This window comes from Callithrix jacchus, chromosome 16, assembly GCF_049354715.1.
Source record: "Callithrix jacchus isolate 240 chromosome 16, calJac240_pri, whole genome shotgun sequence".
Lineage (NCBI taxonomy): Eukaryota > Metazoa > Chordata > Mammalia > Primates > Cebidae > Callithrix > Callithrix jacchus.
In genome coordinates, this window is record NC_133517.1 from 40,899,354 (window position 1) to 40,971,442 (window position 72,089).

Here is a 72,089-nt window from a genome sequence, read left to right on the forward strand (position 1 = left end):
GAGTAGGGCTGTGATGACTTGGATTTAAATTACTGATCAGAAGTTCAGTAAGTTGTGGAAGTTGAAAACTGCAATACAGGAGACAGAGGAGAAAGGGGGAGTCAGTGGAAAAGCCACTGATGGAAGGCCAGATGGAATAATGAAGATGCCGGAGAGAGGGATTACTTAGGGAAAGCAGTTTGGGCATTATTATAGCTTCCACGTCCGATGTTTGTGTATATAAAAACTTAGACATCTTATTACCATGCAGTCATCCAAGATGACATCAAAACTCCTGGGTTCAGCTATTGTGAGACATAGGGATGAAATCTCTGAGAATGATGCCCTCAGATAATGCCACATATATTCCCCAGCAATTCTTATTCAGTGTATATAAGTACTAGTGCTTCCATTTGCTGAAGTGAAAAGAAATTGACTCCAAACTCCTGACCTCAGGTCCCAAACTCCTGATCTCAAGTGATTCACCTGCCTTGGCTTCCCAAAATGCTGGGATTACAGGTGTGAGCCACTGCACCCTGCCCAAGAAATTAGTTTTTGCCTCACTGTTTGCCATGCTCCATATACAGTCCCTGAACTTTTGGGCCTCATTTTGTATGTTTTTCTTTTTCTTTTTGAAATGGAGTTTTGCTCTTGTGTCCTAGGCTAGAGGGCAATGGGGCGATCTTTCTGCAAACTGCGACTCCCAGGTTCAAGCAATTCTGCCTCAGCCTCCCAATAAAATGAATCATACAACAGTGAGAATTTTGTCTGCTCCTGAGAGTACTAAGACAGAACAGAGTGAAATTGTGAATGCATCTTTCCTGTGTCTTGTCTGTGCGATCTAAGATATTATTAACAGTATTTTTAAGTGATAGACTTAAAAGTTGTCACCAAGACTTCCTCATTCTACAATTTTTTTTTTTTTGAGCCTTGCTCTGTCGCCCAGGCTGGAGTGCAGTGCCATGATCTTAGTTTACTGCAACCTTCACCTCCAGAGTAGCTGGGATTACAGGTGTGCACCACCATGCCTGGCTAATTTTTGTATTTTAAGTAGAAATGGGGTTTTACAATGTTGGCCAGGCTCATCTCAAACTCCTGACCTCAAGTGATCTGCCCGCCTCGGCCTCCCAAAGTGCTGGAAGTATAGGTGTAAGCCAGGCCTATGACTATTTCTTTTAGCCTCCCAATGCCCTATTACTCTGTTGCCATGCTGTGGAGGGGGTGGGGGCCCTCCAGGTTGCTTAACAGAATTCTGTCATTTCCCAATAATACTTTGCTTTGGGCGAAACTCAAATTCAGTATCTCCACCAGCCCTCAGTCAGTGCTCCTCTTTCCTAAAGCTCTGAACAACCAAAATGACTACATTTCTTCAGAAATGTTCTCCAAATGTCCTGAGAATTGCAACTGCTACATTTGTCTCATCCCATAGAACAACACAATTCTGCAACTGCAAACTGTCATTAGAGAACTAAGAAATTCTGCTCACAGATAGGCTGATAGAAGACTTGTGAACCCTTGACAGCAATGGTTGGAAGCAGAAGGCTGGAGACCCTCAGACTACAGGCAGGACTGGCTGCAGACCACCAAGAATTCTGAGTCTAGAGTTTAATTGAAATATAACGTTCTGACAGCAACTGCAGCACATAGAGGAGGGAATTTGAGGGACTGATGAAATGTTCAGGAGGAGGGTGGAGAAGGGATGGTGAGGAGCCTCAGCTTCAGTTACTTAGATCAAGAAATTAGGCCGGGTGCAGTGGCTCACACCTGTAATCCCAGCACTTTGGGAGGCTGAGGTGGGTGAATCACGAGGTCAGAAGTTTGAGACCAGCCTGGCCAATATAGTGAAACCCCGTCTCTACTAAAAATACAAAAATTAGCTAGATGTGGTGACAGGCGCCTGTAATCCCAGCTACTCGGGAGGCTGAGGCAGAAGAATCACTTGAACCTGGAAGGCAGAGTTTGCAGTGAGCCGAGATTATGCCACTGCACTCCAGCCTGGGTGACAGAACAAGATTCCATCTCAAAGAAAAAAAAATTAATGTTCTTGACTCTCTGCAACCTCTGCCTCCCAGGCTCAAGCAATCCTCCCATCTCAGCCACCCAAGTAGCTGGGACTACAGGTGTGCTAATTACCACACCTGGCTAATTTTTGTGCTTTTAGTGGAGATGGGGTTTTACCATGTTGGCTAGGCTGGACTCAAACTCCTGACCTCAAGTGATTCACCTGCCTTGGCTTCCCAAAATGCTGGGATTACAGGTGTGAGCCACTGTTCCCTGTCCAAGAAATTAGGTTTTCTCTCACTGTTTTCCAAGTTCCATTTACAGTTATTTGAACTTTTGGGCCTTATTTTGTAAGGAGTTTTTCAAAGGTCCGTGTTTTCCATTTTAACCCAGTTCCCTGAGGCACGACAGAGCAGTCAGATCCTTGCTCCACCCCTAAAGGCTAAGAAACTTCAAGGCAAGTTTTAAAAATTGCAACGTTTATATCCTTATCCGTGCTAGGGGCACTTTCTACTTGCTTCAAGGGATTAGGGAAGTTCCTCTCTTCAATACTCACATAATGGTTGGATTTTTGGGTGGCTGAGGATGGAGTTAGAATCTTCTGTTTATATCCAGGGAAATGGAATTTAACTTCAGCCTGCAGCCTTGTGGTACATAAAGGTCGCTACCCATATCATGTAGAGGTGGGTGGGAAGGGGATAGTCTGAGAATCAACTTGTGCCTTTCTTTAAGCCACCCCTTTCCCATTAGTGTCTTTTCTCCCAATCTTTAAGGGAGCCCTACGCCTTAAACCCATCACCGGAGACCACAGGTTAAAATGTACAATAGAGGTGTTTCTGGGTCCAAGCCCTCCCATGAAGGACAGCATCCTGAGCAAGGAGGGGAAGATGCTTTCCAGACCAGGGGCCACACTTGTTCAGTGGGTGCTTTGGTTCCAGCTGATGGGTCTGCACTGGAGCTGTCCAGGGGGTGCCTCAGATACCTTCAGGATACTGATGTGGGCTGGGCCTCCTGCGTAGATGTGAAGCTCGGCACTTGGCTCTCCTCCTGGTTCTGTAAGCCACTATTTTACCATATGCCTAAAAGTTCCTATCAGCCTGGCATAGTGGCTGTAATCCTAGCACTTTGGGAAGTCGAGGTGGGAGGACTGCCTGAGCCCAGGAGTTCAAGATCAGCCTGGGCAAGACACTGTCTCTACATTAAAAAAGAAAAAAAAAATTAGCCAGTTATGGTGGCATATACCTGTATTTCCAGCTATTTGGGAGACTGAGAGGTGGGAAGATCTCTTGAGCCCGAGAGGTTGAGGCTCCAGTGAGCTGTGATCCCACCACTGCATTCCAGCCTGGGTGATGGAGCAAGACCCTGTTTCAATGACAACAAAAAAGTTTCTATCACTGAAATTACTAAAATATTTAAGCAAAAAAGTTGGAATTTTGCAGAAAATTTTATTTGTTTCTTGGTCTATACATCTAATTCTAGATACCAATATTTGTATACTCTATAAATATTCTGATTTTTTTTAAGAATTTTCAAATACATACAAGTTTAATTTTTAAAACATAGCAAATGTAGATTTTACATTTAGGAATATATTTTATATTTAAAGGAAGGTCTTGAGTAGGTAGCTCTATGCACCAGTTCTACTGAGATTTTAATAGAGAATTCATACTCTGCAAACCGAACCTGCGATTTTTGAATGAGTGAACTACAATTAAGGAGCTTATTTTCATCACATGTAAAGAAGGAAGAAACCATAAGAAAGAAATATACCTTTTATTTAAAGAAATTTAAAAAAAACAAATTTATTAACAAATTGAACACTGCTTGCATCTAGAGGATAGAATTTGGAATTGTGTTGCTTTCTTAAACTGATTGAATCAAAGTACATTAGAAAAACAAAACAAAACACAAGTTTTCCATTAAATGTGATCCATATTGGCTACATACAGCTTTGGATTTTTGTGGATCTAGGCAAGGAACAGAAAGTTAAAATGTAAATGAAGCCAGGCACAGTGGCTCACATATCAAATCGCAACACTTTGAGAGACTAAGGCGGGTGGATCCCTTGAGCCCAGGAATTCAGCACCAGCCTGGGTAAGATGATGAAACCTTGTCTCTACAAAAAATACAAAACTTAGCCTTGTGTGGTGGTGTGCCCTTGTAGTTCCAGCTACCTAGGAGGCTGAGAGGTGGGAGGATCACTTGAGCCTGGGAGGTCAAGGCTGCAGTGAGCTGTGATCATACCACTACACTGTAGCCTAGGTCACAGAGTGACTCTCTAGAAAAAAATTTTAAAAAAGAGACATTCAGTATTTGGGCCTGTAGAGAAGCATGGAAAAGCAAGAATAAAATACTTTTATTACGTCTAATTTTTAACATGATTAAACAAGAATAAGAAAATGCCATAGGGGTAATTAAAATTAACTCGTAAGGCCCAGTGAAGAATGAGACAGACATGTGGAAACAAGATCGAATGCCACTGAAAACAAGGAAATGCTTTCTTTCAGCGCTGGTTTACTGTATTTCTATGGATTTGCAACTCATGAAGATGCAGGGTGCCTTGCTTTTGTGTAGCCTATAGGTATACAAAATAGATAATAAAATTTATTTTCTTTTCTTCAGTAACTTCCTTTTAACATATATAATTTTCTGCATTTGAGAACTTCACTTGGGTTATAAAATTGGAATGTAACTGTTGATTTTCGTTCGATGCCTCTGTGAAATACATTCTGCTATCCACACAATATTTCTCATTTCCTGTTCCTTCAGCTTTACATATGCGTAAAACACACCGTAGTGGAACTGTCTGTTGAATGCCAGCACATTCATTTGTACCTGAGGAAAGAAAACAAGTAATACAGACTATCAGCTTATTTGGAACATACTATGTTTATGAAATAATATCAAGCTACAGACTGGCTTGTACTTGTGCAGTGCTTATTTGTGTTTAAATGGGCAATGTCCAAATTGGGCCAGATAGAGGAGTATGGTGACAACTCAGAAAGCTCTAACGGGAGAGTGTCACTCTGCAGATAAATATAGACAACAAGGGTTATAAAAGTAAGTTTGTAGAATCACAAGAAAAGCTCCAAATTTTAGCAGCACTGCTAGCTCAAAGATTCCTAGGTGTGTGTGTAACTTTGTACTAATACTTACCTGGCTTCTAGCTAGTAGACATATCTCATTCAGATAAAGTATTTCTTTTTGGCCACAACTTTTAAAAGTTTAAATAGGTCTTTAGGCTTAGTCTAACTCCCTTCCAAGGCAATGTCACAGGTCCCTGGAATTTAGACTAAGCGATATTCTGAGCTTTCTTGGAATGCTCTGTAGCAACTTTACTTATAGTTTAATTGTATTTTTTTTCTATATAAGTTAGGTGAGACCAAGAAAATTAAAAAAAAAAAAAACTTAAAAAAACTGGAGTAAAGTCTAGAATATAACAATTCCTTTATTCTTTTCTATTTTGATATTTAGAATGGAAAGGAGAAGAGGAGGTATTGAGTCCCTCATGTACCTCCAAAAATCTTGAGCAAAGTAGGCAGGGAATGGAAGCTGTATCTGCTGTCAGGAATAGACACTCATTTTTCCCACCAAAGGCTGCATTCTTAATAGCCTCTTTTTCAGCAGTTGTGTGATAGTTGGAATTTTAAAGCAACCCTACTATATCAATTAATTTGCATTTGTTTTTACTTCTTTCTTTGAAAGACACTAGAGAGCTGTTGGAAAATGTCTAAAACTTAGGTCTTTAGGAAGGTTCCCTAACCACTCTGAAACCAGTCTAACCCTAAAGTTTGGGTAATCTTCAGGGTTCTATGTTAGTTTCAATCAGATTGAGATGGAAGGGCCAATTGTTTCAGATAAATAAATGGAACATACTAGAAAATCTGTGGACTTGGGGGATCTTTTCTGTACCAAAAAAAAAAAAAAAAGCCATTATTGTTGAACAGTAGAGTCTCCCAGGAATTGTCAAAATGGATCAAGTACTTTTGCTTCTTTGTGGGGGTGGGGTGTGCAGATAGAATAATCTAGACTCTCTGAATGAATTTCCATATGATCAATTCCTAAGCATTATAATTGTGTCCATGAGTTATAACCATAGATAAACTTTTTTTTTTTTTTTTTTAAGATGGAGTCTCGTTCTGTCACCCAGGCTGGAGTGCAGGGGTGTGATCTCAGCTCACTGCAACCTCCACCTCCCAGGTTCAAGCAATTCTCCTGCCTCAGCTTCCTGAGTAGCTAGGATTACAAGCAGGTGCTATCATGACTGGCTAATTTTTGTATTTTTAGTAGAGACAGGGTTTCGACATGTTGGCCAGGCTGGTCCTGAATTCCTGACCTCAAGTGATCTGCCTGCCTTGGCCTCCCAAAGTGCTGGAACTGTAGGCATGAGCCACCGCGCCCCACCGGATAAACTCTTCTCGAGGAAGAGATGGATTAGAGTGAATTGTACCAGAATGAAGACAGTTGATATTTGATCATGAGGATGCTCTAGCTTTGCTTCTCTAGTTCACTAATTTTGGAACAGCTGCACTTCTTCCAGAGCTTCACTGTGTGCACCTCTGTTTGGACAGAACATTTCCATGTAAAACCATCATATGTGAGTCAGAAGGTCCTGTCTCTTCAAGGTAGAGTTTATAATACACCACTGACTATCAAGCTATGAATGTGCCTAACCAATTGGCATGATCAGCTGTAAAAAGAAAACCCAAAGTAAGGAAATACATAAAATACACAGTAAGAGAAAAACAAGCTAATAGCATCGCTGCTTATATCATACCTCACGCTCATAAAACACGTCCTCCAGTGTCTTTCCCCCATTGCCACCTACGGCTTCAAATAAAGGCTTGTATACCTTAAATAAAAGACACTAATTTTAAAAACATTTTCATTTCTTATAAATGTATATACATATATTTTTCCTAGCATTATATATGCACATAATATTTTTAAAAAAACTATGCCAGAAAAACTGAATGTTTTTTACAGGATTTTGGCTTCCCAAAGAAACAAAAAAAAAATCCAAGTAATAAAAGTGTGGATGAAATTCTAGCCTATCGACTTGTTCAGGGCTACAAGACAATTCAACTCTCAATATACAATGTCTGAGCTTATTTTCTCACCGAGGGTCTTAGGGCTAGCTAGGTACATAAGAGAAGCTCAATGAATGTTCATAATTTGATCAGTGTGGGTACATCAGTATGGGTAAATAGGTTCTTTGTGATTAAAATTGATAAAATTCACATGCAATTTCCAGTGTGGAATTTGGAATAAGCTCAAATTTTAATATTATACTAAAGAGTCTCATGCAATTAGATATGAGATGTCACAAAGGTTTATGCATTTGCTGACTTCCATCTTTCCTAGAGTGCTTCAGAAATCCACAGGAAAAGATGAGTGTCATTCTAGACCTGGAAAAGATGAGTGTCATTCTAGACCTGGAAAAGTTACCTGGGGGTTATGTACCTGCGTGCGAGTCAGAGGGAATGGAAGCTGTGCCGAGGTGCACAACCCTGAGTGGAGGAGCTTCAGGCATCCCAAGAGCAACTGGATGCTGGAGTGGGGGAAGGACCCAAGCAGCTATCATTCCTCTCCTGATTTCTGGCCACTCAGCAAAGTGAGTGGAAAAACTAATACATCCTTATTCTTCCTTGCAGTCCACCTAGAAGTTCTGTGCCTAACCTTGTTTCCCCAGACAGTACCTGAAAGGGCTGCTGGGTCAGACTCTATTACATAATAACTGATTTGAGCTCACATTTCCAGAACACTGCATCAGTCTCCTGGGGGAACTTGCTTTAGCAAACACTTCAAAAGGAGTGCTCAGATGACCATTCCTTGGAGATTTAAACAAGTACTTGCTTGGCAGGAACCTTAAAAATTAGTAGCTTGGGCTAGAAACTTAAAGTATTTCTTTGGGAGAGATCATTTCAGCAAAAGACACTGCTTGCTACCTTACAGATATTATTACTTCTTTTGAGTATAAGTGGAAATTTGATGTGTGAACTTCTAAAGCACATGGAAATGAACTAACACAAGGGACTTAGGGAAGCCAGTGTCATCACATACTTCGTAATGATCCGCTATGGTCTTCATCTGGTCAAAGTCTTCTGCTTGAGCCAACAGCCGCAACCCCTCAGGATAGAGCTTGCCAAAGGCTGGATAGAGGGTCTCCCGGTCTTCTTTGCTCAATTCAGTGCCAAAGGAGTTAAGAGTGATGATAAAAGCACGTCTGTCGGCCTCAAACTGAATTTGCAAGACAAAATCAATAAAATCTAATAAACTACTAAATGCTATTGACAGACTCTTAAATAAACAAATTCATTTCTGAAATGATTTGCTTTCCTTTCTGGATCTATGTCTAATTATACTCCAGACATGTGTTATTAGCGTTCCCTTAGTCTTTTCTTGTAAAAGTGACTCTGCTGGTCAGAGAAGGATCACCCAGTAGCAGTGATGGCCTATGACTCCTGAAATCCACTAAGCTTCATTTCCTGGGCACCTTGCAATGAATTCCTCATGCGTCTCTATCACATAGGCCACTAGCGTCACAAGTGTCTCTTCTATAAAAACGAGACTAGGCCGGGCACGGTGGCTCATGCCTGTAATCCCAGCACTTTGGGAGGCCGAGGCGGGTGGATCACGAGGTCAAGAGATCGAGACCATCCTGGTCAACATGGTGAAACCCCATCTCTACTAAAAATACAAAAAATTAGCTGGGCATGGTGGTGCGTGCCTGTAATCCCAGCTACTCAGGAGGCTGAGGCAGAAGAACTGCCTGAACCCAGGAGGTGGAGGTTGCGGTGAGCCAAGATTGCGCCATTGCACTCCAGCCTGGGTAACAAGAGCGAGACTCCGTCTCAAAAAAAAAAAAGGAGAATAATACCTATTTCTTAGGGTTCATTCAGGGACGGAACCAGGTAAATATAAGTGGGAGGGCCTAGAACGATGTTTGAAACAAAAAGTAATGCCATACATGGTCATATCCCTTCCTAGTTGTCAATGTCACCATCACTTTTTACATAATGAAATTGTGTGCTACCTACCATTTGTTTATGCTTTCATGGTTTTGGTTTTCTTTTTTGCTGTCCCAGGTGAGGTATCAATAAATCTAAGACTGTAGCTAAGGACTATGTGGATTGGGGCAAGTTATCTTTCTGTCAAGAAGTTTTCTTGTTTGTAAGATGCTGGAGTGTGGCTGCATGATCTTCAAGGCAGGTCAACCAACACATACTCACGGCCTGTCTTCTCCATGCTGAACACCACTAGGCACCTGGGCTCCCATTCCCTCATCATTCCTATTTCATCTGACCACTCAAGTCTTTTTTGAAATTTTGTTTCTATTCCTTCGAGCTCTGTGTTTCTACTGTCTCTTGGTTCTCCTACTTTCAACGCTGGCCATTCCATCTCATTCTCTCCTTCAGGGGCTCCTCCTCTGCCTACTGTGGGTGCTTGCTATGGTTTCACTGGGCTAAGCCACTCTTTTCTAGGTACCTCAAATGCTCAGTACTTAGCACTTCATTTTGAAATCTGTGCCTCTATTTCTCCCCACTACACTCTAAAATCTTTGAAGAACCATGTCTCACTTGTTAATTGTTCTTTTTATTATTATTGTTTTTATTTTAAGATTGAACCTCACTCTGTCATCCAGGCTGGAGTGCAGTGGTGGGGTCAGGACTGACTGCAGCCTCACCTCCCAGGGCTCAGTTGATCCTCCCACCTCAGCCTCCTAAGTAGCAGGGACTACAGGCACATGCCATCATGCCCTGCTAATTCTTTTTGTAGAGATGGGATTTCGCCATATTGCTCAGGCTGGTCTTGAACTCCTAAGCTCAAGAAATCTTCCCTCCTGGGCCTTCTAAAGTATTAGGATTATAGGCATGAGCCACCATGCCTGGCCTTTTGTTCATTTTTGAAAAGCCAGTGCCTGACACATAAGGAAGTCTTAACTACTTACTGAATCCAACAGAATGATGTGTGATCCTACTACTTTTGAAATTCTCTAACATTCTCCATGATGTTGAATAGCATTCAAAGCAACGTTTTGTGGATCAGTAGCTTTAACATCACCTGGAAGCACGTTAGAAGTGCAGAGTCTCAGGTTACAGTTCAGCCCTACTGAACCAGAATCTGCATTTCCACTGGATTCCTAGGCTATTTGTATGCATGTGAAAGCTGAAAAGAATTGCTGTATGCTATCCTCTAATCAGCTTTTGACTGGTTAACAGATGACAAAACCCAACTTGCAACAGATCTCACTGGAACTCTTATGTGAGAACAGGTGTTTTCTATCAGAAGAGTGAGAGTTACCTCCATCTGATCCTTTTGATTGCTTTTATGGAGATTATGGGTGAACTGAAAAGTAGGGAGTGGCTTATTTGGAAGCAAAGGCAACTGCCTCTGGCTACTGAATATAACCAGTCCTGTCAGTCATTTTAGACCTTCTAGAGATAAGAGAAGAAATGCAAGGAGAAGATTTCATGGCAGTAAAAAACCTTAAAACAAAAATTAGGGCAGGAAGAGGAGCAGTAAAAGTAATTGTCCCAGATGTTCCTTAATTCGCTCTCTGGTTCTAAAATATTATGATCTTATGAAGAGAATTAGGGCAAGGTAGGCAGCACTGCAGATGTGCAAACAGCAGAGGCCAGGCCAGAGGAAGGAGCGGCGGGAGATAAAGCAGGATGTTTTGGAGGAATTGTCATGGCTCAATCACTGGGAAAACAATTGAAGAAGTGGGAAGGACAGATAGCTGAGGAGAGAAGATGAATATAAGAAAGGACTTTGGCTGATACAGTAGGTTATCTGAGCCCTCCATCCTCTTTCTAGCTCCTTGTCCTTGTTACCACTTCTTCCCTCAGCCTACCATGCATGTGCTCTGTTCCATAACTCTGCATGCTGAAATCCTCCCTGCCTTCATGTCCCATCAAATGCCATCTTTTTCATAACAAGCCCTTCTATTTCTTCTCTAATTGGATATGATTCTCTTTGAACCCTGATTATATTTCATTTTTCTTTTATCATAACTGACTATATATCTACCTATTCTTCTAGTCTGGAGGCTCTTTTGTGTAAGCCTGTGTATTACCTTCTTAGTGAAAAAACCCATAATTTTAGAATCGGAAAAGGACTGTTCTTTGACCATCCCTAAGCAGAGTTTGACATGCCTTTGATTAGAGGAGACTAAATGGGCTGGTGGTAGTGTGACATAGCTCCTGTTTCTTGCAGAGAGTTGGCAGGCTGCGTGGTATGGTATATGTTGGCAGTCCCATGCCTTTCCTTTTACTGTTCCCTACAAAAACGTACTCATGTTAAAACTAGAGCTTATTTTTTATTGTTGTAAGAGACAGCAATGTACTATTGGCTTGCTCAAAATTACTATCAGTTGCACATCATAAACTCCTACAGATTAACTGATCGGGTCACACATTCTCTCCAGTTCCTTATGGGAAGAAGTCACACCTGGCAGGAGGCAGTGGGTGGAGGTGTCAATGGCTATGGAAAAGAGTGAAGTGAACTAGAATGGAGCCTAGCCTTATCACCACATGCACTGACCAGTAGAAATCAAACAAACATAATTTATGGTTGTTTTTCACTGTCCTGTTAACCATATAGATTGAAGAGTAGGAGTAAAAGGCAAATATTATACTACAGTGCATTTGCCTTGAACCTAAGTCAATTTCTTTTTTTTTAAATATGAAGTTACAATTTGTAATTAGTTTCAATTTTCACATGTAAACTGAGGTTAATGGTCTCTTCTACCATATTAAGTCTCTTGAAGTCTCCGGGCAAATGAGACTAAATGGGAATACACATGGAACTTATAAACTGTAAGTGCTCTATAGTTACACAAATAAAAGGGAGGTAATTACATGATCAAAGTATTTATGTAAAGCTGACGGACACCCTTTGATCGTATCATTATAACTGTTACAACTTCATGTCCTGTGGAGCTGATATTGCTATATAAATAAAAATAGCTCAGTGTATTTTTATTTTTATTTTTTAGAGACAGGGTCTCACTCTGTCACCCAGCCTGGAGGGAGGTCGTTTATGGCTCACTGTAACCTGGAATTTCTGGGCTGAGGCGATCTTCCCACCTCAGCCTCCTGAGTAGCAAGGACTGCAGGTGTGTTCTACCATGCCTGCTTAATTTCTGTATTTTTTGTAGAGGTGGGGTCTTGCTATGTTACCCAGGCTGGTCTCAAACTCCTGTCTTCAAGCGATTCTTCTGCATAGGTCTCCCAAAGTGCTGGGATTACAGGCATAAACTATTGTGACCAGCTGGGGTTTTTTTCTTTTTTAATGCTATTTGGAAAAAGAAAAAACTAATCTAATCTGATACCATGAAGATTGGAAAGGTACAATGAGAACACTGGGCATACGGTCGTTTGATCAAATCATCCCAGTGACAAGCATTTTTCTGATATTATCTTTTTTTTACATTACCAAGGATCACAAAGACATCATTCTTACCTATTTCTTACCTTTTATAAAGACATAATTCTTACCTTACCTATTTACCAATTTTTAGAGTACACACAGTATGATCTTGCTTATGAATTAGCACTTACTTTCATATAAAAGAATTCTGAATGGTGAATTTAATGCAGAGATACTATGGCAGAGTGGATAAGCACATAGGTACCAGAGTCAACTGTCTGCATTCAAATCCTGTGAGACATCAGGTTAAGTTACTAGCTTTCTCTGAGTGTCATTGCTCCTTCTGAAAAATAGATACTAGACTACCTATTCTGTGTGGTTTTGAAGTCTAAGTGAGTTCATGTATATAAAGCACTCAGGATAGCATCTAGCACGTACTAAGTGTTAGCTATTAATAGTGCTATTGTATACCTTTGACAAGGTTATCAGTCTTGATACGACTTTTATTTCACATATTTCTCGGGTATAAAGTATACAAACCATTTCTAAACCACAAGAATTATGCTGAGTATAAATTCTACTTTTGATCCATAGACAATATGGCTTCTTATAGTGTGGCTAATAGTTGAATTTATGAAAAGAAAGGGAAGGGCCTCGTAGGGTCGCTAGTTACTCATGTTACATGATTAGCATGACTGAGAGAGACTATTTTTCATTCTGTCATTTACTGTGCCATAAAAAGTGTTATTTATTCAATATCCACTTTCTGTGTAATATAGATAAGGACAAAAATATTTCTTGGAGATCTTTAGTGATAAGATTTTCAGTTGACAAGTGTTTTGGCTGTATGTTAAGAATTTCTGGCTGGGACAACATACAGAAACCTTTTCTTTGTTTTTTCTTTTTTTGAGATGGAGTCTCACTCTGTCACCCAGGCTAGAGTACAGCGGCATAATCTCAGCTCACTGCAACCTCCACCTCCCAGGTTCAACCTTCATGCTTTCTGTGCCTCACCTTGCAAGTAGCTGGGATTACAGATGTGCACCACCACATCCAGCTGATTTTTTTTTTTGTATCGTTAGTAGAGACAGGTTTCACCATGTTGACCAGGCTGGTCTCTAACTCTCGACCTCAGGTGCTCTACCCACCTCAGCCTACCAGAGTGCTTGGATTATAGGCATGAGCCACTGTGCCTGGCCAAGACCTGATCTTTTCCAAAAAATAAAAAAAACTTAGCTGGGCATGGTGGCATGTGCATGTGGTCCCAGCTACTCAAGAGGCTGAGGTAGGAGGATCATTTGAGCCCAAGAGGTTGAGGCTACATTGAGCCATGATCACACCACCGCACTGCAGCCTGGGCAACAGATTGAGACCCTGTCTCAAAAATCAAAACAAACAAACAAACAAAAATCTCAACAAGGAATAGCAAAGTATCTTCAACTATAAAACTTTTTTGTTTCTTTTTTCTTTATCACAAGTCATATCAAGCAAGTAAAATTTTAATGATTAGATGTTGAGGGGAGCTAGTTTTATCATATTCAGTTTCAGAACATTAGGTTGAAATATTTGCAGATAGTTAATTTTTTTTCTTTTTACCTAAAGGGTAATGCTTATTAGACTTTTCTTGAAATCAGAATTCCACCCACCAGTGAAGTCACTGTACCAGATAATGTAATGATTAAAAATATTCTTTAGATAAAATTTAATTTCACAGGGCAAAGTAAGGCTTAGAACAGGACAAAGTGCTATTATTTTCTTTTTAAGTGAATTAGGAAATTATTTACTAACAAGAGGGATGGATGTAAAATACTTAGTACAAACTATGCACAGGATGCCCCACAGATCCTTCTGAACTCCACCCTGAATCTCCCATGCATCTGCAGATCAACATTCTTATGCAAGAGGACTCCTAAGCATAGATGAAATCTGTGGTGATTAAGAGGAATTAACAAGAGTATACTTCCTGGTCAACATGGTGAAACCCCGTCTCTACTAAAAATACAAAAAATTAGCTGGGCATGGTGGTGTGTGCCTGTAATCCCAGCTACTCCAGAGGCTGTGGCAGGAGAATTGCCTGAACCCAGGAGGCGGAGATTGCGGTGAGCCGAGATCGCGCCATCGCACTCCAGCCTGGGTAAAAAGAGCGAAACTAAGTCTAAAAAACAAAACAAAACAAAACAAGAGTATACCATCAACTAGAGAGGTAGACACCAATGGTGGCATTTGACACATAATTAAATGAGCTTACCAACTGCGATTCACATAACTAAGAAGTCTTTCTGCTGAGAGCTGGAACTCTCATGGGTTGCTTGGGGCAGCCTTTATTTTAGGATTTATAATGTACAATATCCCTGTGGTTGAAGCCATAGTGGACTTTTGGTGCCAAGTTGTGGGGATTCCTAGCTGCCCAATGTTCCCTCAACGGAAGGAATTTGGGCGATTATTGAGTGTCTACAGTCCATCCATTGCTCATAGTGTCAGAAGCATTTGAACCAGAGCAACTTCATCTTGAATAGGGGCTGGTAAGATAAGGCTGAGATCTACTGGGCTGCATTCCTAGATGGTTAGACATTCTAAGTCACAGGATGAAATAGGAGATTGGCACAAGATACAGGTCATAAACACTCTGCTGATAAAACAGGTTACAGTAAAGAAGCCAGCTAAAACCCACCAAAACCGAGATGGTGATGAGTGACCTTGGTCCTCCTCACTGCTACACTCCCACCAACACCACGAGAGTTTACAAATGCCATGGCAATGTCAGGAAGTTACCCTATGTGATCTAAAAAGGGGAGACATGAATAATCCATCCCTTGTTCAGCATATAATCAAGAAATAATCATAAAAATGGGTAACCAGCAGCCATTGGGTCTGCTCTACCTATGAAGTAGCCATGCTTTTACTCCGTTACTTTCTTAATAAACTTGCTTTCACTTTACTCTATGGACCCAAATTCTTTCTTGCATGAGATACAAGAATCCTCTCCTGGGGTCTGGATTGGGACCCTTTTCTGGTAACAACCGTATACTAAATTTTTATTGTCTACAATCTATTCTTTACATACTACATGAAAATGAATCATAACGAAATCTGTGTACATATTATTTTCTAATTCCAAAATAACTCTTCCATGTAGAAAACTTGGAAAATACAACTCTTAACCAAATACATCAAATATTATATATAGTAAAATATACTGCTTGTTTTATTTTTAGATTAAAAAAACTTCAAAGATAAGGGAACACAAGTAAGGTTAAAACAATGAAAAATATGTAAGTGCCTTATTTAGCATGAAAAAATTCAAGGACTTTTTCTTACCTCAAGAATGGGACACATAACTTCTGCTGTGACATCACCATGATTCTTACAGAATTTATAGAATGTCTCAAGGTAAGACTTAAAAAGAAAAAAGACCATAAAGTGAAATAATGAATATACATTCCTTTTGAAAATGTTGAGATCAGCTTTTCATGGTTTATTAAATGCTTTAATGGAAGTTGAATTACTTCTCCAATAGGGAGATATTTTATAATAAATTTGGTAGAAGCTTTCACATTGCAGCATGTTGCACAGACTAAAAAAGAACTCTAGAAAAGGACAAAACTGCATTTATCATAACTTATAATTACTTAACAAGCACTTTTTTTTGCATGGTTTTGGATTATTTCATATGGTTAATTCTTGCTATTTTAACAAGAGTGCCAAGTTCTTTTCTGAGATCAGTAAATAATTTTAGATTCAGTCCTATGCTGACTTAATCTCTTGTAGAGGCACATTTGAGTTGGCGTGGAGCATGGAGCTGTAAGGGAAAGGATGTGGGGTCAGACCGCCTGAGTTTGGATCACAGCTCATACTTTTTAGCTAACTGGCTTCTTCCAAGAAAACTTTGCCTCTCCATGCCTCAGTTTTCTCCCGGGAGGAATGCAGATAGCATAAACATCATATTTTTGCCAGGTGGATTAAGTGAGTTAAGGCCTATAAATTACTTAGAACAGTGCCTTCTGTTAGTTATATCTCAAAGATACCTCCTGTAAGCCCATAAGGCACTTTACCAAAAAAATAACACTGCCTGCAATACAATGCTTCTGAAAGGACCACATGTTTGAACACAGCATGCTATATATATGGCATGGCAGTATATATTCAATTACTCTGTGTGAGTGTCCAAAGAGCCTATGGTTGTTTGAGTAAAAATGGACAGATTTTACTCAGCCTATAGTCTATTACAGCTACTCAAATGGTGGCAGCACAGTCCACACAGACAGTCAGATCATGCAAAGTGGTACCTACGAAGCAGCATACATGAATGGTTCATTCTGGTATGCTGCACACTGTAGATTAAAATTGTGTGGGCAAATTAGCTGTGAGATTCAGGGATACTAACAAGATTGAGGAGAGAGATGAACACTGCGTAACAGAAGGTTTACTATGTATGCTGGTTGCTTTAAATGGATTGATATTGTTCACTCCACTGATTCACCTACCACCATCTAAATACCTTTTATGTTCCACATACCATGCAAGGAGCTAGGAATATGGATGATAGGGCATGTTATTCCTTGCAAATATCTTGCTGGCTAGGGGAAGCTGACATGCATGTATTTAACTAGAGGACAGGCTAGAGCTAAAAGCTATATTCCAAATATGCACAGTTTCATAATTGCAGAAATTGTTTAATGAGCAAAGTAGGTTTTAATAGAGAACTCTAGTCACAATATATTATGTCATCAAGAAAAACACAGTATTTGGGAAAACCATTACCTTGTATAGTTTATTGCGCAGCAATTCAATATTCAGTTCATCTAGAGCATTTTCAGACATGCAGTCTTGAAAGAATGGAGCTGGAAGCAGAAATTCCCATACCACAAAATGAATCTTAAGCAAGATGATAAACTGTAGAAAATGTATCCTGAACACACCACCTTCTGTTCACTCCTGACAAGAAAACTGCAGAGTTGCAATCCATACACTCAACTAAATAAGGCTAATAGTAATAAGGATGAAAGCAGCTATTACTTTTTAAGCATTTATCATATGTAAGCCCTAAACCAGGGGTCCCCAGATAAACACCAGTTCATGGCCTGTTAGGACCTGAGCCACACAGCAGAGGTGAACAGCGGGCCAGAGAGTGGTTTCAATTATATTTACAACCACTTCCCATCACTTGCATTACCGCCTGAGCTCCGCCTCCTGTCAGATCAGTGGCGGCAATAGATTCTCATAGCAGCACAAACCCTATCGCGAACTGTGCATGTGAGGGATCTAGGCTGTGTGCTTCTTATGAGAGTCTAATGCCTGATGATCTGTTACTGTCTCCCATCACTTGAAGATGGCACTGTCTAGTTGCAGGAAAACAAGCTCAGGGATCCCACTGATTTTACATTATGGTGAGTTGTATAATTACTTCATTATATATTACAATGTAATAATAATAGAAATAAAGTGCCCAATAAATGTAATGTGTTTGAATCATCCCGAAACCATCCCCTCTCTCCCTTTATGGAAAAGTTGTCTTCCATGAAATCGGTCCCTGGGGTCAAAAAGGTTGGGGACTGATGCCCTAACCCTCACTCACTACACTAAACACTGAATATATTTTAACTCAACCTTCACAATACCTTGGAGCTATTCACTTAAGGCTTACTTTCCTGGAAGTCCCCCTTCCTCCATTACCTAATAATAACATTTATCATTTGCAACTTTAGTATGTGCCAGGCATTGAGTTGTACTTAAAAGTGTGTTTTGTTTTTAAAACTCTATTATGAAAAGGTACATTATTTCCAAAATGAGGAAACTGGGGTGAACTGAATTGTTCCTGGTCACCTTGTTCGGACCGGGCAGAGCCTGGCATCATGCCCATGGCTGTCTGATTGCAGTCTCAACCTCTCTCAACCAGCCTATGCTACTTCAGCATCGGGTGTTTAATGACAACACAAATATATATTTTCTTCCTTTTTAAAATGTCTATTTTAAAGAGCACCTATTTTGACAAATGATCAATAGTGAATTGCTTCTATCTAGATTTCCTGACAATATTAGATAATGATGCTTATACAACTATATCTTTAGAATTTTGAATATTACAACTCTTGTTACTACCAAGTTATAATGAAATAACATTAACAATCATTTCATCATTGCTTCTGATGATTTGACAGATACCCATGAGCATCTCGGAAAAATGACATTTTTAAACTTCCTAAAACAAAATGCTTCGTATATGTAACCTTATCTAGACAGAAGCTTAAATGAAAGGACAAGAAACTAATCCTATAAAACGCAACTAGAAAATTAATTATTTTGGAGAATGACAAGTTCCATTATTTATTTGCTATGACCTGGTATAAAGTGAGGGTTTGAAGGTTGAGAGATGAGCCCCAATTCCTTCTCTGCTACAGATGCTTCACATGTGATCTGAGCAGGTTGCCTCACTTGTCTTGATCTGAAAAATGAGGGAACTGAACTAGATGATTCCTTAATGTCTCTGCCACTTCCAGGAATCTGCGTGGTATGCTACTGTATTCACGGAAAAAATAATTGTGAATTCAAAGTACATTTTCTTTTGAAACACAGGGAAGAAAAAATAGTACATTTTCTAATGACTGTGATAACATATACAAGCAGCTACAAAATTACTTGAGTGTTCCTACCTAATGGTGTTTCTACCAGAATGGCATTAAAGAGATCTGAAGGTGTCTCTGCAATGTTGACAGCTTCCATTTCTGTGAAACGGCCCAAGGGGTGGCACTTCACCAGAATTTCTTTCACAGATTTTTTCTGCAATGCACCATTCATCAGCAGAATCACATTGTCTATCATGTAACTGCACCTGGTGTAGAAGACAACTCAGTCATGAAGAGACAACTCCAAAAGGACAAGAAGCATCCTACAAGTAAAGATGCACACTGTTTAGGTACACACTGTTTCATTCAGAAAATACATGAGTCTCTTTTTATTTTAAACACTGGGCTTTAGGAGATGTGGAGAAAAATACATGACCTCTGAGAATGTCATAGATTGAAAAAGCATATTCAATACCCTTTTTTGAGACGAAGTCTGTCTCTGTCACCCTGACTGGAGTCCAGTGGCCCAGTCTTGGCTCACTACAAGCTCTGCCTCCTGGGTTCAAATGATTTTCCTGCCTCAGCTTCCCAAGTAGCTGGGATTACAAGCTCTTGCCACCATGCCCAACTAATTGTATTTTTAGCAGATACAAGGTTTCACCATGTTGGCCAGGCTGGTCTGGAACTCCTGACATCAAGGATCTGCCCACCTTGGCCTCCCAAACTGTTGGGAGCCACTGCCCCTGGCCATGAAAAAGCACATTTCATATTCTGACAACTAACTAAATAAAACTTTGACTGGTAAAAATATGCAGAGGAAGCTCTTCCACAGTCATTGTCAAATGCGATGGGGTAGGGGTGAGGGTGTAATTTGTTTGGTTTATCAGAATGGACAAAGGGCTCGAAAAGTTGAAAAACACAGACCTGGAGTATCTTACTCTACTCTAAAAACTGACTAATATATTTGTTTTTATTTTATTTTATTTTTTGAGACAGAGTTTCACTCTTGTTGCCCAGGCTGGAGTGTAGTGGTGTGATCTTGACTCACTGCAACCTCCACCTTCCGGGTACAAGCAATTCTCCTGCCTCAGCCTCCTGAGTAACTGGGACTACAGGCGTGTGCCACCACGCCTGGCTAATTTTGTATTTTTAGTAGAGACAGGATTTCTCCTTGTTGGTCAAGCTGGTCTCGAACTCCTGACCTCAGGTGATCCCCCTGCCTCAGCCTCCAAAAGTGCAGGGATTACAGGCTTGAGCCATCACTCCTGGCCGGACTACTATATTTGAATCTGCAATGAAGCCTATCACTGAGGATTCGAAATTTAATGCTAAAAAATATCATGCAATTCTGTCCTCACAAGATCACATTGTGAATTTTCTAGGCCACCTTCCCCGCATTCCCAAGAGTTTACTAATCCATATTTTATATGATTTCTTTATTTGATATAAGCTCTGCTCGGGATATCCTGGGTGTATGCACTGGTTCATTCATGTGCTCAGCACCCAGGATATTCCAAGCAATGAAGTTGAGAAGTAAATGAGACCTAGGGCCTTCCTTTACAGAGAATACAGCTTAAGCAAGGAAATGGACAAAGAATCATTCCCAATAAATCACAATACAGCATACATGCTATGCAAAATAAATTATAGGGTGGTGTGGAGAGTCATAGCTGGACACTAAATCAGTCCTGGAAGAAGACTTGCTAGAGCAATGACAGTCAACTAGAAACTTCAAGAGTTAGTAGGAGCTGGCCAGCCAAAAGGGGCTGGGAACTGGGGGAAAGCATGTTTCAAGGCAGAAGGAAGAACATTTGAAGAGTCCCAGTGATGAGAGCACAAGGATACTCAGGGTGTTTCCTTTACCTAGGCTGAGGACTGGAGCTGGGGCTGGGGTGAGGAATGCAAAAATGAGGAATTTGGATGTTAAGGGCAATGGAAAATACTCACTGCTGTTACACTGAAAGGAATATTATGGCTTATGAAAATATGAAAACAGCAGAAGAGGTAAACAAACACCTATACGGCGAGGTGCTTTACAAAAACTTAGCTTTTCTTTTTTTTTGAGAGAAGGAAAGAAAAAAAAGGAGTGAAGGAGAGGAAGAAAGAGGAAGAAAAAGAGGGAGAGAGAACGGAAATGTTGCTTTATTCTAAAAAAAAAAAAAACGGGTATTGTAATGGCCAATCAATATTTCATTTAAACCTATGAGTAGGTGTGATGTGGTATTGACAAGAATGTATATTTTGTGTATTTAAAGTGGAGAGCTCTACAAATATTTATTAAGTTTACTTGTTCCGGATCTGAGTTCAAGTCCTTGATATCCTTATTAATTTTCTGTCTCATTGAGTCTAAGTCTCTGTGTATCTGGGTGTTAGGATCATTAGCTCTTGTTGTTGCATTGATCCTTTTACCACTATATCTTTACTGCTTTAAAATCTATTTTATCAGATGTGAGAATTGCATCTCCTGCTTTTTATTTATTTATTTATTTTTGCTCTCCATTTGGTTGGCAAATCTTTCTCCATCCCTTTGTTTTGAGTCTTTGTGTATCCTTGCATGTGAAATGGGTCTGGATGTAGCATACCATTGGGTTTTGGTTGTATCTTTTGATAGGGGATTTAGTCAATTTAAATTTAGGATTACTGCCATTTGATGGTAACTGGCTGTTTTATCCATTCGTTGATGTAAATTCTTCTTTATGTTGTTGCTCTTTACTTTTTGGTATATTTTTAGAAAGGCTAATACTGGTTGTTCCTTTCTATGTGTAATGCTTCTTTCAGAAGCTCTTGTAAAGCAGGCCTGGTGGTAATAAAATCTCTGAGTACTTGCTTGTTCATAAAAAATTTTATTTTTCCTCCAGTTGTGAAGCTTAGTTTGGCAGGATATGAAATTCTGGGCTGAAAGTTCTTTTCTTTAAGGATGTTGAATACTGGCCCCCACTCTCTTCGGGCTTGTAGAGTTTCTGCTGAGCGATCTGCTGTAAGTCTGATAGGCTTCCCTTTGTGGGTAACCTGACCTTTCTCTCTGGCTGCCCTTAGTATTTTCTCCTTTGTTTCAACCCTGGTGAATCTAACGATTATGTGCCTTGGGGTTGCTCTTCTTAAGGAATATCTTTGTGGTGTTCTCTGTATTGCCTGGGGTTGAATATTGTCCTGCTTTGCTAGTTTAGGAAAATTTTCCTGAATAATATCCTGAAGAATATTTTCCAGCTTGGATTCATTCTCTCCGTCACATTCAGGTACACCTATCAAACGTAAATTAGGTCTTTTCACATAGTCCCACATTTCTTAGAGACTTTGCTCATTCATTTTTATCCTTTTTTCTCTAATCTTGTCTTCTCGTTTTATTTCATTAAGTTGGACTTCGACCCCTGATATCCTTTCTTCTGCTTGAACAATTCGAGTATTTAAACCTGTGCATACTTCTCGGAGTTCCCATATTGTATTCTTCAGTTCCATTAATTCACTTATATTTCTTTTTAAGTTGTCTATTCTCATTAGGATTTCGTCAAACCTTTTTTCAAAGTTCTTAGTTTCTTTACATTGGGCTACAACACGTTCTTTCAACTCACAGAAGTTTCTTATTATCCACCTTCTGAAGCCTGATTCTGTTCATGGAATGCATTCATTCTCCATCAAGCCTTGTTCGCTTGTTGATGAGGAACTGTGATCCTCTTTAGAGGGAGAGGCATTCTGATTTTGAGTATTCTCAGCCTTTTTATGCTGGTTTCTTCCCATCCTTGTACATTTATCCACCTGTTGTCTTTGTAATTACCAACTTTCAAATTAGGTCTCTGAGTGGACGTCCAAGTTGTTAATTCCCAGGGCTGAAATATGAGCAACCCACTGCACCGGCCAAAACAGCCACATTAAGACTGATGGTGCTTTTCTGCCTGGGAATCTCCAGTCTGGCTTCCTTCTTGAGTCCGTAATAGGAGACTCTGTCTTCCTGGAGCTCCAAACCTCGGTCAGAAGGGGAACCAGTCCCGTTTACTCTGTACCAAGAGCTGCTGCCCCGAGGTGCTGGCAAAACCGCTGCGCCAGCCACAAGAGTCGCACTGGCGACCCGTGCGGCTCCTCCACTGGGAATCTTCTGCTCTGTGAGCGACCAAAATTTGTCTGAAAGTGTGGTGTCCTCTCTTTCTCTGCGCTTTCACTGGGAGCTGCCATCCCGTGATGTTAACGATCAGCCATCTTGGATCGTCTCTAAACTTAGCTTTTCAAACCATGATTGCAACACTGGGAGGCAGGTCCTATGGTTATCTCCATTTTACAGATGAGAAACCAGAGGCCCAGAGAGGTGAAAATTTAACCCGTGATGACACACAAAGCTGACACGTGGGAGAGTTGAGACTCAGACTGAGTCAGTCTGCTTCTGAAATCTTCCTCTGAACCCTCACATTATGTACTTTCAGTTGTTGGGGTGATGTGTAGATTTCTGGGCTTGACAGTAAGGTTATGGAGCCATTTATTGAGATAAGAGCATTAGGGAAGAGGAGGTGGTGGTGGGTGCAGATGTTTTCGATGGAATGAGTTTAAGGTGCCCAGGAGGTAACCAAGAGGAGATGCCAAGTAGGTCTAAAAAGTGAGTGTCCTCAGGGAGAGGAATATCACACTTCAGGTCTTGTCAGGCGGTGGGGGGCTAGAGAAGGTATAGCAGGGAGTGGGGGGATAGGGGAGGGATAGCATTGGGAGAAATACCTAATGTAGATAATAGGGTGATGGATGCAGCAAACCACCATGGCATGTGAATACCTATGTAACAAGCCTGCAGGTTCTGCACATGTACCCCAGAACTTTAAAAAAGTGTGTGTCCTGAAGACAGCTGCCAATTTGAGACATTTGGATGAGTGGGTCAGGAGGGGATAGTTTAAACCTGAAAGCTGATGTCTTGGGAGTAAGTAGGACCACATCCTAGAGTGCATGTAGAGAGTTCTTTCCAGAGAACTCTGGGGAACTCCACCTTTTAAGGACTTTGAAGGAAACTCAGAGGGATGATGAGATGGGTGAAGGAGAACCAGGGGAGAGAATTTTAGGAAGTTCTAGGCAGTTCTAGGAAGTGATCGGAGTGTCAAAGGCCACACGTTAAGTTGGACCTTGAAGTAGGCATCTGTAGGGTAAAGCAACTAAGCAGTCATCAGAGAATGCAATGGAAACGCTTTCAGTGGAGAGTGTCTGTGCAGGGGGAGGGGACAAGAGGATGGCAGAAGACTGGCTATTGTGTTTCTAAAATGAATGGGACGTGGAGGCTTAAAGAATGGAGTTCATGCTGCAAGCTGACCTTGAAGGAAGAGAAAACCAGCTATATGGAGAGCCAGGGACCAAGGAAGCTTTCAATTTTTAGTTTTAATATGCGTCTTTTCAAGGTGGGAAGAAGAGAAGTAAAGATATTTAAGTGCTGATGGGGACAAGGCAGTTGACAAGGTGAGGTCGCAGATCAGAAGGAGGAAGGAACAATGCCAACCAGTCGTGAAGGTTTCACAGTGACAGGAAGCTTAGCCACTGCTGTGAGATACACTTCAAAAATTATACCTTTTTACAGGATGAAAATTTACCTGGCACTTAGAAACATTGTCACTGGAGTCTGACTGCATGGGGGACAGAATTCCTGTGCAAGGAATTCATTTGTGGCTGGAAAACGGGGTCTCCTACATTGTGGAGCTTCTACAGTTTAGCCCCAAGAATTCTAACTAAAGAAGTTTTTGAAGCACGCAATTATCCCTTTATAAAAAGCACATGACTGTAAAGTTTCTTCACCTTCTGAACAGCAGTACCAAATTTAGACATTATGGAATTTTAGAATCCTTTTTATCTCTTCAAAATGACATTAAAATGGAAGTGCTTATTAAACTGTCCCTTTATGGCTCAAAAGCAATTACCTGAGGGCAATTGCTAGCACTTAATAATCCTTAGCAGACTCCAGACACTTAATTGTTCCCCACAGCGGCCCCCCCCCGAAATTTAAAAGCATCTGAGCTGCAAACATTCCAATTAGCAGAGGAATATTAGACCAATGATGACAGGTGACCAACCACGATGTGAGTAGGATATGGCCTGCATGTAACGCCCACACCTGCCTCCACAGTGTGTGCATGTGTGTGTATTGAGTATTTTTACTTTTTTAATAATAGACAGGCTAAGCCCTATTTGCAGCGATCAAGGGCTTTATAGATTGGGTTCAATTTTACTTCAACTCTTACTGAGTGGCCTTGTTTCTAAAATGGAACAATAGCACCAGTTCTCATAGTGTTGTTCAGAAAATAACATGAGAACCCAGGGCTTGGCCTACTCTCATGGGGGACAGGGGTGTCTCTTTCCTGTCCCCTCTTTCATTTCTATCACACACAGGTACCAGGTATATAATTACCATTGGCTGCTGGAGTGACAGGAATACGATGTAGCCAGAAGACTGTTTACTTGGGAAGCAAATAATTGCTGATGTTACCTGAATAATTTTTGAATTAAAAGACACCAGAGTATTTACCTAGTTCAAACCCCTGTTTTAGATAATTATCCTCATAAGTAGTGACAGAACCACCCATTCAGTTGGGGTAATTTCTTTCCTACTCATGGTCTAGGCAAATGTCCTATGGCACCTGTGAAAATCATAAAGTCACCTAAAACTATGATACAGCAAATTACTCCATTTCAAAAATTTTAGGATATTGAATTTTTTTTAATGCTTACTCTTTTTGAGGTTTTTACTATGTGGCAGTAATTATCTGCACACTCTCACTCAAGCTTCACAACAATTCAGTACTGTAAGAACCATTATTAAGGAAAACTGAGGCTTAGCAGTACTAAATACCTCGCCAAAGATCACAGTGCTGGCAAGCAGCAGAGTTGAGTCCCCAAAATCAAAGTGCTGACTCACTAGTAGGTTCAGATAAAAGAGCTCAAGCCAGATGATATTTTAACATTTCCTTGTGAGCTTAGAGCTGTTCTTTCTCCTCCTGCTCCCTAGCTTCTTTAAGGATCTTAAAGATAACTATAATATATTTTCTGTATGATAACTACCAAATTCTGCTGCTATAACAATTGCTAAAAGGTCAAATAATATAGAGCCATAATTTGGTGAGTTAAATAAAGAAATTGCTCTTCTCTGAATAAAAATTTGAGTACTTCAGTGTCATTAGCAACAGCTGAGAAATGACTGTCATTCACTAAGCACTTCGGCATGAGATAGAAAAAGAGAAACGCCTCCTAAGAAAAACACAGTTCAGTGAAGAAGCTCTCCAGGGTATTACCTCTTCATTGTCACACCCACCCTTTCCCACCCACCACCCCCAATGCTTAGAAAATTTGAATCATTTCTCCCACTCTATAATTTTGCCATTTTCTGAATAATATATAACTGGCAGCATACAATATGTGACATTTTGAGATTGGCTATTTTAACTCTGCTCAATGATCTTGAGCTACATGTAATATATTCAAGCTGTTGCATCTAAACAGTTTGTTCCTTTTTATTGGTGAGTAGTATTCCATGGTATTGATATACCACAGTGTATTTAACCATTCACCTATTGATGGACATTTGTGTTTTTTTCTAGTTTTTGGCTATTACAAATAAAAACTGCTAAGAACATCTGTTTGCTGGTTTTTATGTTAAAATAAGTTCTGATTATTCTTGAATAAATGCCCTGAAGTGCAGTTGTTAAGTGGCATAGTAATCGTATGTTTAGTTTAAGAAAGCACAAGACTATTTTTCAGAGTAGCTATCCCAGTTTTAGTGCAGTGTTAAAAACTTTACTTCTTTTAATGTGTGTTTTCCTTCCCTGTTTATAATTGTTTTAAATATTTCCTCTATATACATCAAGAAGCACATCAGTGTAATGATTTTTTGCTTCAACTGTCAAATACAATTTGGAAAACTCAAGAGGAGAAAGAGTATATTGTATTTACCCTTTCTGTTTTTCTCCTTTCTGTTCTTTCTTTTTTCCTGTTGTTTCAAGATTACTCCTTTATCATTTCCTTTCTGTTTAAAGAGCTTTGTTTAGCCATTCTCTTATAGTAGGTCTGCTGCTGACAAAATCTCTTAGTTTTCCTTTGTCTTAGAATGTCTTCATTTCCCCTTCATTCCTGAAGAATATTTTCACAGAATACAAAATGCTATTTTTTTTCTTGTCTTTAGTGCTTGAAAAACATTGCACCACTTGCTTCTGGCTCCATGGTGCCTAATGAGAAGTCTGCTGTGGTTTGAATTGCTTCCCTCTTATTGGTTAGGTGTCATTTCCCATAGCTTTCAAGATATTTTTGTCTTTTTTTCTTTCAGAAGTTTGATTATGACATGTCTTGGCCTGGATTTCATTGGAGTTTTCCTGTTTGGGGCTTCACTTAGTTTCTTGAATCTTCACTTAGTAGGTGTGTGTTTTCTGCCAAATTTGAGGAATTTTCAGCCATTATTTCTTTGAATACTTTTTCAACATTTCTTTTTTTCTCCTATCCTTCTGGAATTTATTCCTACTCTGCATGTGACCTCTACTGACACCAAGGCAAAAAAGAGGGCTCATTACTGCTGGGAGGTGGTCAAAGGCCAGCTTCCCACTCAGCCTTTTTGACCCCACTTACAGTCAGCTAAGGGTAGACATCTGGGCCCCCACTGAGCCTTTGCTGGCAGGGGTGGGGTTGCAGTTTTTCCCATGGCATTTGTTTAGAATAGAGCCGTTACTATCTAAAGATTTTCTGCTTTGTCGTCAGGCATGGTGGCTCATGCCTGTAATCCCAGCACTTTGGTACGCTGAGGCGGGCAGATCACAAGGTCAGGAGTTCAAGACCAGCCTGGCCAATGTGGTGAAACCCTGTGTCTACTAAAAATACAAAAAGTATCCAGACATGGTGGCAGGTGCCTGTAATCCCAACCGCAGGCTGAGAATTGCTTGAACCTGGGAGGTGGAGGTTGCAGTGAGTTGAGATAGTGCCACTGTATTCCAGCTTGGTAACAGAGTGAGACTCTGTCTCAAAAAAAAAAAAAAAAAAAAAAAAAAAGAGAGAGAAAAAGAAAATTTCTGCTTCTGAGGCTGCCCCTTATTTGGTCCTTTGGCTAGAGTTAACAGGCTTTTCTTGGGGCATTTTTGTCTGTGCCCATTGGCTTTCTGGGCTGTAAGATTGTCTAGCATCCAGTTGGGAATGTATGAGGCAAAAGAAAAACCCAAGAAACTCAAGACCAGGTCATTTCCTGGGTCTCAAGTTTCTTAGCCAATTGGTCTTCTCTCTACCTTTTAGTCATTAGTGTCCTCCAAGACACCAATATTTCAGCCACAATAAGATAGCATCTTACCCCATTTAGAATGGGCAGTATTAAAAAGGCAAACAATAGAATATGGTGGAGATAGGATGTAGAGAAAAGGGGATTCTTATACACCATTGGTAGAAATTTCAATTAGTATAACTACTGTGGAAAACAGTATGAAAGCATCTCAACAAAACTAAAAATGGAAACACTATACAATCCAGCAATCCTACTACTGGGTATCTATATTAAGGAACATAAATCAGTATGTCGAAGGGATACCAGCACTCACATTTTTATTACAGCATTATTCACGACAGCAAAGATATGAAATTAACCTAAGCAACCATCAACAGTTAAATGGGTAAAGAAAGTATGGTATAGATACACAGTAAAATACTATTCTGCCATAAAAAGAACGATATGTCATTTGCAAAAACATGGATGGATTGGAGGTCATTATATTAAGTAAAACAAACCAGGCACAGAAAGCCAAATATCGTATGCACTCACTCATATGTGGGAACTAAAAAAAGTTGATCTCATAAAGGTAATGAGTAGAATGACAGATAATAGAGGCTGGGAAGGGTGGGTGGTGGGGAGGGGGAGATGAGGAGAGGTAGATCAACAGGAATAAATATACAGTTAGATCAAAAGTGTAAGTTCTATGTTCTATAGTTAGACAGCAGAACAGAGTGACTACAGTTAACAACAATGTATGACATATTTCAAAATAGACTTTGATGGGGCTGAGGCAGGAGAATTACTTAAACCTGGGAGGTAGAGGTTTCAGTGAGCTGAAATTGTGCCACTGCACTCCAGCCTGGGTGACAGAATGAGACTCCATCTCAAAAAAAAAAAAAAAAAAAAAAAAAGAAATGACAAATATTTAAAGTAATAGACTCCTCAAATGCCTGTAATCCCAGCTACTCAAGAGGCTGAGGCAGGAGAATCGCTTGAACCTGGGAGGAGGTGGCAGTGAGCCAAGCTCGCGCCACTGCACTCCAGCCTGGGTGACTAAGCAAAACTCTGTCTCAAAAAATAAATAAAAATAAAGTGGACACAGTATACTAGAAAAATGCATACGTAATTAAATATGTTAACATATTATGTTGATCTTGTGTTTTAATGATTGAGGTATATGATTAAAGAATGGTGATCACTGATCTAAGGGGACAGATGGGACATTGCACACTATTTAACAAAGAACCACTGACCACACTGTTATCTGTCTCTAAGATGAAATCCAAAAGAGTCTCTGAGGTAGAGACGGTGAGCATTAAGATTTCTGATGTGCATATGAGCACTGAGTCAGAGTGAGCAGATACGGAGATAAACCCAGACCTTCAGAACAGAATCCAAAGGGGAAGAACTGGGGAGGGGTCATTATGGCCAGCAGCTCCCTAGGCTTCTGCATAAGGCACATGTGGAATAGGAAAGAGACAGGCAGCTGCACATATTATTCTTCCTCTCAAGTACCAGCAAGAAGGAGGGTTTCACTCTGGGGATAGAGTGCTCTCCGGTCTGGGTCTGCCAGGATGTGCAATAGTATAAACACCTCTCCAGGACACCTTTCTCCTCTGAACTCTGTGACAGTTTGTCTTATGATTGCCCTATTTCCCAGGACTGTCATTTTTTCTTTTTAGCTCATTCGTTGTTTAGCTTTTTCTGTCTGTCCCTTAAGCGTTGCACACCCTAGGAGTAGAAGAGCTCTGTTTTATAAAATTATTTTTAACCTAATGTTGTTAAGAATGATTTTAGTTCATAGAAAAACTGATATGATGGTACAGAGAGTTTCCATATACCCCATACCCAGTTTCTTAACATTTTAAAAGAGTATGGCACATTTATTATAATTAATGAATCAATATTAACATATTGTTATTAATTAAAGTCCATACTTTATTATTTGCTTGGCTCTTAAGGGATAGGAAAGAGATTTTTGCAAGGAAGAAGGAGAAAGAGTGAAAATGTTAACACAGCACAAAGAGCTGTCACAGAATGAATGAGACAAGGAATCAACAATGGTAAATGCCATGGTGAATTAGGGAAGAGCTGAGAAAATATCCACTGGACTTAGCTATTAGAATGGTTTTTGGTGACCTGATGGGGAAGGAAATAAGACCGAAGTGGGTTGAGGAAATAAGTGAAGTATAGATTATTATTTTCTTTTTTTTACATTAAAGGTTATGTGGTTTGTAATTTCCAGCAGAGTCCAGTTTACAGGAAAATATCTTCTTCTAACAGTGTATGTCCTCCTTCTTTATCCAAGGCACTCTACAAGTGCTTTTTTTCCTTTTTCTCTGTTATTTTTATTTTGAGACAGAATCTCTCTTTGTGAGCCAAGTTGGAGTGCTGTGGGACAAACACAGCTCGCTGCAGCGTTGACTTCCTGGGTTCAAGCAATCCTCCCACCTCAGCCTCAGAGTAACCGCCACTACAGGCATGTACCATCAGGCCTGGTCAATTTCCTGTCTTCCCCCGCCCCCTGGTTTTTTTCTTTTTCTTTTTTTTCCCTGAGACAGAGTCTCACTCTGTCACCCAGGCTGGAGTGCAGTAGTGTGATCTCAGCTGACTGCAAACCTCTGCTTCCTTGGTTCAAGCAATTCTCGTGCCTCAGCCTCCCTAGTAGCGGGGATTACAAGCCCGCACCACCATGCCTGGCTAATTTTTGTATTTTTAGTAGAGATGAGGTTTCACCATGTTGGCCAGGCTGGTCTCAAAGTCGTGACCTCAGGTGACCTGCTCGCCTCAGCCTCCCAAGTGCTGGGATTTCAGGCATGAGCCACCATGCCTGGCAGATTATTCTTTTCAACAAACTTGGCATCACAGGGGAGAAGGGGTAGACAACTACTATCTTCACAGGGTTGCTGTGCAAACTAAATCAAATTATACGTAGGAAAACAGTTTGTAAATTATGAAGAAGTCATCACAGTAGAAGGAGCCCAAGCTTTGAAACAGATAAACCTGATTTGATCCCAGCTCTGAAACTTAAAAACCCGCAGAGTTCCATTTCTTCAGTTTTGAAATGGAAACATTTATTCAACTTTGAAAGGTTTGCATCAGGCTTAGTAATACATATGAAAGCCCTTGTAGAGTGCCTTGAATAAAGAAGGAGGATATACACTGTTAGCAGAAGATATTTTCCTGTAAACTGGACTTCGCAGGAAATTACAAACCACATAATCTTTAATGTAAAACATTCGAAAAATTTAGTTGTGGTAAGCCTGAGCTTTCTTCATTTCTGTAGTTTTGCATTTAGTTTTAGCCAAGAGAGTCCTTTCTAAATTTACCTGGTGCTTTTAGATAATATGAGGTTATCATGTCAGTTGTGGCATGAAGACAAGAAGCTGCTTGACAGTCATTTGAAAGGCTGGAGCACCCAGAAGGCTGTAAATCATGTTACTCAATAGTGTTGAGATACTAGCCTCCCCAAGTCTGATTTACACCTATTTCATAAAACCTGTTACCGTCTTGTTTTGTATCTTGTAACCCCAGAGCTGTCTCTGCATGGTCATTATTTGATATGGTGTTTCCTTTAAGTTATCTGAACTTCAAAAAGTTCAAGGTTACCTCTTTGGAAATGTAATCACCAATCTTAAAACAATGCTTGCCAACTGTTTGTCAAAACTGATAACAGCTTTTATATAAAGAGACCTGAACCCCTTTGCTAGATGGAGTCACCTCAAGACTCAGTCTGACTTTCCATTGGGCCTGATGGGACATTTAATAACTTGGTGATGATGACATCTTCATTATCTACACACATTGTGACTAATCTTTGGCTTGATCACAGGATCCACATCCTGTTTATTATTTATTTATTTATTTTGAGACAGAGTTTCACTCTTGTTGCCCAGGCCAGAGTGCAATGGCATGATTTCGGCTCACTGCAGCCTCCGCCTTCTGGGTTCAAGTGATTCTCCTGTCTCAGCCTCCGTAGTAGCTGGGATTACAGGCACCCACCACCATGTCCGGCTAATTTTTTGTATTTTTAGTAGAAACAGCGTTTTCACCATGTTGGCCAGGCTGGTGTCCGCCCAACTTGGCCTCTCAAAGTGCTGGGATTACAGGCTTGAGCCACCGCCTGGCCTTATTTAGTATTTTTAGAGACAGGGTCTTTCTCTGCAATCATAGCTCACCACAACCTCTAATTACTGGGCTCAAGTGTCCTCTCACCATGGCCTTCCAAAGTGCTGAGATTATAGGTGTGAGCCACCATGCCTGGCCCAGAAAGCCACATTCTTATATCAGGTCCTGATTGCTACAGGTTTCCTTTCTACTTAGGAGTCCGATCCACATTCTTCAACTGAAACACATGTAATAAAATTCTTAATGACAACCATTTTGTTTTAGGTGACCAGAACTGAGTGAGATGTTGGCTAGGTAACAATTATACATAGAGAATGTACGAGGATAGGGACATAAAATGTATATTCAGGGTGGGCACCGTGGCTCATTCCTATAATCTTAGCACTTTGGGAAGCGAAGGCAGGAGGATTGCTTGAGCTCAGGAGTTTGAGACCAACCTGGGCAACATGACAAAACCTCCTCTCTATAAAATATACAGAAACTAGTTGGGTGTGGTGCTGTGTGCTTGTAGTTCCAGCTACTCAGGAGGCTGAGGTTGCAGTGAGCCATGATCATGCCATGGCACTACAGCCTGGGTGACAGAATGAGACCCTGTCTCAATTAAAAAAAAAAATTCAGTGGTCATTGTTCATGGAAAGGATTGGGGTGTGTGTGTGAAAGGCACTTTCATTTAGGAGTTTCATTGAGCAATTAAATAATTTATAAAAGTACATCGAATATATTTCACAATTTTTCAATGTATGAATTTTCAAATGAAAGTTTTCCTTGATTACATTGGTAAATATTTTCTGTTATACTGCAGATTTCTTTAGTCAAACACTAGCCGCAAATGCTTACATGGGGCAACCCTGCCATATTGCGTGATTTGCTAGTCAGCTGAATTTAGAATATCCCCATAAACATTCTTCTCTATCTCTTGAAATTTGACATTTTTGGTAACATTTCTTCCTTCTCTGAAGCTTCCCATTTTTAAATAGAGGAAGTGAAAATTAAAATAATTTGAAAAAGCAGACAATTTTGCTGTCACACTTGTTTTTCCTTGTAGCAAAATAAAATACTGAAAAATTACTTAGAAGTCAGCATTGCCATAATAGCATATTTTAAAACAAGAATGCTGATCACTTTGCATTTCCTAAGCCCTTGGTGGCTCTGGAATTTTAAGAAACCTCTTCAGTATTTAAGATTCTCTACAATCATGGTCTAACCCAACTGTTTAGATTCAAAATTCCTCAAACTTACTTGTCCTTTTCTACATTAATGTCTTGGTTCCTACTCTCCTCCAGATGTATGAAGGTTCTCTTCCTCACCAATTGTTAAAAGTTGACAAATCCTCCCCATCCTTTAAGGCCACATTCAGGTATCATACTTTTCATGAAGCTTTTAAAATGTCTCTACCTAGAGGTGATATGTTCTTTCTTTCTAGATTTCTGTATTTACATTTATCCTGGGGGGAAATTAATTTTCCATATACATTGGCAGTAGCAGAGATGAACATAAAGTATAGTCAGCTCATTCATCCACAAATATTTGTTACATAATTAGTGTGACAAAAGGCTTGGATTCCAGTACTAATTCTGCCACTGTACAACTGTGTGCTCTTGAGTAAGTCATTTCACATGTTCGTTTCAAACATAGTTATTTATAGATAATAAATAACTATGGGGTTGGGGAGGGAGAGCATCAGGAAGAATAACTAATGGATGCTGGGCTCAATACCTACGTGATGGGATGATCTGTGCAGCAAACCACCAAGGCACATGTTTACCTATGTAATAAACCTGCACATCCTGCACATATACCCCTGAACTTTATACTACATACAAATATATGTATATACATATATTTATATGTGTGTATATGTAGGCTGAGTATGGTGGCTCACCCCTGTAATCCCAGCACTTTGGGAGGCTGAGGCAGAAGGATCACTTGAGGTCAGGAGTTCGAGACCGGCCTGGCCAACATGGCAAAACCCAGTTTCTACTAAAAATACAAAAATTAGCCAGGCATGGTGGTGGGCACCTGCAATCCCAGATACTCCAGAGGCTGAGGCAGGAGAATTACTGAAAGTCAGGAGGTGGAGGTTGCAGGGAGTCAAAATTGTACCACTGCACTCCAGCCTGGGTGACAGAGTGAGACTCTGTCTCAGAAAAACAAATAAATAAATTAATATAATTAAGTAAATGATAAGTAAGTTGAAAATATATTAAATAAAATATATATGTATTTATGTAAAAAATTATAATTAAATTAAAAAATATTTTATTGCACTTTAGGTTTTGGGGTACATATGAAGAACATGCAGGATTGTTGCATAAGTACATACATGGCAATGTGGTTTGCTGCATTCCTTACCATCACCTATATCTGGCACTTCTCCCCATGTTATCCCTCCCCAACTCCCCAACCCCCGCTGTCCCTCCCCTAGATCCCCCCCCAACAGACCTTTTAAAAGGACAAATTGTAGACAATACATATATGATCTCACTGTTCTATTTATATTTCTGTTTACATATAAACATTTTTCACAAGGAAAAAGTTTAGAAAGATATGCGTGAAAGTTATGAGTGGTTACCTTGGCTCTGTGACATGAATTCTGAAGTACAGTCTTTACTCACTCAATCTGTTTTCTTATTTCTAAAAAGCCAGCAATATTAGTACCACTCCATAGGGTTGCTTTAAAAATTGATTAAATTTAACACATGAAAGTGATTATAAAAGTGCTAACTTGTAGTGAACACAAAATACATTTTAGTAAAAATCTTCTCTCTCTTTTTTTAAACTCAAGTGCTTCTTTGCTGTTAAAAAAAATAACACACGCTTGGGAGGCTGAGGCGGGTGGATCACGAGGTCAAGAGATCGAGACCATCCTGGTCAACATGCTGAAACCCCGTCTCTACTAAATATACAAAAAAATTAGCTGGGCATGGTGCCACGTGCCTGTAATCCCAGCTACTCGGAAGGCTGAGGCAGGAGAATTGCCTGAACCCAGGAGGCGGAGGTTGCGGTGAGCTGAGATCACGCCATTGCACTCCAGCCTGGGTAACAAGAGCGAAACTCTGCCTCAAAATAAATAAATAAATAAATAAATAAATAAATAAATAAATAACACATGCACACGTATGTTCATTGCAGCCCTGTGTACAATAGCAAAGACCTGGATGCTACCCAAATGCCCATCAATGATAGATTGGACAAAGAAAATGTGGTACATATACACCATGGAATACTATGCAGGCATAAAAAAATGATGAGTTTGCGTCCTTTGTAGGGACTTAAATGAATCTGGAAACCATCATTCTCAGTAAACTGACACAAGAACAGAAAGCCAAACATCAAATGTTCTCACTCATAGGTGGGTGTTGAACGAGAACATGTGGACTCAGGGAGAGGTGCATCACACACTGGGGGCAGTTGGAGGGGATAGGTGAGAGGCAGCAGGGAGTGGGGAAGGAGTGGAGGGTGGGAGGATAAAATGGGGAGAAATGCCAGATTTAGTATGCACCTAAAGTAAAATAAATAAATTTTTAAAAAAGAAAAAGAAAAAAAAGGCAATATAAATTTATCTTTCTAAAAAAATAAACAACATAAAACTAGGACAATGAATACGTGTGGATTTCAGTCTCTATCCTGAAAATAAATGTTATGGGACAGTCTTAAATCTCTTAAAACGGTAATATTTTGGAAAACAGGTCACTGGGATCAATATTGCCCCCTGGTGGTTGATTGGTGTCTTGCCAGACGGTTGCCCGAGCACAAAGCATTATGCTCACCTTGGTCCAGATTTGTATCCCACTCAGAACTGTTGTAGCGATGACATCCTAAGCTCTTTTACATCCATTACCTTAACATCCTCAACCCTCAGACACTAATTTTGCTGAAGTGTGGCATCAGCAACCTTTCTTTCTTTCTTTTTTTTTGAGACGGAGTTTCGCTCGTTACCCAGGCTGGAGTGCAATGGCGCGATCTCGGCTCACCGCAACCTCCGCCTCCTGGGTTCAGGCAATTCTCCTGCCTCAGCCTCCTGAGTAGCTGGGATTACAGGCACACGCTACCGTGCTCAGCTAGTTTTTTGTATTTTTAGTAGAGACAGGGTTTCACCATGTTGACCAGGATGTTCTCGATCTCCTGACCTCGTGATCCACCTGCCTCGGCCTCCCAAAGTGCTGGGATTACAGGATGAGCCACCGCGCCTGGCCTAGCAACCTTTCAATAGCAGTGGTGGGGCCTGTGTTTTCTGTTTTCTCTGTTGTTTGCCTCTCCAGCTATTTTTAAGGATGCCTCAGATTAAGGGTGATTTATTTACTTCTATAATTTCCTCAAATTTACAGTCATCTTCCTAGTCTCCTTGATAAGATCCAAAAATAAAATCCACTTATCTTACTGGCAAATTCTTTTTTTTTTTTTTTTTTGAGACGGAGTTCGCTCTTGTTACCCAGGCTGGAGTGCAATGGCGCAATCTCGGCTCACCGCAACCTCCGCCCCCTGGGTTCAGGCAATTCTCCTGCCTCAGCCTCCTGAGTAGCTGGGATTACAGGCACGCACCACCGTGCCCAGCTAATTTTTTGTAATTTTTAGTAGAGACGGGGTTTCACCATGTTGACCAGGATGGTCTCGATCTGTTGACCTCGTGATCCACCCGCCTCGGCCTCCCAAAGTGCTGGGATTACAGGCTTGAGCCACCGCGCCCGGCCCACTGGCAAATTCTTAACTTAGAATTCCCAGGAATTATTGTCTGCTTTCTCTCATGCCTCATAAATCAAGATGCTAAATTCTGTTAAGTCTACCTCTCAAATGAGTCTAATCATATTCCCCACCTTCCTGTCTCTACCATTCAAAGTTCAAATTTAAACTTTTAAAAACAGCTTCCTCTATTTTTTCTCTGCTGTAAGTCCTATCCCCTCAATGCATCTCTTATAATACCAACAAAATCATCTTCCTAAGATATACATCAGATTAGCCCCCTCACTTTGTGAAGCAGAAGGAGTCAAAAAGTAAAAACAAATAAAAAAGAAAAAACTTATCACCTTTGGAATGCTATTTAAAGTGATCTGATGTCACAACTTAGACTATTTACCAGCTACAAGGACTTGGTTTTTAAGCATGCCTCAGGAAATCAGCATAATAATAGCATTTGCCAATTATTGAACAAATACCATGTGCACAATAATCCTAAAGAACAGGTACTCTCCCATTGGCTAGATGAGAAATTAATGCTTAGAGGTCAAACCACCTTTGGCCATACAGCCAGAGGTAGGAGAAGTGTTCACCCTATTGCATGGCCATCCAGTGGGAAAATTCTTTTCCCTTTACAGGGTGATGACCATTCAGAGACGGGGTATCATCTGCAGCACACAAGGAACATGTAATTGATTGCACTTTCTGAAAGCCTTGGCATAGTGACTTTTACTTAGAGACTTAGCAGCAAAGCCCTTAACTGGTCAACCTCTTTACTCTCTAATTCCATTCTCTGTTCTCTCTACCCATGTCTAGGTTTCAGCCATCTCTGAGATGATACGTCACCTCCAAACAAAAATCCCTTCATGTCTCACTTATTCTTTCAATCTATGCCAATTTTAAACAATGGCCAAAAATTCTACTTTCTTTACAAAATCTTTTAAAGTCAGAATTTGTTGTTTCAGTCCTCTAGGCTCCTCTCATTGAATGCTCAAGCTTCTATTAGAGCTGTGGCTTCTGTTTTACTTTTGCACCTTTTGTGAACTTGCTTACAGCATTAGAATGTAAGCCCTTAGTGAGCTAGAGTTATGTTGTTCATTTTTTGACTATCTGGTGTTAGGGTGTTCAACTTACCTGGTTTGCTGAGGACTTTCTTGCTATCAACACTTCAAGTCCTGAGTCCTGGGAAACACTTCGGGTAAAGTAAGGTGTAAAGCACCCTAATGGATAGCACACTACAAAGCCTGTAGATGGTTTGTTATGCATCATGGGACATTTTAAAACTTTGATTAGCCCTTAGGAATAAATCTTTAAAGATTTCTTCAGTGTGTGGTGCTTAACTTCAGATTCTCAGGCATCTGAGAATTAGGACTTTAACCTAGGATTACTCATTAGTGTGTAAGTACTGAGGATGATATTTCCTTGGTCATCCTCTACTCAGAGATTTTACAGCTACTGCCGTGGGATACTTTGAATGCTTGAGATATTATTTTAAAAGATGTCTGGTTTCAAAGGAGATGAGAAGTTGAAATGCTGATGGAAAATGTTGGATAGGAAGGAAGAAAAGTAAAACAACCAAAGCCTATATTAAATGGGCTCTTCATTAAAATGTTATTGGACTCATTCCTTCGTTTCACACAACTGTGTATAATTATAGTATACAAACCCTTCAGATCTTCCTGCTATTAAGTATTTAAAAATATCCATTCCAGATTTTCAAAATAAGTTTCACATGTACAGTAATTATATCTCATAAAATGTGCAATGCTTATAATTGTATTTATTATACCAACTTAAATTTAGACTGTCTCTATTAAGATTGATTTAATAATTTCTATAATGTTGTCTTGGGCATTTCCTAATAGGACAGGAAGTTGCTTTATTTCATGGATGCTAGAGAGATTCTGGAGTTTGAAAGATATACTGGAAGAGGGATAACAGAAAGGGTTTCAGAACTGTGGGATCCCTTTCCACCACTTATACAGTCTCTTCTCTCCCTCCCTCCCTCCCTTCCTTCCTTCCTCTTTCTCTCTCTCTTTCCCCTCCCTGTGTCCATGTGTTCTCATTTTTCAACATCCACCTATGAGTGAGAACATGCAGTTTGATTTTCTGTTCTTATGTCAGTTTGCTGAGAATGATGGTTTCCAGATTCATCCATGTCCCTACAAAGGACACAAACTCATTGTTTTTTTATGGCTGTGTAGTATTCCATGGTGTATATGTGCCACATTTTCCTTGTCCAGTCTATCATCGATGGGCATTTGGATTGGTTCCAGGTCTTTGCAATTGTAAACAGTGCCACTATGAACATATGTGTGCATATGTCTTTATAATAGAATGATTTATAATCCTTTGGGTATGTACCCAGTAATGGAATTGCTGGATCAAATGGAATTTCTATTTCTAGGTCCTTGAAGAAGCACTACACTGTCTTCCACAATGGCTGAACTAGTTTACACTCCCACCAACAGTGTAAAAATGTTCCTGTTTCTCTACATCCTCTCCAGCATCCATTGTTTCCAGATTTTTAATGATCGTCATTCTAACTGGCATGAGATGGTATCTCCATGTGGTTGTGATTTACATTTCCCTAATAATCAGTGATGATGAGCATTTTTTTCATATGTTTGTTGGCCTCATATATGTCTTCTTTTGAAAAGTGTCTGTTCATATCCTTCTCCCACTTTTGGATGGGTTTCTTGTAAATCTGTTTTAGTTCTTTGTAGATTCTGGATATTAGCCCTTTGTCAGATAGGTAGATTGCAAAAATTTTGGTTGCCGGTTCACTCTAATGATTGTTTATTTGGCTGTACAGAAGCTCTGGAGTTTAATTAGGTCCCATTTGTCTATTTTGGCTTTTGTTGCCAATGTTTTTGGTGTTTCAGAAGAAAACCTAGGCAAAACTATTCAGGACATAGGCATAGGCAAGGACTTCATGATGAAACATTTTAAATTAGAGATGCACCTCAGTATAACCTGGGTGCCTTCCAAAATACAGATGGGCCCCACTCCAAGGCCAATTAGATCAGAATCTCCTGAAGTAGGAGTCAAGAATATGCATGGTTTTTGAAGACCCACAGATATTTCTCATTTGCTTGCCTTAATATAAACTACCAGGACAGTGGCAAGATCATTAGCTTTCTAGACTGATAGACCTGGAATGGAATCCCTGTCAAGTCTCTTACCTTTGTGACTCTGGAAAACTCATTAATTCATTGACTCTCCATTTTCACACTTTTAAACATGGAGATACAAACACCTGCTTTGCAGGGTTTTTGTGTAGAGGTGTAGGTAAAACATCTAAAACAGAGTAAATATCTTCAGGGGTCTGATAAGTGGCTTAAATACAAAAGCGTTGGAGATTACCGCTAATGGAAGAATGCAGCCTTGACAAAATGTTTCTTCCAAATTTATTTATTTAAAGAGACAGGGTCTTGCTATGTTGCCCAGGCTGGTGAGTCAAACTCCTGCGTGTAAGTGATCCTCCTGCCTCTGCCTCCTGAGAAGCTGGGACTACAGGTACAAGCCACCACACTGGACTTCAAAGTGTTTTTTGTATGTTTGGTTTTGGTTTTTTTTTTTTTTTTGGAGACACGGTCTCACTTTGTCACCCAAGCTGAAGTACAGTGGCATGATCATGGCTCTGCAGTCTCAGACCCCTGGCCCCAAGCAATCCTCCTGCCTCAGCCTCCCCAGTAAGTGGGACTACAGGAATGCACAACCATACTGTGCTAATTTTTAATTTTTTCTCTTGTAGAGGTAGGGTCTCACTATGTTCTCCTGGCTTCAAGTGATCCTTCTGCCTTGGCGTCCTAAAGTGCTGCTATTTCAGACATGAGCTACTATGCTTGGCTCAAAGTGTATTTTTTTTTAAGTTATTTTTTAAAAACATTGAGCTGGCCTCACAAAATGTATCTGCAGGCATGACATCCAGTTTTAACCCTAACATAATGGTCAATTAAAAAAAACAATTTTCAAGTGCTATATAAAATACAAACTGCTGAGTTATCTGGAAGTATTTTTCTAGCGCTGTGTAAAGTACTGCTGAATGCAGGATTATATATTGATTCAACAAATATTTAATGCCCATTAGGTAATAGCAAGTCCAAACAGAAATACTAAAAGAACTAATTCAAAGCATGTATAGCCAATAGGAAGAATAGATAAATTAAAATATGTCCTTTATAAACAATACTAATACTACCAAAACTACCTTTCCAATTCTAATTTTGCATTAACATTCTACCCAGGATTTGTGACTATCTGTATTCTTGTACTCCGTTTTAAAAAATGCTGCTTATAACTAGAAATATTTAAAATTTTAAATATTACTTTTGTTTTAGAAACAGTATATATTTAACATAGTAGTTTGTTGTGAAATAACAATGCTTGCTTAATTAATGAATGCTAAGTTTCCTTCCATGTCTAAGATTCTATGATTAGGGGCAGGCACAGTGGCTCATGCCTGTAATCCCAGCACTTTGGGAGACCAAAGCGGGTGGATTACCTGAGGTCAGGAGTTCGAGACCAATCTGGCTAACATGGCGAAAACCCGTCTCTACTAAAAATACAAAAATCAGCCAGGTGCGATGGTGCACACCTGTAGTCTCAGCTACTCAGGAGGCTGAGGCAAGAGAATAATTTGAACCTGGGAGTCAGAGGTTGCAGTGAGCTGAGGTCACACCACTGCACTCCAACCTGGGCAACAGAGGGAGATTCCATCTCAAAAAAAAAAAAAAATCTATGATTAGGAAACAAGAAATCTGTGGGATCATCAGTGAGAGGAACCTTTGACCAAAGGACTCATAGCTGTTTTTAGAACTAGAGCATTTCCCAGTGTATTCTGGGCACATTTCCTTTATATGAAATTTGTTTCCCAACCCCAAAGTACAAAACCTGGCAGCTTGCTGACTCAGTTAAAACTGGGCTGCCCTCTGTCATTGTCATGGTCAGATTTTCTGAACTTAACTAAAATCTGAGCAAAATTATTTTATGATGCCTACTGCTAACACTTACTTCAAATCATAACTGCACCACTCATTAGATCTGTGACCAGGGCAGATTATTGCTCTCAGGTTCTAGGTTCCTCATCCTTAGAATGGTGTCAGTAACAGTTGAGTAAGATTTGTCAGGTGGGTTAAATGCGATAAGGTTTGTAAAGCACTTTTATTAGCTTTACAACCTAATAAAGCCCCCGGCATATAGCAATATTCTGTAAATGTTTTCTAGTATTTTGATTATTATTTTTCCTTCCACACAACCAGGGCCATTTTGTCCTTCAGCTCAGGAATCGTTACTGTCTCCATAATTATCCATGTCAGGCATTTTTGCAAGAGGCGTCACTGCTTGCAGAGCCTCACTCACGGCAGCTGTTAAAGATTAAATGTGAACTTGGATCTGACTCAGCCCAAAACCTAAGCACTTTCTATTTCCTCTCAGCCATCACAAGGAGGAGGAAAATACTCTGTGAGCAATCCCGGCATCTTCTTTCATCTCTGTTACATTTTGGGTTTCTCCCTAAAGTTTTTACTTTTTAGGAAGGGCCCTGCAGATACCAACAAAATACACCACATACACACACACCCTTGAAAAATACTCTGAGGTCAGAGGTGGTGGTTCATGCCTGTAATGCCAGCACTTTGGGAGGCTGAGGCGGGTGAATCACTTGAGGTCAGGAGTTCAAGACCATCCTGACTAACATAGGGAAACCCCATCTCTACTAAAAAAAAAAAAAATACAAAAATTATCCAGGCGTGGTGGTGGGCGCCTGTAGTCCCAGGTACTCTGGAGGCTAATGTACGAGAAACACTGGAGCCCGGGAGGCAGAGGTTGCAGTGAGCTGAGATCATGCCATTGTACTCCAGCCTGAGTGACAGAGTAAGACTCGCTCTTAAAAATTAAAAAAGAATGGATGACGGAGATATGGAAGGATGAAGAAAGAATAGAAGAATAGAGGGAGTATCTATTCTGGTCAGATAAGTGGATGTTTTTCACTCCCTGGTCCTTGCGGCAATACTGTCATTTTATCATTTGACCAGACAGAGGCTGAAATTGCTCTTTCGGGAGGAACCTCTGTTTTCTACTTTACCAGGCTTTCTCTCCTGATATTTTCTTGGTAACTGCCTCTAAAAATCTTCGGTTGTCTCCCAAAGCCATGCTTTCACATAGCCAACACCCAGTTTTCTTTCTTCATACAACGTGTCTCTCATCTCCTATTTCTAGTGCTAAGCACAGTATTTGACATGAAGTCCTGTTCTTTTGTTCCCCTTTGACTAATATTTGGCTTATATTATCCAGCATGTTTTTCATTGATATTTTCTTTCCACAAATCCACGGATGCCTGAGTGCCAGGCACCAGACCTGGGCTTGGACCTAGTCTTCGGAACCTTGTGCTTTACATCTAAATTTTATCTACATAACACACAGCTCATCTGCTGCAGATCTTTTTTCCCAGTTTGTCAGCTAGGTGGACTGGAAAGGCAGAAACCCATTTCAAATTGTCCATTTGAGCACTGAGTAAAATTTATTAATTGGTATCATAAAAGTGCGGTTTATTGGGTGGGAGTTCAAATATTTTTTAGAATGAGGAGCTCACATATTGCACAATTGGAAGCGCTGGTGATCGCTAAAAATAAAATGCATATAAGTTTCACATCGGCTACTTGGAATTAGGAGTAGTATATATGACCTTAAGAATACTTTGAGATATTGTCAACCCGACCATCACAATTGATCCAAAAATGTCACATAAAATTACCTTCATTACTAATGCCTTAAACCTTGGCAACGCTTGTTTTTTTTTTTTAAATGAAAACTGAAAATATTGCTTTAGATGGAGGCTACCACCTCTGATATAAATCATGTTTATAATAAATAAAATCCATTTTCTAATGCAAAAATGTGGCTCTATGAGCTGATCAGTTAAAATTTGAATGAATTTAAAGTTACAAACAATGGAAAAGGCCTTAAGTCTGACTCTGGCTTAATACCCCACCTACCACTGTGAGCGCTCATCTGCACTAGCACGTTGGGGTTTATTACGGCTTTCTGTCATCACTTACGTCATATAGGTGAGAAATGTGCTGAGGGGCTCCAGGGAATGATTCCGGAAATACTCAAATTCTCCACATAGTCTTTTCCTCATCTCAGTGTCAATTTTGGAAACAGTAAGAGGATTTGTTTGATTAGCCAAAAAGTTACCATAATCAGTAGTCTGGAGATGAATTTTCAGATCTGAAATTAAATGAAACCCCAAATCAGGTTAAAATTTGAGTGTATACAAATAGCTTTTTCAACATTAGTCAAATTCATGCTAACTTAATGGTACACACATATGTATTATTTTATTAGATTTTGATATAAGGTCTAAATATGATTTAGCAACAAACATTTATGTGAATATGGATAATCCAGCACATCAAAAAATGTGTTTTTTCTTTTGTTTCGGGACAAAGTCTCCCTCTGTAGCCTAGGCAGGAGTGCAATGGTGCGATCTCAGCTCATTGCAACCTCTGCCTCCAGGTTTACGTGATTCTCCTGCCTCAGCTTTCGGAGTAGCTGGGACCACAGGTGCATGCCACCAACAGGGTTTCACCACATTGGCCAGACTGGTCTTGAACTCTTGAATTTAAGTGATCCATCTGCCTTGACCTCCCAAAGTGCTGGGATTACAGGCAGGAGCCACTATGCCTGGCTTGCACAAAATATTTCAATTAAAGAAACCTGGTATTATTTAGCAGGTCTAACGAAAAACCTAACAAACACCTAATCCACAAACAGGTTTTGTTCATTTGGAGATAGCCACCTGGGAAACTGTGGAGGATACTAATGCTCCATCCCAACTTGATGGAAAAGATAAATGTATTAGTGGTAGCTACCATGGGTGTGGGGGCAGGTGGCATGGGCAGCCATCACTGCTCTGTTTCAGTATCCTTTTATTACAGATGAAGAAAATGAAGCTCAGTGGGACTAAACGGTGGCGTTATCTAATGAGACTGAAGTAGGAGATTAGTCCCCTTATTCATATAACCCAGCATAATTTCCACCCGACCATGTCATGCATCCTTTAAATGTCATCCATTTTGGTTGCCAGGCAATTGGCTTGAACTGAATTCCCCCTTCGTGGATTGTCACTTCCTCCTGAACAAGCCATGAGTTTTCCAGCATCCACACTTCAGCAAATCCTGACCCAACACCAATCTAGAATTTCTTCCTGCACCCCTTTGCAGATTAGCTTGTTATAATGTACCCTTCAAGGTCTGGTTGTAACATTAAAATAATAGTTACCTGTGACTGAGTGCTTATTAGGTACCAGGTATTGTACTAAAGTTGCATTATCTCATTTGATATTCAAGGCAATTTTATAAGGTAAAAATGATTTCTATGCCTTTGTACAGATAAGAACACTGAAGCTCAGAGAGGCTAGTAACTCAAGGGCTGGGCACAGTGGCTTACACCTGTAATCCCAGCATTTTGGGAGGCCAAGGCGGGTGGATCATGAGGTCAGAAGTTCGAGACCAGCCTGACCAACATGGTGAAACCTTGTCTCTACTAAAAAATACAAAAATTAGCCAGGCATGGTGGTGATCTCCTGTAATCCCAGCTACTCAAGAGGCTGAGGCAGGAGAATGGCTTGAACATGGGAGGTGGAGGCTGCAGTGAGCCAAGATTGTGCCATTGCACTCCAGCCTGGGTGACAGAGCAAGACTCCATTTCAAAAAACAAAAGAAAACCAACAATAACAAAAAGCTTGTTAAAAATCACATACATTAAAAAATAAAAAAAGATCACGTAGATAAACTGTGATTCAAACCCAGGTATAACTGACTTCAAAGTCACTTAAAACTTTATTTTATTGCCAACCAATGCAATTAGATTATCACTTGCTCTGTAAAGACTTAATTAGCTCAGGCAGAACTATTCAATCTCACTCATCTGAATTTGAAAGTACTTTGATGAAACCTCTAGCGTAACACCTATTGTAAGATGTTATACAGTCTTAGGCATGTTAACCCAAAAGGCAGTTACACTATCTTAGTTATATCTGTGACTCCTTGTGCAGTACCCAACATGTAAGTTTTATTGCATATCCGAGTATCTAAAATGTTCTTGGCAACATCCAGCACACATATGGAGCTTATCGGATCTTTCATTCAAACATTTATTAAGCATCTATTATGTGCTGCCAACTACAGGAGACCCAAAGATAGACCAGACATATTCCTTGTCCCCAAGGAAACTCACTGTTTGGTAAAGAAGGAGGCAGCCACAGATGATTCAAACAATGTGTTAATTCAGTGATAAAGATAAGGTCCTTGATTTATGGGAACACAGAAAATGAGACCCAGCCCAGGAAAGTGTCTTGAAGGAGATGAGCCTTAAAACGCTATGTAAGAGTGGAGGAAGAGGGGAGAAAGAGTAAGAACAGAGGCAGGCATTTGATGACTTAGTACAGATATGGTGTGTGCAGGGAGCTTAAAGCAGTTCACTGTTGCTGAAGCATTGAACGGGAGAGAAAAAAATTTTAAATAGAACTCCCATATGATCTAGCAATCTCACTCTGTGTGTGTGTGTGTGTGTGTGTGTGTGTGTGTGTGTTATACACACGCACACACGTATATAATGAAATCAGTATGTTGAAGAGATATCTATACTTCTACATTTATTATAACGTTGCTCACGACAGCTAAGACATAGAATCAACCTAAGTGCCCATCAACAGATGAATAGAGAAGGAAAGGTAGTATAAATATACCATAGAATACTGTTTAGCCTTCAGAAAGAAAGAAATCCTATCATTTGGGACAACTCAGAAGTAGAGAGTAAAGAAGTGGTCCCCAAAGGCCGAGGAGTGGGCCAGGAGTGGTGGCTCGTGCCTGTAATCCCAGCATTTTGGGAGGCAGAGGTGGGAAGATCCCTTGAGCCCAGGGGTGTGAGGCTGCGATAAGCTATGATCATGCCAGTGTACTCCAGCCTGGGCGACAAACCAAAAACCTGTCTCTACATTAAAAAAAAAAAAAAAAGACTTAGTTGGGGGCAGGTGAGAGGGTTAAGGGTTGGAAAGATGTCAAAGGGTACAAATTTCAGTTAGACAGGAGGAATAACTTCAGAGACCTCCTGTACAAAATGGTGACTATAGTAAGTAACAGTGTATTGTATTTTTAAAATCATGTAGAGAGTAGATTTTGTGTTCTCACCACAAAACAATAAGTATGTAAATTAACACATATTAATTCACTTGACTGATAACCTATAGGTCACATTGGGCGGGCTTCCAAATTAACCTGCAGGGGGAGGTCTTACGACGCCTGTCCTTTCCTGTCCTGTCCCAGAGTAAAGAATCTTACCATGAGTCCCTCAAATTGTTGATGTACTGATTAATACATAACCTACTGAAACTGAAAGGGACCTGATTTGTTTCTGAATCATCAAGTTTTGGTGACTGGTTTCTGCATCATGAAGTTTACTAATTGTCTTGCATGTAGACATTTTAGCCTGTATATCATCTGTAGCCAGTGATGATAACCTCTGTATCATGCCCTCCAATGAAAAGAACAACCCTGGTATGAAGAGTCCTCCTCCGATCTTCTACACTTTCCCACAAAAGCCTTCCAACTCGAAGCGGATTCTGGGACACACCCAGCTTTGTTGCTGTGTCTTCCTTGATAGGGCCTCACATTTGGCTTCCAATAAAACTTTATCGAACTATTTCTGCCTCAACAGACTTAATTTTGGTTGACACCATAATTAATGCATATATTAAAACATCATAAGGCTGGAAGTGGTGGCTCATGCCTGTAATTCCAGTACTTTGGGAGGCTGAGGCAGGCTGGTCACTTGAGGTCAGGAGTTTGAGACCAGCCTGGCTAACATGGCAAAATCCTGTCTCTACTAAAAATATAGAAATTAGCTGGGTGTGATAGCTCACGCCTGTAATTCCAGCTACTCAGGAGGCTGAGGCACAAGAATCGCTTCAATCCAGGAGGTAGAGGTTGCAGTGAACTGAGATGGCACCACTGCACTCCAGCCTGTGTAAAGGAGTGAGAGACTCTGTCTCAAAAAATAAAATAAAATAACAAAATAAAATAAAACATCATGTTGTATATGATAAATATATACAATTTTTATGTGTCCATTTTAAAGGAGTGGTACAGAAGGGGAGGTAATAATTGAAGCCAAAGAAAAAAGCAGGACTGTCCTAGGGAGGGTTTGGTGTGCCATGTTTATCCTGAGGTAATAGGAAGCCACTGTGAGCTTATGAATTGATTGCTCTGGTAGCTGGGGGAGGGTGGATTTGCAACTGTGGACAAGGTGGTTCTTGCAGTCTTCCTCAGTGTCTGGAGTAGATTTTGCATCAGAAATGCTGTTTATCTGACTGCAGAATTTATTTGCCCAATTACCTATTTAATTAACTTAATACAATTCTACTTCATTGCCATGCCTTGTTTGGCTTTCACTTTGGCATTTCAGATTTGGATGCAATTTGACAGTTTGAATTCTCAGCACCAAGGAATATTTGCCAACAGAAGTGACACAAATGGTATTTCTTTCAAAACCGTGATATTTTGCTCATGTGACATATGTTTCTTTCAAGCTAAATAACTTCCAACCCTTTCAGCTGCCAGGGACATCCTGAAATTAAACGTCTCAGTGTGTCACACCCCGTAGGAATCTTATAATACTGTGTTCAGTGAAAAAGCAAATGGAATTGAAGGAACCTGCCTTCCCCAGCACTAAAATGATCCAAGGGATGCTTGCGTTCAGTTTCTAAGAGAATCTTAGGGTCTGAAATGTACTCTAGGATGATGAGCCAATAATAACAACAGTGCTCACAGTTTTACAGTTTTCAAAATGAGTCCACTTAATTTTTCCCCTTCATTTCCCTAAATGCTTATCTAAATAGGTATGTGAGTAATAAGACTTTATGGTGAAATAAATTTGGAAGACACAAGCTTCTTTACTGTAGGAATTGAAAGCCTTTACTACATTAAAGTGATTTATTTATTTATTTTTATTGCATTTTAGGTTTTGGGGTACATGTGCAGAACGTGCAAGATAGTTGCATAGGTACACACATGGCAGTGTGTTTTCCTGCCTTCCTCCCCTTCACCCACAATTGGCATTTCTCCCCAGGCTATCCCTCCCCAGTTCCCCCCGCCGCTGTCCCTCCCCTATTCCCCCCAATAGACCCCAGTGTGTAGTACCCCCTTCCCTGTGTCCATGTGTTCTCATTTTTCCTCACCCGCTGAAAAGAGTATGGGACAGAACCTCCCAAGCCACTAAAAAACAATGGGCAGCCCACAGAGCAGCCTTGGGAAAATTCACTATTTTTTTGTCTAGAGAGGTAGTGCGGCAAGTGGCGTTTTTTCTTTTTTATTAAAATAAGGAAAATGGAACGGATTCCAAACTGTAAGATCACTACCAACTAAATCAATTTAACAGGTGTCACACAGCAATAGAATAAAAAAAAAAATAGATTCTGCTATTTTAACAAATAGAGTGCACTCAGAGTCACAATATCAACATGTGTTTCTGTGGGTTGCAGTCACTGTGTGAAGGGAATTATCTGAGATCACTTGGCCAATGAATGAGTCAGGACAGGGCAGTTAGATCTTGTGGTTATTGCCTACTCATTTGTTGGCAGACTAGTTTCAGAAAAATTTTTTTTGGCTGGGTGTGGTGGCTCATGCTTGTAATCCCAACAGCTCTGGAGGCTGAGGCGGGAGGATTGCTGACCCCAGGAGTTTGAGGCCAGTCTGGATAACATAAGGAGACCCTGTCTCCACTAAAAACAGAGAGGTGATTGTCTACCATTCTACCTTTTCCCACATTCTGCTGCTGCTGCTGCTGTTACTGCTGAACTTAGGGAAATTATCTGACGTTTCTGAACTCAGTTTCCTCATCTACAAAATGGATACAGTCTCCGCTTTCAGTCAGGTGCAGTGGCTCATGCCTGTAATCCCCAGGACTTTGGGAGGCCGAGGTGGGAGGATTGCTTGAGGCCAGGAGTTTCAGACTAGCCTGGGCAATATAGCAAAACCCCATCTCCACAAAAGAAAAAAAAATTAGCTGGGCACGATGGCACCCACCTGTGGTCCCACTACTCAGAAATCTGACTGAGGTGGGAGGATTGCTTGAGCTTGTGAGGTAGAGACTGGAGTGAGCTGTGCACTCTGGCTCGGGAAACAGAGCGAGACCCTGCCTCAAAAAATTTAAAAAAAAAATAAAATAAAAAAGCAAGTAGGTAAAGAGCCAGCATAGAGAATCCACCATACAATATTATTTTTTCAATTGTACCCACCTATCTCCAAAATAAATTACTAAGGAATTCAGCTTTTATTCTCTAAACCAGAATTTTTCCCACCAAATTTTCCAATTTTCCATATTGTATCAACCATCAAATCTGATAATTACTCAGACTTTTTATAAATGCAACAGAAGATGTACAACCAGACACTTCTTTCACCATTTTTGCTAATGTACTGCTATTCTCAGAGTACTGAAACTTCACAGTCCTCTTCGGTGCTTATATTACTCCAAACGCCCTGCATTTCTTCCCCGGTTTCTGCTCCTCACTCCCCTGTTTTGAATGACATCTGACACTTCGATTACTGCAGCGATCTTTGAATCAATTTTCCCAGGCTTCTTTCTCCTCTGCTCCCTGCCTCAAGTTTAATCTTTCCTAAGAATTGTTTCGGTACTGTAATGATCCCGCATGTAGCTTTGAGCCACTGAAAAGTTTCTGGCAGATTAAAAACAACTTTTATAAAATTTGTAGAGTGCTTTACCATTGCCAGAATGGTTTTAGTATACATAGTCTCTTAACTTCAACAATAATCTCATTTCAGAGATGCAGAATCTGAGGCTCAGAGAAGTAACTTGTTCCTGTGTTCCACACTGGCAAGTTTGACTGAGAGTCGTATCTGATAACACTGAATGAGGATTTGGTGTTAGCTTCAGGATCTTGAAACTTCAAATCAAACTTTCAAGGTTTTTCAGAGTTTTTCCCCGCCTGAATTCTAGCCTTACCTCCAGGTATTCTAGTATTGCAGCCTAAGTGGCTTACTCCCCATCCACAGCTGTTATTTTTTCCCTTTTTAAATTCATTTGTTTTCTCTGCCTGCCTAGAATGCCTTGACATCTCAGTTCTTCTCCTTCTGAAACCCCATTTCATTGGCCTTTTCTCAACCTATTATTCAAGATTTGGTTCACCTCCAAGTATATCTGCTATCAATAGGTTTGAACCATTTTTGAATTTTTATTGTATATCTAATTTTACTAATTTTACTTATTTGTGACATCCTATCAACTACAGAATTTTCTAGGTAGTAAATGATGTCTTTTTTTTTTTTTTTTTTTTTTTTGAGACGGAGTTTTGCTCTTGTTACCCAGGCTGGAGTGCAATGGCGCAATCTCGGCTCACCGCAACCTCTGCCTCCTGGGTTCAAGCAATTCTCCTGCCTCAGCCTCGTGAATGGCTGGGATTACAGGCGTGCACCACCGTGCTAGCTAATTTTTTCGTAATTTTAGTAGAGACAGGGTTTGACCATGTTGACCAGGATGGTCTCGATCTCTTGATCTCGTGATCCACCCGCCTTGGCCTCCCAAAGTGCTGGGATTACAGGCGTGAGCCACCGTGCCTGACCCCAATGTCTTTTTTTTTTTTTTGAGACAAAGTCTTGCTCTGTCACCCAGGCTAAAGTAAAGTGGCACAATCATAGCTCACTGCAACCTTGAACTCTTGGCCTCTAGCAATCCTCTTGCCTTGGCCTCTCAAAGTGCTGGGATTACAAACATGAGCCACTGCATGCAGCCTGTTCCTTTTCGTATTCTCCACAGCTCCACATGCATTTTTTGCCACGTAAATGAGCCTCAAATATTAGATTTAATTTGTGATTAAAACTTAAGACCAATATAGCAGTGGCCCCACAGAACTTCATTGTACAATCTAGTGAATGTTACTAGGGTTGAAAATCTTTATTTTAATTTTTGCTTGCCAGAACATATATTTTCAAAATTGGTGCTCTCTGATGGAGAACAAAATCAACTATTTAGTTAGGAGTCATATCCAAATGTCATTACCCAAAACCATAAAATGTAAAGAACTATTTCAGGATTTTCAAAGTCTAGCAGAAGAGGGAAAACAAATTCTTGTTGTATATAAACTACAGTGCAGGAGTGTATTGTTAAGATTTACAATTTACAAAACATCTTCTGGTATTTTGGAACTTCCCAGTGAACTGGGAGTTAGGGTAGGGAGATATCATCTAAAGAAGAGATAAGAGAGCACTGAGTCAGCACAGTTGCTCACGCCTGTTAATCCCAGCATTTTGGGAGGCTGAAGCAGAAGGATTGAGGCCAGGAGTTAGAGACCAGCCTGGGGCAACAAAGTGAGGCCTTGTCTTTACAAATGACAAAAACATTAGCCAGGCTTGGTGGCATGCAACTGTGGTCCCAGATACTTGAAAGACTTAGATGGGAGGATCACTTGAGCCTAGGAGGTTGAGGCTTCATTGAGCCCTGATCACCCCACTGCACTCCCTAGCCAGGGCAACAGAACGAATTCCTGTCTCAGAAACAAACAAACAACAACAACAACAAAAGAAACTAAAAAAAGGCAAAACAAAACAAAGAAACAAACAAAAAACACCATGTTAAAGGTTAAGCAGCTTGCTTAGAATCCCAGGAGCCATAAAGCAGAAGATCCAGGACTTGAACCCAACATGCAGATATTCCCAGGATGTATCTTCAGATTCTTACTATGTGCAAAATACACTCTTAGGTTTAGGGAGGTAGGAGAGAGAAAAGTTTAAGCTGTAATTACAGGCTGGGTACTCAGTGGCTTATAATCCCAGCACCTTGGGAGGCCAAGGTGGGCAGATCACTTGAGCTTAGGAGTTTGAGACCAGCCTGGGGAACATGGTGAAACCCTATATCTACAAAAATACAAAAATTAGGAAGGCACAGTGGCTCATCCCTGTAGTCCCAGCTACTCAGGAGGCTGAGATGGGAGGATCACTTGAGTCCAGGAGAGGTGGAGGTTGCAATAAGCTGAGATCATGCCACTGCACTCCAGCCTGGGTGTCAAAGCCAAGACCCTGTATTAAAAACAATTTAAAGCTTGCAATAAAGCAGATAGAGCCATATATTCATTTATCAGTTAAGCTTGTAACTGCAGCGGCCTCGAGCTAGATAAACAAACGAGGCAAACGTTCTGCCTCAGGATGACACATCTATGTAAATGTCACAGATGTTATACAGGATTAGGTTCATTACAAGGTACAATGGAGCATAAAGTTGAAGCTTGTCAATTCCACCCCATCATAGATACAGTAAAAAAGAGTTTACAGAGGAAGTGACTTAAATGGAGACTTTAAAGGGGGATGGTCACTTTCCAGGGACATGGGATAAGAAATGGAATTTGTGATTGAAGAAGCAGCTTTAGAAAAGGCAGAAGCATTCTGAGGCAGGGCTTACAAGGTAGATCAACCTTCTAAGCATAGTGCCATTTATCTTGCCTGATGGAAGCTATTGATATATGTATGTGTATGTGTTTTTTTTTAACAGGAAAGAGACAGAATTGGATATTTTTTTAATACAAGGCGGAAAAAGTGCTATAATTAGAGGTACGAATAATGACTAAGGAAGCACAGAAGGCTCTTTGAACTCAGTCAGGCTCCTACATGTTATTTTGAAATTAAAAGTAAGTAATAGGTATATATGGGTAAACAGTGACAGGCCCCTATGCTTGTCACTCACCCACCCACCACCCCTTGCCACTCATTCCTAGCTTCACATAACCTCTATTTTTAGTTTCTTTTTAATCCTTTCACAGTTTCTTTGTATCTAGGCAATCATACAGGAAGTATATTTTTAAAATTTATCCCCCTTTTTATTAAAGAGTACCATGCCACACCTGGTTCTTCCCCTGGCTGTTCTTAATGTATCTTGGTAATCTTTCCATACCTCTCCTTTTAGAGTGCTTCCTCATGCGTTTTTCCTTTTATATGCAGAATATTCCATGATGTGAATGTTCCGTAACTTACTTAATTTATTCCTGGCTGGTTGTAGTGGCTCAGGCCACAATCCCGGCACGTTGGAAGGCCAAGGTGGGAGGATTGCTTGAACCCAGTTCGAGTCCAGCCTTGGCAACCTAAGACCCTGTCTCTATTAAAAAATAAATTTAAAAAAATGAAAATTTATTTTCTGCAGAAGGACACTTGATTTGTTTCTATCCTTTGCTATTCCAAGCTATGCCACATAAAAGGCTGAGCATGGTGGGTCACACCTGTAATCTCAGCACTTTGGGAGTCTGAGGCAGGTAAATCACTTTGGGAATCTGAGGGAGGTAAATCATATTGGCTAGTTAGTAAGACCTGCCACAGCCAATATGGTGAAACCCCGTCTCCACTAAAAACACGAAAAATTAGCCAGGCTTGGTGGTGCATGCCTATAGTCCCAGCTGCTCGGGAGGCAGAGGCAAAAGAGTTACTTGAACCTGGGAGGCAGATGTTGCAGTGAGCCAAAATTACACCACTACACTCCAGCCAGGGCAACAGAGCAAGACTCCATCTCAAAAAATCAAAACCAAAAAAAAAAAAAAAACCCAAAAAACTATGCCACATACAGGGTCTTGGACAGCTATCATCTCACATGTGTGTAAGTTTGTCTATGGGACTAGGAATTTCTGGACAAAGTATATAAGTATTTGGAATTTTGGTAGGTCCTGCCCAATTCCCATCCTTAAGGGATTCTCATATTTCTAATATTTCTATTCTTCAGAGTAGAATTATTTTTAGGGCAGGGACTCTATCTTGTTCATCTTTACTTTCTTGGCCCTAGCTAGAAAGTACTTACTAGATGGTGTTGAATTAATTTCTACCTGAAGACACAGTTGGAGAAGCTCTGAAGCTCAAGCCCCTTGAAAGGGGCACCATTGTTGGTGAGATATAATCAGCTTCCCCCATTCCCTTCCAAACAAATTGTGGCAAAGACAAAGCAAATACTTAATCCAGGCTGGCGGCTCATGCCTGTAATCCCAGTACTTTGGGGGGCCAAGGTGGATGGATCACCTGAGGTCAGGAGTTTGAGACCAGCCTGGCCAATGTGAAGAAACCCTGTCTGTACTAAAAAGAAAAAAACAAACAAAAAACAAAAAACAAAATTAGCCGGGTATGGTGTCACATGCCTGTAATCTGAACTACTTGGGAGTCTGAAGCAGGAGAATCTCTTGGACCTGGGAGACAGAGGTTGCAATGATCCAAAATCATGTCATTGCACATCAGCCAGGGTGACAAAAGCTAAACTCCATCTCAAAAAAAAAAAAAGACTTAATCCAGAAACATATCCCACATCTCTCCCACATCTTGAGAGCCAGTGGACACTGTTATCATATGTTCTAGAAAAGGCCACTTACTACTAAATTTTAAGTATTAATTTACTATTCTGTCTTTTTTGAGGTGGGAAAAATACTTTTTCTTTTTTTTTTTTTTGAGATGGAGTCTTGCTCTGTTGCCCAGGCTGGAGTGCAATGGCATGATCTCATCTCACTGCGACCTCCACCTCCTGGGTTCACGAGATTCTCCTGCCTCAGCCTCCTGAGTAGCTGGGATTATAGGCTCATGCTGCCATGCCCAGCTAATTTTTGTATTTTTAGTAGAGACAGGGTTTTACCATATTGGTCAGACTGGTCTCAAACTCCTGATCCTCTGATCTGCCTGGCTTGGCCTCCCAAAGTGCTGGGATTGCAGGTGTGAGCCACCATGCCCAGCCAAGGGAAGAATATTTTCAAAAGTCTTATTTGTAATTTTAAAAAATTCTGATGCAAACAGTAGTGTAATCTTTTAAAAAGAATATCCTGTGCTCTTTTAAAGTTATTGTTTAGGTTCAAAGTCACTTTTAAAGACCCTAAAAGTTCTTTACAGATACAACCTTAAAGCAATACCAGTGACAGTGACAATGGGAACTAGTTTCCTTCTTCTGTGCCTAGGAAAGACTGAGTCACAGTGGATCCAGAGACTGAATCGAGTCACCGTTAGTCAGGGGCAGGCCTTGGAATACATGAGTATTTCTTACCACACTCACCCACTTATGCACAAAAGCACATTATGAATACTAACACTTTTCAAAGCTTTGCCGGACAATCTTTATTTTCTCTCTTCTAAAATTACCCAAAACCTTATATGTTCCTTGCAAGTTGTTCTAAAACAATTTGTTGATATCAGAACACTTTCCTTTTAAAGACCAGATGACTTAAAAAGACTAAAAGCAAATTTAATCTTTACCAAGTTAGCTTTTCTTTTCTGGAAAGTGCCTGCTCCAACATATGGCATTGGAATGGCGCAGTGTAACCTGTTCTTCATCCATAGTTTGCATGGTGTATATTTTGTGCAAAAGGAAACTGGAATCCTCAAGCCCTTAACTTCTACCCCAACAAGTGCCCTTGATTTCTTCTGGACTGTGAATCTAGGTCCAGGTGGACTGAGTCTCCCCAAGTACATTCACAGATGCAACAGTTGCACTGCTGTTCACACACCATTTATTTCTCAACATCCTATGAAACAACCAGGTGGAACACTCATTATTTTCTATTTCAGGATGGAGTAGACATCAACTCAACCCAGAACTATTCATGTATCTTCAATTTATACTCAGGAGGCAATGGAATATTTTTGTGGAAATGGAGACATAGATAGCTCTATCCATCTTCCATCAGTGACAGCCTGTTAGGTGGTCACAGCCATTCTAAGCCCCAGTGTCCTCAGCTAACAGAGGACGTGAAATTCTTGTATAGATTTATTTTCTTAGCAGTCATGATAATCCAAATATGGTTTGATGACTCGCACTTGATATTTCTGGGAGTCTCTGAACAGTAGATTGGCACACAGATTCAAATGTAGTTGAGAAACAAATAGTTGAAAAAAAAATACGATTGGGAAGAGAGAGGTAGAAATCATGAGACTCAGTGACAATAAAGCCATAGAGCGCAGGCTGGGTGGCTTCGGGTGGTTTATCATTGCCTGACACTGCGTGGAAAATTCTGCAGATACCTGTTTATGTGTGTTTTTCAAAACACAAGCTTTATTCCTGAGGTCTCTGAGAGGGTTTGAAACCTTTTCTTCTCTCCCAGACTGAAAATGAAGATATCGGATTCTGCTAACAGTCTGCGCAGAGGATAGAATCCGTTAATCTCATTTCTTCCTCCTTCTATCTGTCCCCTGCCCTCAACAAATCTTTGGATTAAAAGGGACCTCAGCAGAAAATACAGGGAAGAAGTTTTAAATTCCTGATTTTTATCTTTTTACTTTCTAGAATTATTATTATTATTATTATTTTAAGACAGGGTCTCACTCTGTTGCCCAGGCTGGAGCATAGTGGTGCAGTCACAGCTCATTGCAGCCTCAACCTTTTGGGCTCAAGACATCCTCCTGCCATAGCCTCCCAAGTAGCTGGGACTACAGGCATGTACACCATGCCCAGCCAATTTTTAAAATTTTTAGTAGAGACAAAGTCTTGCTATGTTGCTCAGGCTGGTCTCGAACTCCTGGTCTTAAGCAATCTTCCCACCTTGGACTCTCAAAATACTGGGATTACAGGCATGAGCCACCACACCAGACCTATTTTCTAGAATTTTTTTTTTTTTTCAAGACAGAATTTCACTCTGTCACCCAGGCTGGAGTGCAGTGGCATAATCTACGTTCACTGCAACCGCTACCTCCGAGGTTCAAGCAATTCTCCTGCCTTAGCCTCCCGAGCAGCTGGGAATACAGCTAATTAGAAAAAATTAGCTGGGCGTGGTGGCAGGCACCTGTATTCCCAGCTGCTCGGGGAGTAGAGATGGGGTTTTACAGGGGTGAGTCACCTCTCCTGGCCTAGAATTCTTTAGATGGCTTTAGATATGGCTTCCCTTGATAAGCTGAATTCTTTTGTGAGCAGGCTTTTTTTTTTTTTTAATCACAAAGATATTTTATGTATTCTTTGCATTTAAATTTGCATTCCTTAGCTCATTTAAGAGCTTGGCTGAAAGCTAAATAAAATTCATTAAAATGGCTTCTCTCAGCAACACTTAGCCCTGTGTTTTTTATTTTTTGCATATTTCTATACATGATTAAAATTATCCAGTCACCAAATTCCCATTTTAATATGCTGAAATGATTTAGGATTTGGAGTTTTACTGTCATTATTTGTAGCCAACAGAATTAGTTATCTGAAAGGCTCTTGCTGTTTCCAATGCTAATGGAAGGCAGGGCTTGTCCTAACTTGAGTGGTTCTGTCTGAACTCTGGCTTTACCTGGTCAGAATCATAAACAAGTGGCCTCAGGACCCTTCAGCCCTACCTGAGGAGCTGCAAAGTCACCTTTAGAAGGTTCTTTGGTTCATTTTTGCCTTTTAGTACCCTTTCTAGGAGGCTTTATTCTTAGCACTTTCTTGCCTTTTCTAGAACAATCTGGAAGATTTAAAGCACCTTATTATCGACCTATATGGGTTTTATAAGTATGTTTCAAAATGAGTGATTGTAGCTGTTTTTAATAATAAAAATGCTGTTACATATATGGAATCTTTGGTAAGGTTTTGGGGAAAAAAATGCGGTTTAGAGATACTTTTCACTTGTTGAGTACTTATTGATTATAACTGAGAATGCTGAGGCTCAGAGGCTTGGAGCTGCAGGCCACCTATCTAGGCATGGCAGAAGTCAAATCCAGGTCTTTGAATACAGGGCTGTCCCCACCAGTAACGTCTCTTGATTTTTTTTTAACTTCAGTGAAAAGTAAACTTCAAAGTCTTAAATCAACAGATACTGAGAAATGTGATAGAACACATTCCATAGAACAAGATTTTAAATATATATATTTTTTCTTTGTCATAGATCCCTTGGCAGTTTGGTGAAGCTGTTCTCCAAATAATGTTTATAAATATGTAGAATGAAAATATACAGGATTACAAAGGAAACCAAATATTTTAAAATATAGTTACCAAAATGTCTTTAAAATGTATAAGAATCTGGCTGGGCGCAGTGGCTCACACCTGTAATCCCAGCAATCTGCCCCCAGGGGCAGATCACCTGAGGTCAGGAGTTTGAGAACAGCCTGACCAACATGGTAAAACTCAGTCTCTACTAAAAATACAAAAATTAGCCAAGCCTGGCGGCAGGCGCCTGTAATCCCAGCCACTCAGGAGGCTGAGGCAGGAGAACAGCTTGAACCCGGGAGGTGGATGGTACCGTGAGCCAAGATCACGTCACTACACTTCAGCCTGAGCAACGAGAGTGAGACTCCATCTCAATAAACAATAAAGAATGAGTGTAATATCTAATTTCAAAATAGAGAAAACGTATATGACATTGCAAGGTATCTGCAAGACTTTAAAGGGATCTGAAAACATTGAATTTTTGTTGGTGGCAATGTCACAGATACTACTTATCTTAACCACCATGATTTGTTGTCTACATTTGTAATGAAAGATGTTATATTTCACTTAGAGATTAGAAATAGAGATGTAATTTTTTTTTCCTCATTCAAGTTTGTGGACACCAGAAATCTGGACAGCAGGAATAAGGACCTACTCAGAATTTTCAAACCGTAGGATTATGTTTTTCTTTCCATGCTTCTGGAGAACGACATCATTTCCTTTCTTTTCTTTTTAAAGGGTGAGAAGAGCTACACTTACCTTCTAGGGTCTCGCACTGGACTAGGTTGATATAGTCCTGCTGGGTCAGGAGGCTGGCCTTACATCCTCGAACCAGGCCCTCCAGGTAGCCATGGTCCACATTGAAGTACAGCTCTGCACCTTCCAGCATGGGGGAAGAGGCTGCAGCCAAGGCAGGGTAAAACAGCTCTGTAGTCCTGGACGGCCCCTGAAGACCTGGCGCCAGCCTGGGAAAAGCGCGAGGAATTATCAGGCAGCACAAGCGATCTATCAGGTGATAGTCAGGGTTTGTGTGACTAGTTTCCTCCGGTTTCAGTGGCTTTCAGCACAGCACACTCAGCCCTGTTTTTACAGCAACAATGAATCAGCCAGATGACCCAAGTAAACAAACCACCATTGGGATAAAGAGATGTGAGAGTCAGGAGAGGATCCAGGCTCAATTCTCACCCTCCCACAGTTAAGACCCTTCCCAGCTTTGCTACTGGGAGGCTTCAGACTCCTGAGTGTTTTGTAAGCATTCCCCAGTTGAGCTTTCAACTGTAATTTACACTAATCCAAAATTCTTTAAGGACTATTAATAGGAAGAAAGGGTCTTTTAATAAAAATAATTTAATTTAGGCCAGCATGGTGGCTCACCTGTAATCCCAGCACTTTGGGAGGCTTAGGCAGGCAGATCACCTGAGTTCGAGACTAGCCTGACCAACATGGTGAAACTCTGTCTCTACTAAAAATACAAAAATTAGTCAGGCTTTGTGGCGCATGCCTGTAATCCCAGCTACTTGGGAGGTTGAGGCACGAGAATCAATTGAATCTGGAAGGCAGAGGTTGCAGTGAGCCAAGATTGTGCCACTGCACTCCAGCCTGGGGGACAGAGTAAGAAATATATAAATAAATCAAATGTGCCTAGGCAGTTTGAAGAGTTATGAGAAGCGAATTCGGCTACACAGTTCATTTTTAAGACTAATGGTCAGAAATGTCCTAAAATTGCCAAAGGCTGGTAGCTGCTTTCTAGCCAGTCTAAGGGCATAGCCCAGAAAACAATCCTGGAAGCAGATACACAAGGCTATAATTCTATAATAAGAAGCCACTACGTTTGCAAAATTGGACTGTTTATAAGGCACTCTATTTTCTTTTTCCCACTTCAATCTCATGAGTACTCTGTGATGCGTGTCTGCATGGACAGTATTATTACTTAAATCACAAATAAGGAACTGGCCCTCAGAAGCTGGGAGGCAGCTCAAAATGCACAGCTGGTGGCTGGGCACAGGGGCTCATACTTGTAATCCCAGCACTTTGGGAGGCTGAGGAGGGCAAATCCTGGGATCAGGAGATGGAGACCAACCTGGCCAACATGGTGAAACACCATCTCTACTAAAAATACAAAAACTAGCTGGGCGTGGTGGCACATGCCTGGAACCCCAGCTACTGGGGAGGCTGAGGCAGGAGAATCGCTTGAACCAGGGAGTCAGAGGTTGCAGTGAGCTGAGATTGCACCACTGCACTCCAGCCTGGTGACAGAGACTCCATCTCAAAAAAAAAAAAAAGCACAGCTGGCAATAGTAAGTATTTAATGAAGCTGGGACTTGTGTTGAGTTTCATGCTCCGAAAGGAGTCCTTGTTCTTTCATATACTATATTTAGCTAAAAAATTATGTCAAATATCCTGAATGTTATTTGCATATACAGTGTTTCATATATATTGTGTCAAATCCTTAATTGGAACGAAAGTGCCAGAAATTCTCCTGTCTCTATCACAGTATTTCCAAACTGTTTGGGAAAAGCTAGGTAAGACGGAATCAATGTAAATTCTGCTTTGATTGTTGAAAATCACAGAGAATCAAACTTACTTTTACATAGTGCCCAGACTTTGAAAGCATTCTGTGAATAGTAGAGGCTTTCATTATTATGTTATCATTCTCTGCTGCACCCACTAAAATTCCACCATTTTTTTGTTTTTTGTTCAGTCAATCACTTACTTATCACTTTTGTGGTCTAAAGTTGGTTATATATCAGCACTTTTATAAAGATCAAACTAATACAAACAAACAAATTATAAACACCAAGCTTACCTTCCTAATTACTTTACTATGTTACTATTATTTATACACTTGAGGTCATTACGTCTATTGTATCTGTAAGGTAGATATTCTGTATAATGACGTACTGTCATGTATCTTTTCTCAGTTCTGAGTTTAATGATGTAATGATGGTGGCTTGCAGCAGACTATAGCAGGAATGAAATATTTATAACATGAAAATGGGCAAATGCTACAAGTCAGGGCTTGATTCATTGTTTGGTTAATTGTCCAGTCTTATATCCTTTGTAGAAACATGGATGAACCTGGAGAACGTCATTCTCAGCAAACTGACACAAGAACAGAAAATGAAATACCGCATGTTCTCACTCATAGGTGGGTGTTGAACAATGAGAACACATGGACAGAGGGAGGGGAGCACTAGGGAGGGGAGCACTACACACTGGGGTCTGTTGGGGGGAATAGGGGAGGGACAGCAGGGGGTGGGGAGTTGGTGAGGGATAGCTTAGGGAGAAATGCCGGGTATAGGTGAGGGGGAGGAAGGCAGCAAATCACACTGCCACGTGTGTACCTATGCAACTATTTTGCATGTTCTTCACATGTACCCCAAAACCTAAAAGGCAATAAAAAAGAGAAAGTGATGGAAAAAATGTTAATAAAGCAAATTCAAAGTATGTAATGTTTATAACCATTATAATGTGAACTGCAAAAAATTTGAAGAAATGTTCTTTCAGTATTTAAAAACTGTTACCTGATTCAGCAAGGAAGCCACTCACTTTATGAAAAACAAGTGGAGTTTTGATGTATATCTTCATCGTTTCACTTTATATTATTCTTTAATGTAAATAAAAATATTAGTCAATGTTCGTGTTGGATATTCACTTATTTGTCAACTGCAAGTATAGGTTGGATACAGGTAGAAGAATTGAACAAACAAAAATCAATTAAAAAAGGAATTTTGTTGTTGTGTGTGCAAAACGATTTTCCAATTTGCCATATTTTACATGTATATGTAGAGACAAGTTTCAGTGCGTCTTTAAAATGATAGTCACCCACAGTTTTTGCTGTTGTGAAATTGCTGGGTGACGCAGCAAAGTGCTCCCCCTTCTCTTCACATTGTCCTTCTCACTTGGCAGAAGCAAAAATGTCTCACTCCTGCAGAAGGTACTTATCATAAATGCCATCGAGAGTGGGCTTTGCTGTGTGACGGGCATGAGTTTGTGACTCCCTCTCTCTGATGGCCAGTGTTTTCATGTGTAAAGTGGAAATAATCCCTGCCTCACAGGTTGTTGCAAACATTAAATAAGATAAAATCTTTAACATCCCTAGCACAGGTGGGCATGTGTGCTGAGTACTTGGTGAAGGGAAGCTGCAGCTTTAGTTACCCATGACCAACAACAGTTTGAAAATATTATATGGAAAATTCCAGAGATAAAAAATTCATAAGTTTTAACTTTTGTGTCATTCTGAATAGTGTGATGAAACCTCTTTCTCGCCAGCCCCGCCCCCACAAACTGCAGCACATGACTCCTCCCTCTGTCCTCCAGGCTATGGGCACCCCCTGCCTGCGAGTAACTTAGTAGCAAGCTCAGCTATCAAACCAACTGTCAACGCAGTTGTTCTGTGTTCAGGTAACACTTATTTTACTTAATAATGGACCCAACATGCAAGAGTAGTGCACCTAATTTATAGATAAACTTTAAATTGCACTTGTATGTATGTACAGGAAAAAGGAGAGTTTGGCATCCATTAGGGTGGATTAGGAGGGACTACTGTACAAAAACCGCTGCAATCACATTTATTTATTTATTGAGAAGGAGTCTTGCTCCGTCCCCCAGGCTGGAGTGCAGTGGTGCGATCTCGACTTATGGCAACCTCTGCCTCCCAGGTTCAAGCAATTCTCCTGCCTCAGCCTTCTGAGTAGCTGGGATTACAGGCTCCCACCACCACTCCCTGCTAATTTTTGTATTTTTAGTAGAGATAGGGTTTCACCATATTGTCCAGGCCAGTCTCAAACTCCTGGCCTCAAGTGATCTGCCCGCCCTAGCCTCCCAAAGTGCTGAGATTACAGGCATGAGCTATCACGCCCGGCCTGTTATCACTTTTAGGTTGAATTTTTTTTTCTAATTTCTTAGATGCTATTCAGTAATTAGATTGAATTTCTTAAATCCAGGAACAGTGCCTATACATTTTTTATTTTCTTTTTTTTTTTTAGAGACAGGGACTCACTGTCACCCAGGCTGGAGTGCAGTGGTACAGTCATGGCTCACTGCAGTCTTGAACTCTTGGGCTCAAGCCATCTTCCCACCACAAGCTCCTGAGCCACTGATACTACAGGTGCACACCAACAGTCCTGGCTCCTTTTTCTCTCTCCAGTGCTTAGTAGCATGCCTTGTGGGGTGGCGGGGGGCAGAGAATTCAATACTAATTTTGTAAATTAACTAGAGTCAGAGTTTTAAAATGACTTAAAATTATTTTCACAAAATCTTTAATTCTCTGTTTCTCTAGGAAACATTATTCTTGGTAAGTATATCTGAAGAGTGAAGGCATTTTGTGGTTTCATAGCATAATGTATGTACATATATAATTGTGTATGTGTGTATATCTGTATAGGATTTATTGTGACTTTCTGTCAATTTCAGGGGCTCCCAAGAGTCATTATCTTTATAGCATTAGAGGATCAATTTATTCTGCAAGAAATGAAGATATTCCTTGGAGAGGTATAGTGTCTTGGAGAGGTATAGTGTCTTGGAGAGGTATAGAGCCAGGACTGTTGGTGTGCACCTGTAGTATCAGTGGCTCAGGAGCTTGTGGTGGGAAGATGGCTGTATTCTGAGCATAGCTTTCTTGATGCAGTAGGTTCTTTAGAGCACAATGAGAAAGCAAAAGGGAGGAAGGCTGCTTCCTGCACACATACCTCTGATGTCTTCGATGCAGCTAAGGTGGTCCAACGCCTTGCCAACTCTGAAGTAGTTGTCAGGGTGGACAGTCATATCCACCCTCAAACAGCCCCTGGGAGCATCTTTAGAGGCATTATGTGGTGGTACACAGTGCTCCTCAGAGCAGATCTATGATACCATTGTTAATAGCCCAACAAAGGCCAGGTCAAAGCCCTTTCCTAGGACTATCAGCACTTAGAAAACAAACAAACAAACAAACTTTAAAACTTTTTAGGTTGGGTACAGTGGCTCACACCCAACCTAACAGTGCCTATACATGTTTTATTTTCTTTTTTTTTTAGAGACAGGGACTCACTGTCACCCAGGCTGGAGTGCAGTGGTGCAATCATGGCTCACTGCAGTGCTGTGATCCCAGCCCCTGATCTATACATTACTTTGCTCACTTTCTTCCCACCCTGAATTATTTTCAAGTAAAACCAAGATATAATATTTTATCCATAAGCATTTAAGTATCTCTAAAAGATAAAGATCCTTTTGCAATATAATCATAATTCTATTAGCATACTTGAAGTTAGTCCTTAACATCAACAAAATCTAGGTTGGGCATGGTGGCTCATGTGTATAATCCCAACACTTCAGGAGGCCGAGGCAGGTGGATTACCTGAGGTCAAAAATTCGATACCAACCTGGCCAACATGGCAAAACCTCATCTCTACTAAAAATACAAAAAATTACCTGGGCTTGATGGCAGGTGCCTGTCGTCCCAGCTACTCAGGAGGTTGAGGCAGGAGAATTGCTTGAATCCAGGAAGCAGAGTTTGCAGTGAGCCGAGATCATGCCACTGCACTCCAGCCTGGGCAACAGAGTGAGACTCTGTCTCAAACAAACAAACAACAACTACAACATCCAAAATCTAGTCAATGTCCAAATTTTCTCAATTGTCTCATAATTTTTATTTTATTTTTTGCAGTGGGTTTATTTGAATAGGAGACACTACAACTGGTTGACATGTTTTAAATTTTCTTTTAGGTGTGCCTTCCCTCCTCCAACCCTACTTTTTAAGAAGCTGGTAGGTCATGTATCCAGTAGAGTTTTCCAGTTTCAAATTCACTGGTTGCACCCTGTGGTGTCGCTTAACTCGTTGTTGTGTCCCCTGTAATTCCTATAAATTGGTAGTTAGATCTGGAGGCTAGCTCATATTTATGTTGGATTTTTTTTTGTAAGAACACTCACAGCAGTACTGAACACTTGCATCAGAATGCACGGAACATTTGTCTCTCACTTTTCAAAGCATCCATTTATGATCACCACTTAGATCCACTATTGCATTAGGAATAACAAAATAATTATATTTTCAGTTTATTATTCCTTCATTCATTAACTGAAATACTTCTATAAAAAAGAAACTACATGGCCGGGCACGGTGGCTCACGCTTGTAATCCCAGCACTTTGGGAGGCCGAGGTGGGTGGATCACCTGAGGTCAGTAGTTTGAGACCAACCTGGCCAGCATGGTGAAACCCCATCTCAATTAAAAAAAAAAAGGAACTATATTAACTGTTGGTTACCCTAGTATACAGTTTGTACAGAAAAGGCAGGAAAAAGTCTTAACTTATTCCATTAACTTAACAACTTGAAGCTGATGAATTGGTTCCTGGCATCCTCCAAAAGTGACCAATTAGAGTTTCTAAAAACTAAAGATATTATTAATATACATATTTACACATGATAAACATGTTCTTTTGATATAACTCTGGCAGGATTTTTTGTGTTTGCTTTCTTTTTTGGGGGAGGGACAGAGTCTCATGCTGTTGCCCAGGTTGGAGTGTAGTGGTGTGATCTTGGCTCACTGCAGCCTCTGCCTCCTGGGTTCAAGTGATTCTTCTGCCTCAGCCTCCTGAGTAGCTGAGATTACAGGCAACTGCTGCTGCACCTGGCTTGGTTTTGTATTTTTAGTAGTGATGGGGTTTCACCATGTTGGCCAGGCTGGTCTTGAACTCCTGACCTCAAGTGATCCACCCACTTCAACTTCCCGAAGTGCTGGGATTACAGGCATGAGCCACCGCACTCAGCCAACTCCAACAGTTTTTGGTAGCTTCCTTGCTTTTTGTAATGACTGGATCTTCCAAGCTCATTTTGTACAATTTTTGTCCAGACCTAGAATAAGCTGTTCTCTGAGAAGCTCCGGCTTAACATTGCAGTTCTTATTCCTGCTGCTTTATTAAGATATAATTGACAAATAAAATTTGAATATATTTACTGTATAGAATATGAATTTTTGATACGAGTGTACATAGTTAAATGATTACCTTTTTTGTGTGTAAATAAAGAGAAAAATTTAAATTTGTCTCTTAAATTTTAAGTGTATCATACAGTGTTGTCACCTATACTCACCATGCTGCATATTATGTCCCCCAAATTTACTCACTTGTAACTGAACATTAGTACTCATGGACAAACATTTCCCCATTTCCCCTTCCTCCAGCCCCTGGCAATCAGCATTTCAATTCTACTCTCTGTTTCTATGAGTTCAACTGTTTCAGATGCCTCACGTAAGTGAGATCACACCCTTCTTGTCTTCTTAATTTCACTTCTGGGCTTTTTTCCCCAGGCTTTATTTTCAAAGGAAATAAAATCAGTATCTTGGCTATCACAATAGCCAAGACATGAGGAAACCCAATGTCCATTAATGGATGAATGGGTAAAGAAAACTGATAGAACAAATACATTTATATGTATATGTGTGTACATATATATATATATACACACACACACAAACATATGTATTTGTGTCTCTATGTGTATCTATATAATGGAGTATATCTTATCATTTATTTGGTCATAAAAGAGAAGAAAATACATTTGCAACAACATTGATAAACTTTGAGATGATGGTAGTTCTTTTGTTAAAAAAGAAAATTAAAAAAAAAAAAAGATTGGGGGAGGACTCAAGATGGCGCTGTGAGAACAACCCAGGATTGGAGCTCTCATTGAATCCGCAAATGGTGAGTCGGAGCTGCATTTCCAGACTGATCTTTGTTGCCCACAGAACGGGGAAACTCCCAAGTATAAAAAAGACACGGGACGCCAGGCAGTAGGTCTGCCTGGCGAAGCCGGCAGCCGGGGCGGTGGCGGCCGGCCCTACCCAGCAATCCCCACAGGGCGCGCTTGTCCGGGTGCCCTGTAGAACCGGCAACCTGAGACTTGAGAGGGCTGGACTTGAGACTGAACGAGACTTGGACAGTAGGCCAGCCCAGGGGATTGCAGGGACAGATCGTTTGGGACACCCAGTGGGATGAACAAAACTGCGATTTCAAACTATCCCGAGCAGACGGTCCGAAACGCTCTGTGGGGGAGGGGCGTCCACCACTACCGAGGCAACCCACCCCAACTGAGATACACGCCCACTGCTGATGCAGCCAGCCGTTGCCGAGGCAACCCGTCCCTACTGAGATACACGCCCACTGCTGACTCAGCCTGCCGTTGCCGAGGCAACCCGTCCCTACTGAGATACACGCCCACTGCTGACGCAGCCTGCCGTTGCTGAGGCAACACGCTACAACGAAGAGACTCCGCCGCAGGGCATGGCAGAGACCACAGCAGAGCCTGCAGGAACAGGGCGAATCACACAACAGCAGGGCGGAGCCTCGACAGCCAAACAGTGGCTAGTCTGCCTTCTAGCTGGGCAGGACACCTCATCGGACATCGAAAAATAAAGCCCGAACCCCCCAACACAGAGCATTTGAGAAAAAAAGGGTTTTTTTTAATGAGCTCTGTTGCAGCAGAATCAAACATAGCAGCCTAACAGCCCTGAATGAACAACAGAGCTCACAGCTCAGCAATTGAGCTCCAAAAGAGTACAGACTGTCTCCTCAAGCAGCTCCCTGACCCCTCTATATCCAAAAGACTGACATTTGGCAGGCATCATCCTGGGACAAAGATAGCAGAAAAAGAAACGGGTAGCATCCCTCACTGTGCCACAGCTGCTAGAGGTGCACCCCAGACAAGCAGGGCCTGGAGTGGACCTCAGCAGTCGTACAGCGAAGGGGCTAGGCTGGTAGAAGGAAAACCAAGTAACAGAAATACTTCATCATCAACAATCTGGGTGTCCACTCAGAGACCCAATCGAAAAGTCAGCAACTACGCAGATGACAAGCGGATAAACCCACAAAGATGGGAAGAAACCAGCGAAAAAAGGAGGAAAACACCCGAAACCAGAACACCTCGCCTCCTAGAAAGGACCAAAACTCCTCACCAGCAAGGGAGCAAAGCTGGACGGAGAATGACTGTGATGAAATGACGAAATTAGACTTCAGAAGGTGGATAATGAGAAACTTTTGTGAGCTAAAAGAACATGTATTAAATCAATGCAAAGAAACTAAGGAACTTAAAAAAAGATATGAGGAAATGATAACAAGAATGGATAACTTAGAGAGGAATATGAATGAATTAATGGAGCTGAAAAACACAATACGAGAACTTCGCGAAGCATGCACAAGTTTCAATAGCCGAATTGACCAAGCAGAAGAAAGAATATCTGAAGTCGAAGACCAACTCAATGAAATAAAACGAGAAACCAAGATTAGAGAAAAAAGCACAAAAAGGAATGAACAAAGTCTCCAAGAAATGTGGGACTATGTGAAAAGACCTAATCTACGTTTGATAGGTGTACCAGAAGGGGACGAAGAGAATGAATCCAAGCTGGAAAATACTCTTCAGGACATCATCCAGGAAAACTTACCCCACCTAGCAAGACAGGCCAACACTCAAATGCAGGAAATACAGAGAACATCACAAAGATATTCTGCAAGAAGAGCAACCCCAAGACACATAATCGTCAGATTCAACAAGGTTGAAATAAAGGAGAAAATAGTAAGGGCAGCCAGAGAGAAAGGTCGAGTTACCCACAAAGGGAAGCCCATCAGACTCACAGCAGATCTCTCGGCAGAAATACTACAAGCCAGAAGAGAGTGGGGGCCAATATTCAACATTCTTAAAGAAAAGAACTTTCAACCCAGAATTTCATATCCAGCCAAACTGAGCTTCAGAAGTGAAGGAAAAATAAAATCCTTTGCGAACAAGCAAGTACTCAGAGATTTTGTCACCACCAGGCCTGCTTTACAAGAGCTTCTAAAAGAGGCACTACACATAGAAAGGAACAACCAGTACCAGCCATTCCAAAATCACACTAAAAGTTAAAGAGCATCAACATAATGAAGATTCTACAACAACTAACTGGCAAAACAGCCACTTAGCATCAAAATAGCAGTATCAAATTCACACATAACAATATTAACCCTAAATGTAAATGGACTAAATGCACCAATCAAAAGACACAGACTGGCAAATTGGATAAAAATCCAAAACCCATCAGTGTGTTGTATCCAGGAAACCCATCTCACATGCAAGGATACACAAAGGCTCAAAATAAAGGGTTGGAGGAAGATTTACCAAGCAAATGGAGAGCAAAAAAAAGCAGGAGTTGCAATTCTCATCTCTGATAAAATAGACTTTAAAGCAACAAAGATCAAAAGAGACAAAGAAGGCCATTACATACTGGTAAAAGGATCGATAAAACAAGAAGAGCTAACGATCCTAAACATATATGAACCCAATGCAGGAGCACCCAGATACATAAGGCAAGTTCTTAATGACTTACAAAGAGACTTAGACTCCCACACAATAATAGTGGGAGACTTTAACACTCCACTGTCAATATTAGACAGATCAACCAGACAGAAAATCAACAAGGATATCCAGGGCTTGAACTCAGACCTAGAGCAAGCAAACCCGATAGACATTTACAGAACTCTCCACCCCAAATCCACAGAATATACATTCTTCTCAGCACCACATCACACCTACTCTAAAATTGACCACATAATTGGAAGTAAAGCACTGCTCAACAAATGCAAAACAACTGAAATCATAACAAACAGCCTCTCAGACCATAGTGCAATCAAGTTAGAACTCAGAATACAGAAACCAACCCAGAACCACACAGCTTCATGGAAACTGAACAACTGGCTCTTGAATGTTGACTGGGTAAACAATGAAATGAAGGCAGAAATAAAGAAGTTCTTCGAAACCAATGAGAACAAAGACACAACATGCCAGAACCTCTGGGACACATTTAAAGCAGTCTCTAGAGGAAAGTATATAGCAATAAGTGCCCATATGAGGAGAATGGAGAGATCCAAAATTGACACCCTATCATCAAAATTGAAAGAGCTAGAGGAGCAAGATCAAAAAAACTCAAAACCCAGCAGAAGACAAGAAATAACTAAGATCAGAGCTGAACTGAAGGAGATTGAGATGCGAAAAACCCTTCAAAAAATCAATAATCCAAGAGCTGGTTTTTTGAAAAGATCAACAAAATAGACAGACCACTAGCCAGATTGATTAAAAATAAAAGAGAGAACAACCAAATAGATGCAATAAAAAATGATAAAGGGGAAATCACCACAGATTCCACAGAAATTCAAACCATCCTCAGAGAATATTACAAACAATTCTATGCACATAAACTAGTAACCCTGGAAGAAATGGATAAATTCCTGGACTCCTGTGTCCTCCCAAGCCTAAACCAGGAGGAAGATGAAACTATGAATAGACCAATAACAAGGTCAGAAGTCGAGGCAGGAATTAAGAGCCTACCACACAAAAAAAGCCCAGGTCCAGACGGGTTCACAGCCGAATTCTACCAGACACACAAAGAGGAGCTGGTACCATTCCTTCTAAAACTATTTCAAACAATCCAAAAAGAGGGAATACTTCCCAAATCATTTTACGAGACCAACATCATCCTGATACCAAAACCCGGCAGAGACCCAACAAGAAAAGAAAACTTCAGGCCAATATCCATGATGAACATAGATGCAAAAATCTTCAATAAAATATTGGCAAGCCGAATGCAACAGCAAATCAAAAAACTTATTCACCATGATCAAGTAGGATTCATCCCGGGGATGCAAGGCTGGTTCAACATACGCAAGTCTATAAACGTAATTCACCACATAAACAGAACCAAAAACAAAAACCACATGATTATCTCAATTGACGCAGAGAAGGCATTTGACAAAATTCAACAGCCCTTTATGCTAAAAACCCTCAATAAACTCGGTATCGATGGAACGTATCTCAAAGTAATAAAAGCTATTTATGACAAACCAACAGCCAATATCATACTGAATGGGCAAAAACTGGAAGCATTCCCTTTGAAATCTGGCACTAGACAAGGATGCCCTCTCTCACCACTCCTATTCAATATAGTTCTGGAAGTTCTAGCCACAGCAATCAGGCAAGAAAAAGAAATAAAGGGTATTCAAATAGGAAAGGTGGAAGCCAAATTGTCTCTATTTGCAGACGACATGATAGTATACCTAGAAGACCCCATCACCTCAGCCCAAAAACTCCTGAAACTGATAAGCAACTTCAGCAAAGTCTCAGGATATAAAATCAATGTGCAAAAATCACAAGCATTCCTCTACACCAATAACAGACTTAAAGAAAGCCAAATCAAGAACTAACTGCCATTCACAATTGCTACAGAAAGAATAAAATACCTTGGAATACAACTCACAAGGAACGTAAGGGACC

The 72,089-nt window shown here is 40.5% G+C and overlaps 1 protein-coding gene across 1 annotated transcript; it reads right to left on the bottom strand.

Moving 5' to 3' along the window:
* Positions 1–3,407: 3,407 nt before the first annotated feature.
* On the bottom strand, positions 3,408–59,777 carry ATP6V0D2 (ATPase H+ transporting V0 subunit d2). The gene is made up of 8 exons (XM_002759043.7): positions 59,578–59,777; positions 43,974–44,145; positions 19,005–19,183; positions 17,116–17,195; positions 15,673–15,750; positions 8,044–8,220; positions 6,758–6,832; positions 3,408–4,815 (listed from the first exon to the last, which is right to left on the bottom strand). The coding sequence occupies exons 1-8, from the start codon at positions 59,705–59,707 to the stop codon at positions 4,654–4,656; spliced, it is 1,053 nt and encodes a 350-aa protein (XP_002759089.3). The 5' UTR covers positions 59,708–59,777; the 3' UTR covers positions 3,408–4,653.
* Between the last annotated feature and the right edge of the window lie 12,312 nt (positions 59,778–72,089).

Excerpts from the sequence above, each read along its gene's own strand:
- ATP6V0D2 (XM_002759043.7), bottom strand. The coding sequence starts at position 59,707 with ATGCTGGAAGGTGCAGAGCTGTACTTCAATGTGGACCATGGCTACCTG. Across the intron at positions 6,833-8,043 it reads CCATAGCGGATCATTACGAA|GTATACAAGCCTTTATTTGA; the intron begins GTATGTGATGAC and ends CTTTTATTTAAG. Across the intron at positions 4,816-6,757 it reads ACGTGTTTTATGAGCGTGAG|GTACAAATGAATGTGCTGGC; the intron begins GTATGATATAAG and ends TTCTTTCCTCAG.